This window comes from Mirounga angustirostris, unplaced genomic scaffold (genome assembly GCF_029215605.1).
Source record: "Mirounga angustirostris isolate CCGP_5_RB_7025 unplaced genomic scaffold, mMirAng1.0.hap1 SCAF_113, whole genome shotgun sequence".
In the NCBI taxonomy this organism is placed as follows: Eukaryota; Metazoa; Chordata; class Mammalia; order Carnivora; family Phocidae; genus Mirounga; species Mirounga angustirostris.
In genome coordinates this window covers 65,861-129,993 of record NW_026991821.1, presented here as the reverse complement: position 1 = coordinate 129,993, position 64,133 = coordinate 65,861, and the positions used below count along the sequence as shown (strand labels likewise).

The 64,133-nt window shown below is 40.8% G+C and overlaps 1 protein-coding gene across 1 annotated transcript; it reads left to right on the top strand.

The window, feature by feature from the left end:
- Nucleotides 1-12,920: 12,920 nt before the first annotated feature.
- LOC135363358 (rho GTPase-activating protein 20-like) lies at nucleotides 12,921-37,517 on the top strand. The gene is made up of 9 exons (XM_064583902.1): nucleotides 12,921-12,964; nucleotides 13,985-14,152; nucleotides 20,579-20,728; nucleotides 23,197-23,238; nucleotides 23,876-23,960; nucleotides 28,315-28,392; nucleotides 30,836-30,902; nucleotides 33,776-33,964; nucleotides 37,254-37,517. Exons 1-9 carry the CDS (start codon nucleotides 12,921-12,923, stop codon nucleotides 37,481-37,483), a joined length of 1,053 nt encoding a protein of 350 aa, XP_064439972.1. The 3' UTR covers nucleotides 37,484-37,517.
- Nucleotides 37,518-64,133: the final 26,616 nt, after the last annotated feature.

The window sequence follows — 64,133 nt, the reverse complement described above, 5'->3', positions numbered from 1 at the left end:
CAAACATCCAGAATCTGTCCCCAGGCCCGCCCCCAAGGCCAATATTCTTTCTAGTATATCTCATTGCTTCTCAGAGACTAGGGAACAAAGGAGGGTGCCCCTGCTCCAGTGTGCACAGACTCAGCCAAAAAGACTAGACTGCTACATGACTCTAACCCCAAGTTGGGGAAGGAGAACTCAACAGTATTTGAGTATCAAGTTTCATTAATTTTTTAAAAAACACTTTTTCATAACAAGCGATCATTAGATGTTTATATACACACAGTATTTTGCTGTACGATAGCTGCATGCATCTTCTTCCATCAACAGTTTCTTCTCTCATTCTTTCACTTGTTTTTGTAACTACATGCTGTGTTGGAATTTGAACGAGTGAGAAAGAGGAGACAGAAGGCGATTGAGATGTATGTTATCATCCAAATCATGGGGTTCCCTAGCAAAGCTGGGTAGAGTGAGGCTTAGATCTCAAGCAGAAACAGGGTTTGCTACTACACCTCCAGAAATGAGCCGGGAATGGCCAGGCAACTGCAGGCATCCTCGCGCAAGCCCACTCCAACGTGGGAGCAAGAAGCCCTGCGTCCTGAACGCCAAGGGCACAATAAGAAAGCACTTGACTCGAACTCCTATAAGTCTTAGAAAGGTCTTTTCTCTGTTGCTTGGGATGGTGTGAGAGAGAAAGTGGAGAGAGGGGCCCCAAATCTCTGCCCAACACCACCTTCTGTCATCAGGATTGGAGTGGAGACCCGGAGAGTGGAGTAGCATGCATCCCTCTCGTTGAATATTTGCCAGCTTTTTAAGCTTTTTAGTGTATTACACTGTGCGTTCCACAGGCGTCCTGTGAGTTGCTTTAGGTAGCATGCTCACGGGCATTTTTTTTTTAATTTTAGTAGCTATGTATTTTAGTCTGTATTCAGAAAAACGTATAACATGTTCTAACACGTTACCATGAGCGAAGATTCTACAGTCCACTCTGAATATTTAAAGAAAAACCGATCAGTATTTTGTATGGATGATGCAAATGTAGACAAGGGAAGAAGGCCGCGCACTCATGATGGAAGGCTGCGAAGCAGTGTCGTAGCCCATGGTGCTCCAGCCTCCGAAGGGAGCCAGGGCAGCAGTCCCCTTAGCGGAGCCGCGCCTGCTCCCGCTACTGCTGCGCTCACACACGCCTGAACTCGCCTCCTGCCCACAGAGTCCTTCGGGAACTGCTGAAGGGCATCTTGCTTTCTGCCCACAAAAGACTCCGGCCCCATGAGTCCGGTAGAACGCCATGCAGCGCCCTAGGCTGAAAGTTAACTCGCCGTTCCATTTCGTATCACTAATTAGGTCCAGTCATGTTGTCCAAAGGGGCTCACCAGCCTTTGATGAAATGAGCACAGAGACTGTATCCACATGAAAATGTCCCAGATTTGAACACTAGGACACTCTTTGTTTATGACTCCACTTCCCCCCAAACTAAATCCCCTCACAAAAGCCCATAGAAATTAAAGTCCAAGTGCCTTCATTCTCAATCGTATACAGTTGGCTCAGTGTCAGCCAGAGGCTTTTACGCAGAGCCTGGGTTCCGGTAGCTGTAGCGGTGTCCGGGGATTTCACAGGAATGGGCGTAGCTTCTTCAGCCTCTTCAAAGTTGGTTCGAACCTCGAATTAGTTCTAGTCTCCAAGGGGTCAGCAGTCACCAAAGAAACTGCATCTCCCCTATAGAAGTTGTCACAAACAGGGGCGCCTGGGTGGCTCAGTTGGTTAAGCGACTGCCTTCGGCTCAGGTCATGATCCTGGAGTCCCGGGATCGAGTCCCGCATTGGGCTCCCTGCTCGGCAGGGAGTCTGCTTCTCCCTCTGACGCTCCCCCCTCTCATGTTCTCTCTCTCTTTCATTCTCTCTCTCAAATAAATAAATAAAATCTTTAAAAAAAAAAAAAGTTGTCACAAACAAAACTGTGGTCCCCCAATTAAGTGAATAGGTAATGGCGTGGCAGGTAACTTAGTGCTCCCTCTATTGGAGACAGCGAGGACCTGGGAACTGTTGGGTTTCAGTCCCACGGCAAGCCAGCCAGAGGCACCCGCCTTGAGTCCACAGCCTGTGAGTCCGTATTCACTGAGCACACAGCGCCCAGCAACCGTTGTGCTTCCACAACGGTTTATGTTTAATATGTGTGTGTATTTCTTTGTGTTTGTTGTTGTTACTGTTTTGTTTTGGTGACTCGTGTGTAGTTATCTCCCATATATATTGCCTACTTTCAGGGAGTGACCTTTTCTTTTTTTTTTTTTCTTTCTATTAACATATAACGTATTGTTTGTTTCAGGGGTACAGGTCTGTGATTCATCAGTCTTCCACAATTCACAGCGCTCACCATAGCACATACCCGCCCCAATGTCTATCACCCAGCCACGTCATCCCTCCCACCCCCCACCACTCCAGCAACCCTCAGTTTATTTCCTGAGATTGAGAGTCTCTTATGGTTTGTCTCCCTCTGGTTTCATCTTGTTTCATTTTTCTCTCCCTTCCCCTATGATCCTCTGCCTTGTTTCTCAAATTTGGAGAGTGACCCTGAGACATTATTGCCTTCTTCGAAAATTTAGATATTCTGGTTTCATTTCCTTGTGTCTCGTGTCCCATGCTTTTGGCACTTTGGTGCAAGATTGTGGTCTAGAGAAAACGTCTACTCCCAAATTCCTCCGAGTGTGTTCTCTCCAGAACAGTGGAGTGAAACACATTCTCCTCTGTCAGTGCATGAGGAATGGGGTAATGAACGTCACCCTGCTCCCTTAGCACTATGTTTAACTTACTAATATGCCACGTCTTACTTGTTCTGATAGTAGTAATTGTCATCACTCTTCCATAGACTTCATTCCTACCTAGGCAGGCTGAGTTGGACCTGGCTAGGAAGTAGTTGACCAGAACCAAGATTCTAAGAAAATAAAATACCACGGTCACAGTAAGAGCCAATGAGTCAGGATTACTCTTTGTCAAGAAGGAACAGAAGGATACCAAAGTTTAGCAAGACTTTAAGAAGATTCTAGATATCACAGATGAAAGTAGTCAAAAGTTAGTATTCCAAAGAGTGGCGCCATTTGAAAAGACAGAACACAAGCACAAACAAATAAAAAAGATTCCAAGACACTTAAATTAAGGGCAGAAACTTTTCTTTTCTCTCTTACTCCTTCCTGTCTCAGTAGGATCTGACCACTGGTGTAAGGAAAGAGACTGCAGCTGGGAAGGAAATGATGCCAAGAGCTGCAGCTGCAAAGAGGGTTTTTTTTTTTTTTTTTAACTTTTATAGTGTAAAATTAATACATACACACATTTTAAAAAACAAGCAGTACAGAGTGGTACCAAATGAAAAGTAAATTCCCTGCCTGAACCTGTTCCCCAACTCCTCATTTCCAGCTCCCTATTTTTAAATATTTTCTGTTCTGCTGGTGGTTATCACAATACCTCTGAAACCTATGTTAATACTTTCATTTCTTGTTTTATGAACTTGAAATAGCATCTATTGAAAGATGAGAAACTTATTTCTTTTATCCATCTGCTTCTACATTTTCCAGTTACATTGTTTTGGTTTTTCTGGTTATTACCATTTTAAAGAGTATGCTTACGTCTGTATTTTGTTACATCAATTTTAGACAGTGTATCTTGATTTTTTGCTATATAAATAAATAGGTGAAAAAGATCTGTGACATTATCTCTTCCACGTCTCTGCTGCCTTAATATTCAGACTTCCATTTTTTTTATATTATCAATGTTAGTATTAGTCAGATTCTTTTACAGTTGTTGTCTTCCAAGTTTTGTTTATACGTTGATTCTACAAATTCAAATAGCATTTCCATTATTCCAATGATTAAATTACTCCTTACCGAAGGACCAAATAGCTCTACTTACTGAGAAAGAAAGGGTAATCTTATGTCATTAAAACTGAAAGATGAATGTTCCAAGTGTCAAAGTCAAGTGGGATTCCTTAAACTCAATCTTTAAGACTTTCTAGTACATTTAATTTGGTCGATGATATCTTTAATTTCCAAAAAATCTGTTTCTTTGTTCTTATTTTATAGCCACCCATTCTTTGGCTTCTTGACTCTGAAGATGTTAGTTGGTTTTGTTTTCTTAATCAGTTTTTTTTTTTTTTTTTCCCTGTTCTCTTACTTGTTTTCTTTAGGATTCGACTGTTACAATATCTGTTCCACTTGGACCTTCTCATTTTTGTTTTTCACTTACTCTAAATTTTCTGGGTTTTTTTCCCCCATATATGTGAGTGATGAAAAAGGTTGACCAGTATTGATAGCGTGATTTGCCACTGCGGTATTAGACCTCTTTCTTGAATGAAAAGATGGATGGCAGGTTCTGTGTACATATAAGCTAGTAGTACTGTTTTAGGGTACATTTAGATATTTTGTTCACCATGTATTTTTTGAAAATTGACTTTTTAAAATACTACATTAAAATTAAAATATCATATCTTATTTACTTAGTTTTTTGGTGCACCTCAAATTTTGTGTGCCTGGTTTCACTCACTGTAGTATCTATTTGGGCCAAGGGCCTGAAAGGTTAAATGTACTTTCCAGGTATGGTCAGTAGAGGGCAGCAAAGGGTAGTGGAGTGAGCACTCGCAGCCAAGGCCTGGGCATCCCTTTTTTCCCTCTATAGAGATAAAAATCCATCAGTGGTAGTAGAAAGTCCAGAGTGCCAGAATCAGGAGAGAAATTACTCATAGGGATACTGATCCAGAATGGGGATCAGCTGAGGAGGCACAATTCACAGCCTGGTATCTATCTTAGTGAAGTGAACCACTAGACATCAGGAGGGGAATCATTCGACTTTCCCAGTCCTGACTCCTCCTACTCCCTGCCTGTCTAAAACCTCAGATCTGGCTCCGTAAAATAACAGGAGTCTCCTGTCCATCTTGGGAGCTGATGCAAACTTCCTGACTGAGAGTTAGGACATGGTACCAGCAGTGGCTAAGTGTTCCTCAACCAGCCATTTCAGGGAGGAGAGACTGAGTGGGATAGGGGCACCATAGGCAAACACTGACAGCTGATGAAAACACTCACATATGTGTCAGTTAAATAATTTGGGAGCCAACCTAAATGGGATGTGGCTTAAAATATATTTTCTTTCCTCCTCCAGAAGGAAAACATTGTTTAGGTGAGGAAAAACTATATGACTTTGAAATTAGACAAACTTGACTCTGCAGATTATTTGGTATGTGGTTCTCAGTTACTTCACTTTATTGAGCTTCAGTTTCTCCATCTATAAAATGGAAATAATGATTCTTACCTCACAAATCTGCTGCAAGCAAATGAGATGATGTCCATAAACTGCCTGGCAAAGAACTTGGCAATTTGTAGTTACTCAATTGGCATTACTACCTGTTCTCTCTCCCTGTCTTTATTCATGGGGGGAATACCCATTATATTGTTGCTATTTTTGAATAAAAAGTCTCATTGTCTCCTGTAAGCATAACTAAATTATTTGAAGGATTAATCTGTTAGGTACCATACTAACATTTCTGCAGTATGATCTCATTTAATTCTCACAACAACCCTATGAAGCAGATGCTTTTATCATCATTTTGATTTTGCAGATAAGGACATTGAGGCTTTAGAAGTATAACTGGTTTACCCAGTGTCACGTAGGTAGTAAATCATAAGGAAGGATTAAAACTAGGTAATTGGATTCCAGAGCTCATGCTCTCGACACTACATAATGTTTTCCAATATACACATTTAATCAAAGATTTAAAATTGTAAGGGAATAAATCAGAGAAGAAATTAAAAAATACATGGAGACAAATGAAAATGAAAACACCATGGTCCAAAAACTTTAGAATCCAGCAAAAGCTGTTCTATGAGGCAAGTTTATAGCAATCAAGGCCTACCTCAAGAAGCAAGAAAAATATTGAAGAAACAACCTAAACTTACACCTACAGAAGCTAGAAAAAGAACAAACAAAACCCAAAACCTAAAGAAGGAAGAAAATAATAAAGATTAGAGCAGAAATAAATGAAATAGAAACTAAAAAAAACCCAGTAGAGCAGATCAATGAAACCAGGAGCTGGTTCTTTGAAAAGATCAACCAAATTGATAAACTTTTAGCCACACTCATAAAGGAGAGAGAGAGAGAGAGGACTCAAATAAACAAAATCAGAAGGGAAAGAGGAGAAAGGACAACCAACACCACAGAAATATGAAGGATTATAAGAATATTATGAAAAATTGTATGCAAACAAATTGAACAACCTAGAAGAAATGATAAATCCCTAGAAACATATAACCTCCCAAAACTGAATCAGGAAGAAATAGAAAACTTGAACAGACTGATTACCAGGAATGAAATTGAATCAGTAATCAGAAAACTCCCAACAAACAAAAGTCCAGGAGCAGATGGCTTCACAGGTGGATTTTACCGAACATTTAAAGAAGAGTTAGAAGGAAAGCTTCCAAAATCACAAATTCATTCTGTGAGGCCAGCATTACCCTGATACCAAAACCAGGTAAAGACACTTAAAAAAAAAAAAAAAAAAAAAAAAAAGGACAGCTGGGTGGTTCAGTCAGTTAAGCGTCTGCCTTCAGCTCTGGTCATGATCCCAGAGTCCTGGGATTGAGTCCCCCATCGGGCTCCTGGCTCAGCGGGGAGCTTGCTTCTCCCTCTACCACTCCCCCTGCTTGTGCGCTCTCGCTCTCTCACTCTTGCTCTACCGCAAATAAATAAAATCTTTTTTTAAAAAAGAGAGAACTACAGGCCAATATCTCTGATGAACACAGATGCAAAAATCCTCAACAAAATAATAGCCAACCAAATCGAACAATACATTATAAAATCATTCACCGTGATCAAGTGGGATTTATTCCTAGGATGCAAACGTGATTCAGTATTCACAAATCAATTAACATCATACATCACGTCAACAAGAGAAAGGATAAAAAGCACATGATTATTTTAATAGATGCAGAAAAGCATTTGACAAAGTACAATATCCATTCATGATAAAAACTCTCAACGAAGTAGATTTAGAGGGAACATATTTCAATATAATAAAGACCATATAAAAACCTACAGCTAAAATCATACTCAATGGTGAAAAACTAAAAGCTTTTCCCCAAGATCAAGAGCAAGACAGGGGTGTCCATTCTCACTACTTGTATTCAACATAGTACTGGAAGTCCTAGCCCCGGGAATAAGACAAGAAAAAGAAATAAGTGGCATCCAAATGGGTAAGGAAGAAGTAAAACTTTCACTATTTGCAGGTGACATGATACTCTATATACAGAAAACCCTCCAGACTCCACCAAAAATAGACTAGAACTGATAAATGCGTTCAGGAAAATCACAGGATACAAAATCAATATACAGAAATCTGCATTTTTATACACTAATAATGAAGAAGCAGAAAGAGAAATTAAGAAACAGTCCCATTCACAATTATACCAAAAATAATAAACTACCTAGGAATAAACTTAAACAAGGAAGTGAAAGACCTATATTCTGAAAACTATAAAACACTGATGAAAAAAAATTGAAGACAACATGAATGGAAAAATATTCTATGCTTATTGATGGAAGAACAAATATTTTAAAATGTCCCATACCCAAAATGATCTACAGATTTAATGCAATCCCTATCAAAACACCAATAGCATTTTTCACAGAACTAGAACAAATAATTCTAAAATATGTATGGTACCACAAAAGGCCCCAAATAGCCAAAACAATCTTGAGAAAGAACAAAATTGGAGGTATCACAATCCCAGATTTCAGGGTATATCACAAAGCTGTAATAATCCAAACAGTATGGTACTGACGGAAAAGTAGACAATAGATCAACGGAACAGAATAGAGAATCCAGAAATAAACCCATGATTTTATGTACAAGCAGGGAGGCAAGAATATACAATGGGAAAAAGATAGTCTCTTCAAAAACTGGTGTTGGGAAAACTGGACAGGTACATCCAAAAGAATGAAACTGGACCACTCTCTTACACTATACACAAAAATAAAATTCAAAATGGATTAAAGACCTAAATGTAAGACTTGAAACCAAAAAAGTCCGAGCAGAGAGCACAGATAGTAATTTCTCAGACACTGGTTGTAACAACATCTTTCTAGATATGTCCCCTGAGGCAAGGGAGACAAAAGCAAAAATAAATTATTGGGACTACATCAAAATAAAAGGCTTCTGCACAGCAAAGAAAACCACCAATAAAATGAGAGGACAAGTTACTGAATGGGAGAAGATATTTGCAAATGATATGAAAGGTTAGTATCCAAAATATATAAAGAACTTATACAACTCAACACCAAAAAACCAAATGATCCAATTTAAAAATAGGCGGAAGACATCAACAGACATTTCTCCAAAGAAGACACAGATGGCCAACAGACACGAAAAGATGCTCAAATCACTCATCATCAGGGAAATGCAAATGAAAACCACAATGAGCTATCACCTCATACCTGTCCAAATGGCTAAAATCAACAACACAAGAAACAACAGGTTTTGGCAAGATTGTGGAGAAAAAGGAACTCTTGTGCACTGTTGGTGGGAATGCCAACTGGTGCAGCCCCCTGTGGAAAACAATATGGAGGTTCCTCAAAAAATTAAAGGTAGAATTGCTATATGATCCATAACTGAGTATTTACCCCCCAAATAGAAAAACACTAATTTGTGGGGTGTCTGGGTGGCTCAGTCGGTTAAGCATCTAGCTCATGGTTTCAGCTCAGGTCATAATCTCGGGATCGTGGGATCGAACCCCACATTGGGTTCTGCGCTCAGCACAGAGTCTGCTTGAGATTCCCTCTCCCTCTTCCTCTGCCCCTGCCCCCACCTGTCTGCTCACCCTCTCTCCTTCTTAAATAAATAAATAAATAAATAAATAAATAAATAAATAAAATCTTTAAAAAAAGAAAAACACTAATTTAAAAAGATATATGCACCCCTATGTTTGTTGCAACATTATTTACAGTAGCCAAATTATGGAGCAAGCCCAAGTGTCCACTGATAGATGAATGGATGAAGAAGATGTGATATATGTATATATATATATATACACACACACATACACACACAATGGAATATTATTCAGCAATAAAAAAGATGAAGTCTTGCCATTTGCAACAACATGGATGGATTTAGAGGGTATAATGCTAAGTGAAATAAGTCAGAGAAAGACAAATACCATATGATTTCACTTATATGTGGAATTTAAGAAACAAAACAAATAAAAAAGAGATAAACCAAAAGACAGACTCTTAGCTATAGAAAACAAACTGATAGTTATCAGAAGGAAGGTGGGTGGGGGGATGGATGGTAGGTGATGGGGATTAAGAGTACACTTATGATGAGCACTGAGTAATGTATAGAATTATCGAATCACTATATTGTACACCTGAAACTAATAATAACAATTATACTGGAATTGAAATAAAATAAATATAAAAAAATAAAAGAAAGAAATTGAATTAAGAAAATAGTCTAGGGGCACCTGCATGGCTCATTCAGTTAAGCATCTGCCTTCGGCTCAGGTCGTGATCTCAGGGTCCTGGGATCAAGCCCCACATCGGGCTCCCTGCTCATAGGGGAGTCTGCTTCCCCCCCTCCCCCCCACCCCCCTCCCTGCTCATGCTCTCTCTCTCTCTCACTTCTCTCTCAAATAAATAACATCTTCAAAAAAATTTTTTTAAATAGTCTTGTCTTTGCAACATGCTTAAAAATATTGATATTATGGGCATAGGATCACCTTATACTATCTCTTCTATTTGATATTTAGGGTGAAAAGTTAAGTGTTCAATGAAATAGATGAAAACAAACCCTATCACTGTGATTCTATTTAGAGCTCATTCATCAAGTTAAAATAAGTAGCAATGGTATTTTAGAAGAAAATAAGCTTTAGCTATTACTGTAAATGTAACTATTACATGACTAAGGAAAGCTCCCTTTATCTTTCTAAGAAAACTTTTCTCTCCTTGGCTTTACTACAAGGGGAAGATAGAATCAGAACACTACATCTTTCTCAATTAATTCCTGAAGATTAGTAACTCACAATCCTGGTTACATACAAGAATCACTCAAAAAATTTTTCAAAATACAGGTTTTCTGGATCTGATGAATCAGAACCTCTAGGGGTTAGAGAGGGAGTGCCTGAAAACTCCCCCAAGTGAGACTGATGCATATCAGTATTGATAAGCAGATACTAGATTCTAGAAGGAGAGTTTTCCTGGTCTCTAAATCTCTAACCTCTCTGAAGGGAGAGGCAGAGAAATGGGACATAATCTGGGAATTGGGGAAGGTGCAGAGATAAGTTTGCCTACATTTTTACATTAAATAACTGTTGACAGATGCTTGATGGGAGGCCAGAAAGTGTTGCCCCATGAGCCTCCATGGTTCTAATACAATCAAACATGTCCAGACTAGCACTTGTCCCTTTAAAAGTGGTGAGAAGGGGCATCTGGATGGCTCAGTCGGTTAAGCTTCTGACTCTTGATCTCGGCTCAGGTCGTGATCTTGGTTCAGGTCATGATCTCAGGGCTGTGAGAGTGAGCCCCAGGTCAGGCTCCACTCTCAGCACTGTTTGTGCTTGTCCCTCTCCCTCTGCTACCCCCCACCCAAATAAATAAATAAAATCTTAAAAAAAAATAAAAGTGGTGAAAAGTCTGAAGGCCACTATCTACATGTCACTTCTGTGCTAGTTTGGTTTTAAGATGAGAGGCCTCAGTAAAGTCTAAAAGGTCTACCAGGACTTGTGCTCTTGCCTCTACCTACTTTTTCAGGCATATTTCATGCTCCTGTACCTTCTGCCTGTATCTCCAAACTAGCAAACTCTTCCATGTCTCTGAAACGTCACATATTCGCATTCTGTCCCTTCAGCTGAAAAATGTATCTTCCCTTCCAATACACTTCTCTTCTTGTCCCTTCCCTCTGCCTTCCTCTTTTCTCTCCTCTCTCTAATCAATCCCTAATTATTCTTTAAAGCTCATTTTAAAGGAGCTCTTCAAAGGAGACTTCTTCACAACTGAAATCAGGTGTCAGGTCCCTCTTTTAATTTCTCATCTCACTCTTTAATTTTTCTCTGCAGTACTTTCCAGAGTCTGGTGTTACACAGTTATTGATGACACTCTTTGTTTAATTTCTGCCGCGCCCCCCCCCCCCATTTAAATCCTGGTTTTGTGAGAGTTGGGCCTGGCTCTCTGTTGCCCAGACCTAGCAAGTGTCTTTCTCCTAGTACAGGTTCAAACACTATCTGTTGAATGAATGAAGTAAATAAGAGAGAGACTAGTTTAGGTCATGCCTTTTCCCCATCCATCCATGCCAGAAAACTATTTCACTCACCCATTCAAGAGAATTTTTGAATTCCTCCAATGTGCCAATGTTTGTGAGAATTAAAATGATAAATCAGACATAGACTTTTTCCTTGAGGCCCATAGAGTCGAGTGGGGAATAAAAGAGAGGGATTCACATACCTGTTCGAGGTGCCTATAAGGGAAACCATGAACTTTGTTAGTAGGATCAAATTTCAGTCCTCCACTGTTGTCAAAGGAAAGACACTGTCCGTGTGAGAAGAGTGGGGGGCCCTCACAGGAAGCTGAGTGACCTCCTGAGTCAGCTGGATTTGAATCCTTCATGTTATGTCGCAGCTGCTTGAATTGAAAGCGTCTAACCTGTCCGTGAAGCACCTCCTCATCTGTAAAATGGTCAGTTTTCTAGTGGACAGGGAACACCGTCTCCACGGAAAATGTTTTTAACAGACTACTGTAGGTTCCGTCACACTGAAGAAGATGTCCGCACGGCAAACAGATGTTTAGCATCACTAACCATTGGGGAAATGCACGTTAAATCCACAGTGAGATATCATGACACAGCTATCAGAACAGCTAAAATAAAAAATGACAACACTAGTTGCCAGTGTGGATGCTAGTGTGGATGTGGGGAAACTGAATCACTCCCACAGTACTGGTGAGAATGTGAAATGGCAGAGCCATTCTGGAAAACAGTTAGTGTCTTAAAAAACAAAACAGAGCAGCTACCCTAGGACCTGGCAATTGGACTCCTGGGCATTTAGCCCAGAGGAGAGAAGACCGACGCTGACACAAAAGCCTGTACACAGATGTTTACAGCAGCTTTATTAGTGAACGCCCAAGCCTGCAGACAATCCAGAATTCCTTCAGCAGGTGGTGAAGCAAACTGTGATACAGCCATATCCTGGCATACTACTAAGAGACACAGAGAAATGAACCGTGAGCACCTGTGGCAATCCGGATGACTCTCCCGTTATGTTGAGTGGAAAAAAGCAAATCACAAAAATGTTACATACTATATGATCCCCTCTGTATACCATTCTTGAAATGTCAAAATTATACACATGGAGAACAGATTCGTGATTGCCAGGGATTAAAGAGGTGGGGGAGGTGGAAGGAAGTTTGTGTGGTTGTAAAAGGGTAATAGGAAGGATCCTTGTGGTGATGGAAGTGTCTGGAAGTCTCTGTCTGTAGAAAATTGATGTAATCTCTCTGTATTATTTCTTACAGATACATATGAATCTATAGTTATCTCAAAATAAAAAAGATTACTTTTAAAAAATCAAAACGTGCAGGCCAAATCAGGGAAACAAGTATGTCAGTTTGGCAGTTACGACATGAGCCTTAGATCCGTGACATCATAATGGTAGTGATCTCAGGTTACTATGGAATCCTCAGGCTTCAAGCATTTTACAGTACTCTGCCTAGTGCTGTAGACTCACTTGATTTTCAGTCCTGAGAACTGAAGACAAAAGGATGTTCACATCATTCAGAAAGTATGCAGAACTTATAGGTGGTCATTCAAGGCTTCACTGCAGAAGGTAGTCTTTTGATATACTATTTTTGAGCCTCAAAACAGACTGACAATAACAGGAAGTGTTGTTCTCTCTTGTTTCTTCTAATACGTGTACACTAATGAGTAACTTCAGCACCAGCTTCGTGAAAGGCTACTCAGGTTCGTAAGATTCAGTGCTGCTGAGCTGAAGAGAGCAGGGTTTACATTCTCGGAGGAGACACTTTCTTGGCTCCACGAGAGAGAATTTTCCCAGGTCTATGAAAATATCTGTCCTATTTATGAAAGAACTTTTGCATTCTGTTCAATTTAGCTGTTTTACCTATGATGACCAGAAAGTCCTATCAGAGCTCAGTCAGAGCTCAGCCAAGTAATAGCTAAACTCTTGTGTTTAGAAACTTTTTGATGTTTCCAGTATTTTTGCCGATCTTTGAGAATTTTTCCCCCAAGTTTGAATATTGATTTAGATAAGATTTAGATAGATTTAGATAAGTAAATTTCCAGAATCTTCAGTTGTCTTCATTTTTATCTTAACATGAAAGCAAATTGTAATTAATTCTTCACACACACACCATATCATTTTGTTTTATATTAGGCCACCAATTGTCCTGTTTGTTGTTGTTGTTTGTTTGCCTTCTTGTAATACACTCTACCTCTTGATCCTCCCCTTCCTAAAAGCTCATGATTAGCTTTGCTGCTTTCTCCACCCCACGTCTAAGTGTTGGCATGCCCAAGGGCTTTGTCCTTGAAACTGTTCTCCATCTGCATCAATTCACCAAGTGACCTCATCTCTCTCTCCTTTTTTAAAATATTTTGTTTATTTATTTGAGAAAGAGAGCATGTGAGAGAGAGAGAGAGAGAGCTCAAACAGGGTGGAGGGGTAGAGGCAGAGGGAGAAGCAGGCTCCCCACTGAGCAGGGAGCCCGACGTGGGACTCGATCCCAGGACCCTGGGATCATGACCTGAGCTGAAGGCAGACGCTTAACCGACTGAGCCACCCAGACGTCCGACCTCATCTCTTTCAATAGCTTTCTATAACTCAGCGATCCCTGAATGTGAGCTCTGGAGCTCTGCTTTCGGGGTTGAGACTAAATTTTAGTGTTATGCGAACCTTGACATTTAGCATAAAACTCTATTGTATATTTGACTAGTAACTAGCTGCTCCGTGGTGTTTGGTGGGTTGCAGGAAGAGCTCTTCTGTTGAGGTGGATGCCTGCAGCAAAAGCACTACATCATCTGAGGGTGCCGCCGATACCCTGCTTATCCATGGCCCCGTCGAGCTCAAGAGAGGCTGGAGGAGGCAGAAGCGGCACCTCTTCTTATTCAGCGATTTCTTGCTGGTGTCCGATACCAAGTATGTATACTAAGCAACGTGCCCTTGTGATGATCACAAAGTTACATTTCCATTAACCCTTACCATAAGAAGACATGACATTTTTTTTCTTTTGTTTTTGCCCATGTTTGGATCCTTCATTCATTCAACAAGTACTTATGGAGGTCTTGTTTTGTGCCATGCCCCCCTCCCCCCCCGCCTGCAGAGAATACAATAGAGAATGTGACAAGCAGTGTGTCTCTTGCCTGGAACTTACAAATGACAAAAATAAGAGGGGTAATTATAGATTGTGATTAGTGCTTCTGATAGAAAGTAGACAGGGGGCCGTGTGGAGATGATGGAACGTATGAGAGAGGGGTAGTCCAGGAGGGCCTCTCCTAGGTGGCAGCACTGAAACTAGATCTATGGGATGAGAAGCAGCCACAGTCCTAGACAAGGTGCCTGAACCTTCTAGGCTGAGGGACCGGCAGGCTACGTGGGTGCAACCTGACCCCTGGGGGGAGGGGCTCAGGAAGGCTGATTTGATGGGAGCCGAAAGCATGGGGCATGCGATCAGATGTGAAACTGCGCTCGGGGTCCAGTCACACACGGTCTTCACAGGCCATGGTGAAAAGTGGAAATATTTTGCCAAAGCCTTTTTAACTAGGACTGACTGAATCTGATTTATAGCTCTCGCAAATTTTTCTGACTGTTGGTAGGTAATGGATGGATGGTTGAGCAAGAGTGGGAGCAGGGAGACTGGTTAGGGGAGGCAGTAGTCCTGATGCCTGCTCTCAAGGGCTCCAGGATAGGAGTGCAGTAAAAAGGAAGGAGGCAGCAGACAGGTTGGGAATATATGCTGGAGACAGAACTAACTGCGTGCACTTTCCTCTCAACCCTGAACACAAAGGTAACTGATAGCCAGCCTGGAACCTGATGATTGCTCAATAAATGTCCAAAAGCAGGTGGATGGGAGGTCAGCTGTTTACTTGCTCTGTCTCTGTTTTCATTATTCACAAAACATCATGAAAGACAAAGACTATTCCAACAAACCAAATATCAAGAAGCTTTTTAGTCACCAGAAAAAAAACTACGCCCCCTTTATTTTGCTGCCCTCACCAGCTCCCAGTTATGCCATGCCATTAGTAAGACATGCAAGTACTAATTTGGCAAAATGCTGTACTCAATCTGAGTGACATTAATGATAATTTATCAGGGGCTTACTACATGACAGGTGTTATGCTAAGAACTTCATGTATGCAATCTTCTCCAACCTTACAACTACCCTGTGAGATGGGATTATTTTTATTTTAGAGAAGACCTCTGAAAATCAGAGGTCTGAAGGTTTTGCCCAGGTCACCATATTAGTGATGAGTAGAGTCTACATTTGAAATTAGGTCCGTTTCTTTCAAAGTACAGGCTTTTATTCTACGTGTGGTGCTGCTGTTTCTATTATTTCTATTTTTCTGAATTTCATACAACATTCCATGAACACCTAGATTCTCTCTCATTATTGAAATCAACCTTTCCTTTATGTTGAGTAAACAACTCCAATCTGCTTGGTATCTGGTAAGAAATAGGTCAGAATGCTTAGTGAACTGAGAAATGAAGGTAGTGTAGCTGTCCAAAAAAAAATAAATAAATAAATAAAAATCAGAGGCAAAGACAGAAATAGTAAAATATATTTGAGATGAGTGATATTGCCTACAGATGTAGCTTTGGAGGTGGTGATGTCATGAGGAGGACAGAGAGAAAAAGACTGTCCAGGTCCTGGCATGAGGTCCGTATGATGCACTCTGCTCCTCCTGATAGAGGGCCACATCATTATTTTTAAAAAAGCAGACTAGTTACCATTCTCTTTATTTAACCAAGGTGAGTACAGGAGACTAAAATGTGTGGGATGCATGCTGGGGACCACACGAGGAGCATTACAGATTCCTCGTGTAATTTCCCCACAGCCCTCCAAGGCCAGTATTGTTACCATCCACCGACTGCAGAAATGAAAGTGGGGATGGAGGAAGTCTCAGGAATGGACCTGTCATCCACAGGGAAATGGTGGGAGAGACTCCAAGCCAGGCCTGCCTTCATCCCAAGGCCACACTCTTCCTGCCACACCATGCCACACCTACTCTTGCATGCTCAGCCCGAGACACGCTAACAAACAGCAAACTCCTTTCCTGCTCCTTGGGACCTTGCAGACCACTCACATTCGATTTATAAGGGGAACAGGTTGTCCTTCACTTTGTTTTCATCTTTGTAATTATTATAGCACTTAGGGAGAGGAGAAGACCTTTCTTTTCTTACTAGAGCCATTTATTGTCCTGGATACTGCTTACCTCTCAGCAGGTTTTACAGAACCTACGGTGTTCTGCTGAAAAGATTTTATATAAAGGCAGTGTTCTTTCCCCATGAGAGAACTGCATCCTTTTAAGAGCTGAATTTTTTATTTTGATTGGTTCACTATTACAAAAGAAGTGCAACATTTTTCCTCTTCACATATTGCTTTTGAGATAGGTCTTTGTGTCTACGCAAGGGTTTTTATGATGTGACAAAATCTACATCAATGTATTTAATAATGTTCTCTTTAAGAGACTCAGCTCCTGAAAGATTATCTTATATACTTTTTACATCCATTTGGAATATTAGAAAATGTAAGTGATCTCAGGCACTTGAATTTGGCTTCTAAAACCAAGGCCCTTGACAGAGAGAGAACACAGATTTTTGGAAGTCCAAGTTCGGGACACCATCAGGGTCAGGTTCCCGCGAGAGCTGTCTTTCTGCGTGCAGATGGCTGCCCTCTCGCCTATGCCCTGTGGGGTTTCCTCAGCGCCTGCATGTACACACACACACACAGAGCTCTCTCTCCCTCTTCTTACAAGGGCACCAATCCTACTGGATTAAGCCCTTACCCTGATGGCCCCATTTACACTTAGTTACCGCTTAAAAGCTCTCTCTTCAAACATGGTCATATTGGCAGAGAGGGCTTCACGGTAGGACTGTGGGGAGCAGTGGGGGAGGGGACACAATTCTGTCCCTAGCAGTCACGAGCAGCACTTCATGCTGTGGCCGCGTACAAGTTTTTGCCACAGTTTTTAGAAAACGACCATGAGAACATTCCCATAGTAAACATTTGGGTATATTTATGATCACTGTGAATATTGGACAAGTTTACATTTTTTTTTTTTCTAGAAGGAAACAACTAAAAAGAAATAGCTCCTGCATTAACAACCTTGTTTCATCCCTGTCATCCTTGTTCTTGGAGGATTGTGTTATGCCCTGAATCAATCTGTTCAAATTAATCATCTGAATTTAGGGCCTACGTTTTCCAATTAGCCATAAGAAGGGGTTGGGGTGACCCAGGTTCTATTTTACCTCAGCTCACCTGCAGGCTTCAGCTGGAAACTCTCATCTTTAGGTTGACGCTATAGAAATTAACACAAATTGGGTAAGTAGTTGACTAATTGCTACCTCTGTATTCTGTCAAAATTAGTGAATTTTAGTTTGTGTGTAATAATAAAAGGAATTTAAATGTTTGTTTCTTCACAAAGAAATTATATTTCTCTAGTCGTACAAGATGTTAATAATAGTGAAAATTGTTTGGGGATTCTTTTCATACACCTTCAGAAATTTCTCAAGAATTGAGGTCAGATGGAACCTTCCTTATTACTTTTGATATTCATTAGAATACTAAATAAGTTATTTTTCAAAGAAAATCATTACTTTATTTTTAAGAACAGTATCTGCTTGATAAATATTAAGATACTAATACTAGTAGAGGCCCATGAAGAATTTACAAAAAGGAAGGGACTGAACTTAGTTCTTTAGACATCACATTCCTCATATGTAGTTATTAAAGAATATAAAATGAAACAAAAAGTGAATTTAAATTAGGTCAAAAGATGAAGATGACTATTAACTCATTATCCGTGAAATTACAAAGAATTACTTACAGAATATAACATGACCCCCACTCCCAACATCTGTAAAAGGATACCCCTCTCTTAGAACAGGGGAAATCCCCCTAGAATCCTGCAAATTTCCACAGTGCACTGGGGCTTCCCTTCTGGTATAAAGGTTAAGGTAGCAGAAAGCAAGAGTGATATCCATCATGTTAATACAAATATAATAAAGGACTATTTTTAGAAATAAAAACCACAGTTCTTTCTCCTCCTCTTTCTTCTCCTCAAGTCAGTTTACATTAGATTAATACTTTCTAATTTCTACTGAGATAATCCAGTTGGGTCAGTGATTGAGAGTGAAGAAATGCAGTAAGACCCTAGAAGAATCCACTGAAGTATGAAGCTTTGTTGTAATAAACTTTAAATATTTCCAAGCTAGTAACCAGCTTTGTTAATATAATGTCTTGAGATTTATCCTCTCACTCCCCAGATAATCCAATGAGAAAGCCTGATGGCTCTGGGGACCGAAGTGAGGCTGAGTGAGGGTAGGAAACATGAGAAGGGTAGTTCATGGAACGATAGGTCAGCACCCACAGAGGCCAAGTGGTTACAAACATGGGCTCATGAGTTAGGCTGTCTGGGTTCAAACTCTCTTGCCTTTGGCAATTTAGTTGACCTTTCTGTGAGTTTCCTTATTTGTAAAATGGAGCTAATAAAGACCACCTAGTGTAGTTGTTTGAGGATTACATTTTTTATATTTGTATTTATAAAATATTTAGAACAGTGCTTGGCATATGATAAGTGCTCCAAATGTGATAGGACAGTCGAAACCATGCTCTGGGCTTTGGGATAACTCCTTGGTTTGGAGTAGATAATCTTGGTGCTTTCTTGAACTAAGGAGAGAATTACTGAAATGCCTTTTTCCAGGTCAATGTATTTGGAAGTTCCCACACAGTACCTTGGGTGTCTGTATACACACAGATACCTACATTAGAAAAAAAAAGAAAAAATCTTAAAAACCAACAGATATATGTCTATCTTTCCCATTAGCCATATATTTTTACCTTGACAATGCCTTTGGAGTTACTATCTAGAAAAATGATTTTATCTGATAATCAGACATCTGATATCCGATAATGATTTTACCCGATGACTTTATTCATTGTGTCATAAACTTTGAATCTAGATTATCCTTCAAGTGTGCGTCCAGCAAAATTATTTTTATTTCATAAAACCCATTGGAGAGTCTTAGCTTTAATTGTTCCATGAATCACTGGAGTCACAGGGATTTTTGCACATGAGGTGTCTTTGATCTCATTTTAGTTTAGTGTTTCCACATGTGTTTCTGAATAGTAAGGAGTTCCAGAGTGGTGTGTCCAAGTTCCCTAAGCATCCCTCAGAGGGCTTATAACTATTTAAATCCCAAGCCCACCTGAGAGTTAAAGTTGTGAATTAACCAAATCAATCAATATGGTGGTTTTCATGTTAGAGATCAAAGAAGATTAGGCAGAAATTGTCAAAAAGCAATTTCACCACTGACAAAGTTGATCACCTGACTCCTCAGAGAAATGGGAAGTATCCATCACTCACATATAAGACCTCCTGACCGCTGATCTGGGATTGATTGATGGATGGATTGATGATTTTTAAATTGGGCTCAATCTGTAGGCTAACAGTTTTTCAGTTTTAGCCAGAATCTAAGGGAAAATGATATGGATAAAATTTTAAGAAGGGAAATTGAAAATAACCTATGCTTTAAAGGCTAGAAAGTATTTTTTTAAAATTAAGGTTGAAAATAACTTTTAAATCTTTCTGATCCCCCCCCCCAAAAAAAATCTTTCTGATCCAAGTTTATTTTTTGTTCTTGGTTTGTCTCTCTCTCTCTCTTTTTTTTGAAGATTTATTTATGTATTTATTTATTTTAGAGAGAATGAGCGTGAGCGGGGGGAGGGGCAAAGGGAGAGGGGAAGCAGACTCCCCACTGAGAGGGGAGCCTTACATGGGGACTCGATCTCAAGACCCTGAGATCACCACCTGAGCCGAAACCAAGAGTTGGATGCTTAACCGACTGAGCCACTCAGGCGCGCCCCCTGGTTTGTGTCTCTTAAGCAAAAAATTGTATGACTATTTTTATAAATCGTGTATCAGGTAGCTTTGTTCAGCCCCTCAAATACTTTTTGAAGTAAGCAAGTCATAAATGAATAATTAACTATAATAATAACCATAAAACTATATATAATAAGAAAATTCTAACAATAATAAATGAATTAATGGTTTTCTTAAAAAGCTCTGGAATATATAGTCTTTACTCAACACTCAACATTCAGAAAAATGGCCACTTGCTGCCATTTGAGGAAGTGTTTTCAGGGCCTTCCTAGGGCCAGACTTCGCTCAACACACACTTTGTAAAGGTCATGTCACCATTTGCTGTGCTGGGCACAGAGGGTAATAGAGACAAGGGAGGCATGCTGTGCCCTGGAGCAGTGAGAACTGGTCTCTGATGAGCACAGCTGTTCCCATAACATTTATGAAACAAACTAACAGAGGTCTTGTTTGGGTATCTTTCTAGGTATAAGAAAAAACTTAAGATAAAAAAGAAAATACCACTGAACACCATGTGGACTGCCAACTGTATGGACAGAGTGGAGGATGCCAACATCTGTGCTGGGAGGTCCTTTATCCTGGGCTGGCCCACGGTGACCTTTGTGGCCACCTTCGGGTAAGACCGACCGTTTGGTCTTGTATTTACATGGGATAAAAAGAAAAACATTTTAATCTGATTATATGTCAAGCCAGTGACTCCCTTTTTGACTTCCCATAATGACACTCATTTGCCTTGTACTTCCCCCCAAAAGGTAGGTACAAATGGGAGCAAGTAGATAACATAGAGTGGGAACTATTGGAGTAATTTCTTTTGGTTTTGATCAGTGGTTTTTCCCATGGGCTCTAGGAGCCACTTGAGGAATTGGGTGTTTTAGGCGTATGGAAGGAGAATCAAGAGAGTGAGGTTCTAGAACCCCTCTCCAATATCCTGCCCCCTAATTCCCAGGGGGTATGTGTGTTTCTAAATCACTGGCATATTTTTCTTGAGCAAGTACTATTAAAGAGTCCAATTAAATTTGAAAAATTGCTCTTATACTCCCAAGGTCATTCCTTTAAAAATAGTATGGAATTATACAAATAAATTAATCATGTCATTGAATATGAGGTTGCCTGAATTGCTGTGTACTGATTATCTTAGTTGGTGTCTCTAGAGAGGTGACCATCTAAAACAAAAGTATGATTGCATTGAGTAGAGGTTAGTTGTGCAAGACACATTCTTAGGCTGACACGAGGATGGGGAATGTGACTCTCTACCCCGGACATCCTGAGCAGACACTCCTGAGTTTACAGGGGTGGTGCAACACTTACATCTGCTGTTTGAAACAACCACACCCCAAGTCTCATTCTTGTGTTGCACAATGAGTGTTCATCACATGCACTTAACACCCTTCTTTCTTCTCCTCACCCCACTCCACCAAAATGTCCCACGTCATCACAAAGGGAAGACAACGAAAATGTTTACAAGTTGTTAATTTATTAAGCCCTATAATGCAGCGTTGACTTAAGGAGAAATTGTCAAAGCTTATTGGGAAGAAATATGTATTTATATGCTCTCCGCATGTCTTCTCTTCCACGACGCATTTCTGTAAAGATTCTCAGTTCCTCTTGCTTCCTGTCTTCTCCATGATGCAAATGGAAGGAAACAGTTTCAATTGGGAATGTATAAAGTCTTTGACAGGGGAGTTTCCAAGAGACTTTTTTTCCCTAACAAGGAGGACAATGTGGAAGCCAGGCTTATACATGTTATATTAGTTAAAAAGCTGTGTAAACATATAGAAGGCATTTATAACAATTCCTGGCACCTAGTGCTTTTGCTATTTGTGGTTATTACTGTTCTGCAGATCAGCATGGCTAACTAGAAGCTGTGTCCATGCGCATAGGCAGGCTGGGACGCTAAGTGGGCGTTCCATTTTCCAGATGGGACAAATCCTGAAACAGCGATGGAGGGGTTGGGGAGCAGTGTTGCTGGGAGGAGTATAAAATGTGGCAGCCACTGTGGACAGTTTGATGGTTCCTCAGTAAGTCAAACAGAATTACTATACGACCCAGCAATGCCACCCCCAGATAGATACCCAAGAGAAACGTAGGTCCACACAAAAATTGATACACAAACGTTCATAGCAGCATTGTCGACAATAGCCAAAAAACAAACAAACAAACAAAAGTAGAAACAACCCACGTGTTTATCAACAAATACACAAAATATGGTACAGGAGCTAGAAACAGGAAGGAAGGAAGAGTGACTGCTTCGTGGACACAGGTTTGCTTTTGGGTGAAAAAATGTTCCAGAACTAAACAGTCACGGTAGTTGCACAAAACTGTGAATGTACTAAAGGTCACTAATGGTCAATTTTATTTTGTGTAGTTTACCACGGTAAAAAAACGCTAGTAAGTGGTAAGGCCATGTATGCATGAGGCTTAAAACATTCGCAACTTTGGGTACTAAATGCTGTGAAAACTTTAGTTGAGAAAAGACTAACCTTTAGTAGTTTAGCACTAGCTGGATCGATCTTGCTCAGAGGATCACAGTAACGAAGAATGTTTTCTAGAAACTAATTTAACACATTCCAATCTGCTATGTGTATAAAGAAATAAAAATATTACAGGTGTTTCTTCCTAAAAAGATATTCTTGTTTCTGGGCCAAGATAGTTCCATCCAAATGCCAAATTCCTTAAGTATGATTTAATTTGAATAATAATGTTCTTTATATCTGAATAGCACTTGCAGCTGCAGGAACACTCGGGGTATAATTAACCCTTTTCCAGTTCTGGAAACTGAAGATCAGCGCAGTTAAGCAAAGTGCCCCTGATCACATAGCTTGCATCACATAGTTACAATTAAGTGTTCAGATTCAAAACCAACTTTTCTCCCACTTTAGGATCTACTTCCCATTGCTTTAATACGCTCATAAAAGAGTGGGGTCCCTCCAAAGCGCAACTATGAGGACAGTATGATATTAACACATGCATCCACATCCTTAACAACTGGCTGCTGCTATTTTTTTCTGGAATGGTGATCTTATTTTGCTAGTATAAGTATTGTATGTATCTTAATTTTTTCTTCCCATTTTTTTTAAATTGCAGTTCTTCGGAACAAAAGGAAAAATGGCATTCTTTCCTTCAAAGGTATCTTGTCACTATACATATTATACATCTTTAACCCATGAGAAAAGAATAAATCTCTTCAAAGCAGTGCCCCCACACACTATGCTTCCCCTACTTAGTAGAAATTGTTAGACTATCCTCAAATAATTTCTTATTTAGATGTACCCTGGCTGCTACTGCAAATAATCTGCTCTTATTTACATGCACATATTGCTTATTTTTGATGAAATTCTGGTTATCACTCTCATCTTCCCCTTCTCTCAGACCTAATGATTGGAGCTAACATTATTCTCAAAAGATACATATTAAATTTTCTTAAGTGCAATTTACTCTCCTGAGTGATGCTCAAAGCACCTTCTCATTCCTACCCTTGAAGGTGCTGGGCCCTCCAGTCTAGGCAGGAAAGCTTTGATGACTGGATCTGCTACTCACATCTTACATGACGAGAGCAACCTGTTGTTTTCTGAGTCATGTCTTATTTTCCTGAAATAGTTTTGCATGTTTTCTTCCAACCCATAATTTGATGTTGCTGAGTTTATTTACATGCATTTAAAAATAACAGAGTATGTTGAAAATTTTAGCCACATAGATCAATTTGAAAGTAAGCTAATAGCTAATTCATCCTACTCTATTTGGGGTTATTATTGAATTTGATTAGGTATATCAATCTGGCCAAAGAGAAGGACCAGCCCAAAAGCATTCCTCTCAGAATCTTCACTGAGGACATCAAGAACTGTGCCAGTGTAAGTGTTTTTAAGACCAAAAATTAAATTCCATGTTCCTGATTCAGATAGAATGAAAGAGATGGAGATGGAGATGGAGATAGAGAGCGGGAGGGAGGGAGGGAGAGATGGGGAGGTAGGAAGGAGAGAGCAAGAGATAAGAAGAGAGAGAGTATTTAGAAAAGTACCATGTGGGAAAATGTATTTTCCTGTCTACATGTGTCTTTGTATACATAAAGAGTGCATCCTAGGTAATATGAAGCGAGAGGAATCCATGCCACAGTACTTAAGCATGGAAAGAATATTGCATGTTAAATATCCATAATATTTCCCTGGCTCTTTCTAATAGCAACATCACTGGCTTGTAATAAGGTGATTTTCACATGCAGGTATTTCCTACTAGAAGTAAACATTTTTTCCCAATGGTTACTACTTATGTACAGAATGGTTTGGATTGTTTCCACAGTTCTCCACCCTCCCCCCATTGACGCTTTATTTGGTATAACTGTAAACTCACAGAAAAGTTGTAGGTATAAAAATAAAACAAAAAACACCCCATGCACCCTTTACCTAGATTCAGCTATTAGTAACATTTTACTCCACTTGCTTTATCATTTATTTTCTTTCTCTGTCCCTATTATGTGTATGTTATACTTATTTTTGAGGGTCATACAAATGCCATGGCCCTTTATCCTTAAACCTAGGTATTTCCCAAGAATAAAGATATCCTCTTATATCACCATCACACAGTTAACACCTTTAGTAAATTTAACATCGGTGTAATACTTTACTCTGCCTTCCATGTTCCCATTTTGTCAGTTGACCTCAATAATGTCTCCTTTCCAGTACAGGATCTACTCAAGGGTCAGGTATTTCACTTAGTAGCTATATCAACTGCAGAGGGGTTTTGAAAGGTCTTTTGATCCAAGGAATATCAGGGTTGAATTGAGCTCAGAGGGATGACACTTTTAAGGGATCAGCATATTTCTTTCTTTCTTTCTTTCTTTCTTTCTTTCTTTCTTTCTTTCTTTCTTTCTTTCTTTGAGAGAGAGAGAATGAGAGACAGAGAGCATGAGAGGGAGGAGGGTCAGAGGGAGAAGCAGACTCCCTGCCGAGCAGGGAGCCTGATGCGGGACTCGATCCCGGGACTCCAGGATCATGACCTGAGCCGAAGGCAGTCGCTTAACCAACTGAGCCACCCAGGCGCCCCGGGATCAGCATATTTCTATCTCATTTTCTTTTGGCTGTTGGGGGGAAAAAATCAAACCAGTTGCCCATTCTTGGTATAAAATTTGATTTCCGAAATTGTAGTGCAGTAGCCAAGACATTTGCAATGATGAACAAGATACTTTGGGTATCTTTAAGTGACATTTTTTTTTTCCTGTTATACTTTACAGTAGCTGTAGATCACACAAAATAGTATTTGAAGGTGGAAAAAGTGGTAGTTATTCCTGGCCAAAGCAAAAGCCATGCAAATATTTTGATTGGTTTCTAAGCACCAGGTAGATGCATTGCATGAAGGAGATAAGGCCAGAGGGTTCTCTAGCAGCAGAGCACACTCTTGTCTCTGCCTGCTTTGATTTCAGCTGTGGCAGTGGGTTACACTCAGAATTTTCCATGGAAAATTACCTTGAAATCTTTAAAAATCAACTTTATTTATGTATAATTTACACAAAATAAGCATTTCTAATGTTCTTCACTTGTTCCTGAACATCCAAGTTTCCCTCTAACACTGTTTTCATTTCATCCTAGAGAGATGATCCTTAGCATTTCTTGTGCAGACCTGGTGCAAACAGATTTTCTTAATTTCTCTTATCTGAATATGGCTTTATTTCACACTCACTCTTGAAGGATATTTTGAGGGATGTAGAATTTTGTTCGCAAACTTTTTCCTTTCAGCTCTTTAAAGATGTTCCACTGTCTTTTTGTCTTTGTGCTTTCTGATGAGTAGTCTGTGATCAATCAAACATTAATCCCCTGTAGGTGATTTGTCATTTTTCTCTAGCTGCTTTCAAGAGTTTCTCTTTATTTTTGGTTTTTAGCAGTGTGGCTATGAAGTATCAAAGCATGGTTTTCTTTGAATCTGTCCTATTTGGCATATTCTGAACTTCTTGAATTTATAAATTTAATTTCACCAAATTTGGGAAATTTTAATCATGATTACCTCAAATATTTTCTTCCCCATTTTCTCTCTCCTCTCCTCCTGAGAGTCCAGTTATATGTATATTAGACCCTTTCATATTGTTCATAGATCCCTCAGACTCTTAATTTTTTCAATCTTTTTTTCCCCTTTTCTTCTTCAGACAGGATAATTTCTATTATCTATTTTCAAATCACTGACTTCTTTTTGTCATCTCCATTATGCAATGTAGCCTAGTCAGTAAATTTTTTCTTTAAGATATTTTTCAGATAAAAAATTTCTGTTTTTAAATATTTTTAGTTTCTATGCTAAGATGCCTCTTTCGTTTATTGTGAGCATATTTTCATTTGTATCATTGAGCATTATTGTAATAGCTGTTTTTGGCTAACAGTCTGAACATCTAGATCATCTCAGGGTTGGCTTCAGCTCTTGAGAATTGATCACATATTCCTTGTTCTTCATATATTAAGTAACACTTTGACTCATATAAAAAAAAGTAACATTTCTTTTCCTTTTAAATTATTTCAAAAAGCAGCTTATTTTTCTGAAGTCATTTGTTTACAGAGAGCTCTATCTACTGGAATTTATCTGTTTTGGAGAACCTACAACATGCAGGAAAATATACATACATCTCTGGAATTACTATTTTGAACATAGTATGTTCCTTATACCATGAAAACCATTATCTTGCAGACCAGATAAATTAAAAAGTGATTATTAGTATTTCAAAAGAGATTTTTTTTTTCTTTAAAAAGATTTCATGGGAGGGATGCCTGGGTGGCTCAGTCAGTTATGCATCTGCCTTCGACTCAGGTTATGATCCCAGGGTCCTGGGGGATGGAGTCTTGCATCAGGTTCCCTGCTCAGAGGGGAGCCTGCTTCTCCCTCTGCCTTCTCTGCCTGTGGCTCCCCCTGCTTGTGCTCTCTCTCTGACAAATAAATAAACAAAAATCTTAAAAAAAAAAAAAAATTTGTGGGAAAGTTTTTAAGTTGTACTGAAAGGCTTTCAGACATCTTAAAAAAAATAGCAGAGCCATTACTTCTAACTAAATTTCAAGCTAAGACCCAGTCTTGAATCCTCTAGACAATTTAACATAGGAAGCCCCTCCTAGACAATTTAACATAGGATATCCTTGAGTTTGGGTGCTCTGAGTCCTACTGCTAGGTTCTGAACACTTTTTTTTATAATCCTTAAAGCTCAAGTAGTTTGAAATCAATGAACACTTTTGTTTATAAAAGTTCGATTATCAAACAACTTTTGGGCCATCTGTCATATCAAGCAATTGTATTTCAATTCATAAGAAGAAAAATACAATGAAAGAACAAGTTTCTTTTAACTTTGTTTTTAATATTTTTAAGGACTGTGAGTGTCCACTTCTGTTGCTTGTCTTCTTCATGCACTGTTTCTCAAAGAACACAGGCCTCATTGCCTAATGTTATAAAAAGTGTATGCGTGGTTGGTTACATATTGTCCTATTTTAAAATGTCTTTTGGAATTCGGGTAGTTTTATCGATATCATCTCAGATTCCTATCCATCCCTTTCAGATAATTTTCAATAACTGTTTTCCTTGTTGTATGGAGCAGTTTCTCAATATAAGGTGTGATAGAGAGATATTATAAGTAACTACTCACTGTCAGAGTTGCGAATGGAATATAAACTTCTAAAATTTTCAGTCTCATTTCCTAGACTCATTGGTTTTATTTGTCTCAACAGATTTCAACAATGGAAATCTTAGTAACCATGATGACACAAAGAAAGTACTGACTAAATAGTAGTTTTTTTTTTTTTTTAAATGTCTGTCACAGACGGTTCTTATTCTGATTTTGCTGAAACTGAGTATGTAATTGCGAAGAGAGAAAAGTATCTAGCTCCTCCTTTTTAAACTATCTCCCCTCTCTATTTTGGGAATAGCCTTATGGAACTGAGGGTCAGTTCATGTCCCCTCGTGGAATTCTGTTTTTCTCTTTCTTGCTTAAGCTGCTATATTTTGTAAGCCACAAATCCTTGAAGGGAAATATATGTTTCACTGAAATGTTTCCTACTAGCTTCATGTTATGTAAAGAAATGAAAATATTGTAATCAAGGGTGTGTGCTCTACATATGCTTTACTTTGTCATTAACTGAAAACAAGCTTTGCCTTTAGAGTATGGATAATAATTTGACAATAATTATTTGGTCACCTGCTTTAAATTTTTAAAAATTTATAGGAATTTTTCTTATTTCTTTTTTACAGTCTGTAACTGTAACAGTAACAAATTCAGACACAGTGAATGACATTATCAACATGTCACTACCAATGCTAGGAATAACTGTAAGTTCCCTTGCAAACTATTTTTAATTTAAAAACCATCTTTGACTTTTGAGATTTGTGTGTGTGTGTGTGTGTGTGTGTTGTGTACCTCCCGTTATAAGACAGCTGATTATTATACATATCATAGTCATATTTTGTCCCCCAGATTTAGAAATTGAAGGCAGCAAAGCTATATTATTAGCCTATACATGGGTGCTCTTCTTGTCTTCCCATTTTAAATTTTCTGCGAATTCAAAATCATAGCATAAAATTGGGCTATAATTTTAGAGTGCTAATAACAACATGCAGTTTATTGTATATATTTTATACACAGACAATAAAATATTTCTAAGTTTCTAAATATTTCCTCCTCTATTGGACTCTTCTGTCTGTGTCTTCATTCCTGATTCCACTCCATCCCTGTTTACCCTGGTTATCACCCAAGGACTCAATCCCAGTTAGATGAATCCTAAATTATATGTTTTGTTGTACATTTTGACATAAAGACCACATGGCTAGAAGCTACCTCCTCTTGATGCAGTTCCTTGGGATGAGGCGGCTCACACCCCTTATGAACTGGTAAAGAGGACAAGTTCTGAATAAGACCATGATCTGGGGGCAGTTGCGTACATATCACTTTCATCTTGTTTTGGTTTTAACGGCCTGTTCCTTTATGTTTTGATGGTGCTGGTGTGAGTTGCTGGATTTTTTTCTTTTTTTTTTTTGATGAAAGACATGGACATATTTGAGGATGAGGTTTTCTAAGGGAAAAGAGAGGGAGAGTGATAGTCAGATGGACAGAACTGAAGGGAGCACTTGTAAAGCACAGCTTCTTATATAAAATCCTCTATAAATGCAAAAATGTCTTGCTATTATGACATGACATAATTACAAGATTCTTACTTAAATTCTGTCTGACCCAATGGTATAATAAAGCCCCTTAAAAATTCAGAGCAACTGGAATTTAGCATAAGAAATCAATGATTTCTGTACAAACAAAATTTAATAATATATCTGAAATAAAATTGAATTTATATGTACTGAGTAAAGCACATATCTACATTGATTTCTAACCTGTATGATATATATACCCTAAATAGGAATTAAGTCTTAGAAAGAGAGTGAGTGGTTTTAGGGATGAAGTTGAGGAGATTGATTAATGATGAAGCTCATTTTATTTCATGTTTGTGATTTTCCTTTGCATAAAGTGATCAATCTCACCACACAAAGAATTTCTGTTTTAATGAAGAATTGGGGTTATTTGGCTTTATGTATACCTGATTTAAGGGATTCCAGCATAGCATTTCCAAACCCTACCCTACCTTACTAGCTCTCACGAGTTATTTGCAATACAATTTTGAGCAGATTTAGCTATGTGTGTGTGTCTGTGTGTCTGCGTGTGTCTGTGTGTGTGTCTGTGTCCATACCTATGACCTTTCTTCATAAGGGCAAGACCATGATTTTTAATCAGGAGTCCAGGGCAAGCATAGTACCTATCACCAACAACTCCATGTCAAACATTTTTTGCTTTAGTCTCCTGGAAGACTCTCTAAAATAGTTCAGCGATCTTTATAATTTAGATGTGTTTGTTTCAAGTAGGACTTCCAGGTTTACTGGGCGGTAATTCTGCTGGGAGTAATTGTTTTCTGCATCTGATATGTTGTCTAGGTTAGAGTCCTTGTTCTTTCTCTCCCTGAAGTGGGGCTTGCCTGCACCAAAGCCAGTGGCTGACTTCAGTCCACTATCTCCTCAAGGCCTCTTGGGCGTTTGTCTCCTTTTGCCCAGGGCTGCTGAGCTATTGATGCCTTTCAAGTTACTTTGCTCAGGAATAGTCATAGAAGGGTATATGGCTCTCTGGACAATATGCATGTCAGGGCAGGGACATTTGGCAACAAAAGCCAGCATTATCCAAGGAATCTAGAGACAGCAGAAGGCAGGACTCTGAGATTAGAAGTTTCCTCCTTAGCGAAGGGGCACAACTGTGATTTCTTAGGCCATGGGCCACCCACACCGTGAGGGGCTGATTGTACTGTGGTTTCCTGGCCTTTATCAAAAATGACAAGAACCGGGGCGCCTGGGTGGCTCAGTTGGTTAAGCGACTGCCTTCGGCTCGGGTCATGATCCTGGAGTCCCGGGATCGAGTCCCATATCGGGCTCCTTGCTCGGCGGGGGGTCTGCTGCTCCCTCTGACCCTCCCCCCTCTCATGTGCTCTCTCTCTCTCAAATAAATAAATAAAATCTTAAAAAAAAAAAAAAAAAGAAAAAAAAATGACAAGAACCTGGGACGGTCCACTGGAGGCTATGAGGGAACAAGTTAACAAGTACTGTAGCTACCTCCATGGACCAAATGGCATTTATACTGGCCCCAATTCTTTCTTTCTGGAAACAGAGAAATGCAAAGGAAATGTGTTCTTCAAGTACTGTGAAAGATTTGTTATGATGCATAGTTCTTTTTGTTTCCAAGGGCTCTGAGAAAGACTACCAGCTGTGGGTGAGTGCTGGCAAGGAAGCGTCCCCACACCCACTCACTGGTAAGTGTCAGGGAAAATCTAAGATGGGATTGATTAGGTTCAAAATTGTAACTCTACATCTCAAAGTAATGGTTGTTCTGTCTTCAGCTTAAATACCCTTAAAAGTGAAAATCACATGCAATATTCACTCTCACGTTTATTAAAGAATTAATTACCAGGTGCTTACTTTTTCCCAGGCACTGAGGACATCTCTTCATTCATCAGCTTAAGGTCTAGTTAGGGAGAGAAATGTAAATTTTTCGTTTCTACTTCATTTTACCTGACAAACAGAGCTGTCTTAAAATTTTTTTTGTTTATTGTTTACTTACTTATTTACTCACTTAGGTATGAAAGCAAAGAAGTGGAATTTCTTTTTCCCATACATTTATTTTTCATATTCCAGTCTTGAATTCCAGTTCCTAACAACTAAATAGCCTCTATTTTGTGAGAATCCGCTAAAATCCAATCATGTCTCTGAATCCAGGTATAGGTATGTATTTAACACCTGCTCTGTGCCCAGAAGTTTTCTCAGCATCATAAAGAAAATGAGATAATCACATTTAAACTGCTCAAGTCTTCACTGACTAAACTACCTGCACTTTGCTGTTTCTCAGGCTTTTTCCATCACTGTTCTTAAGGTTATTGATAAACAGATTACACCTCTCCTAAAATAGTTATTAGCACAAGTTCTCTAAAAAAAAAATCTTTGGATTAGCAAAATTGTTCAGTGCTTACCAGAAATAGAAGGATTAAAAAAACAGAGAAAAAAGAGAGGATCTGTAGCAGACCTTGAAGTATAGTAATGTATGGTAATGGTGACAATGATTTCTGCTAGAAATCTTAGAGCATTCCTTCTTACATACCTTTTTCAAAATCTTTTTAGTAATCCTGTGAGGCGGGATGCCTGGGTGGCTCAGTTAAGTGTCTGCCTTTTGCTCAGGTCATGATCCCAGGGTCCTGGGCTCCTTGCTCAGTGGGGAGCTGCTTCTCCCTTGACCTGCCGCTCCCCCTACTTGTGCTCTCTCTCTCTCTCTCTCTGACAAATAAGTAAATAAAATCTTAAAAAGAAAATAATCCTGTGAGGCTATTACTCTTTTTCAAGTTATCTAAAGAATATTTTCAAGTGATCTGGAAATCTAAATAACCAATTTCTTTCTACGAAATGTATATTCCCAGTCTTAGAATACAGAGAGTCACTAAGGGCATAGCTGAGGAAAAAAATCCCCCCCACCATTTCATGTTTCATATTAATATTGACATCTCTGTAAAAGTCGGCCAACCACAAAAAGGAAAAAGTCAAATACTTAAATATATTTATTTTAATAAAGTGCATTAATTTAGGTAAAACAATATAGATGATAACTTTTTTTTATGAATTAATTTTTTTTATTCTTATGTTAATCCCCATACATTACATCATTAGTTTTAGATGAAGTGTTCCATGATTCATTGTTTGTGCACAACACCCAGTGCTCCATGCAGAATGTGCCCTCCTCAATACCCACCACCAGGCTAACCCATCCTCCCACCCCCCTCCCCTCTAGAACCCTCAGTTTGTTTTTCAGTCTATCGTCTCTCATGGTTCGTCTACCCCTCCGATTTTCCCCGCTTCATTCTTCCCCTCCCGCTACCTTCTTCTTCTTCTCTTTTTTTTTTTTTTTCTTAACATATATTGCATTATTTGTTTCAGAGGTACAGATAACTTTTTAGACTTTGAGCAGCTTCACACACCAAGGCAGCTCTAAGGAATCCGGAGAGCCTGTCATTCATGATGATCCATTGGCAGCATTCAAAATGCATTTTTTACCAATGCTCTCAATTCTCAATTGCGGATTATCTCCTGGTTATCTTTGTGATTTGGTTGTATTGCTGTCGTAGAAGCTTCTTTTTCCTTAAAAGAGGGAAGTCACTGTGATTCTTGTGAACACATCACTGACACTGCATCTATGACAGATGAGAAGGAACAGCAAAAGCTCCCCAAGTTACATTCAATAATAAATCAGAAATGACAGAAAGAGAACTTCCATTCTGTTCTTAAAAAATGAGATCCATATCCTATAGCACAGGGTCTTTGAGAATTCTATAGAGAGGAAACAATTTAAAGCATACAAGAACAAAACAAATCACTTGGCAGGCAACTCTCACTGACTCTGGGTGCAGTTTTCCACTCTGTAAACATCGTTTTGCACTTTGCTTCTGGGTTCCCAACACTGTTCAGCCTTCCCTCTGATCATCACCTGGCAGGACTCCCCTTGGAGGAAGGGCAGCAGTGGGAGGGAAGTATAAAGCATAAAGGCAACCCATCCCACTGCCCTTGAGTAGCTCTGCCTCTAGAAATTGACAAAAGGAAATGAAAAAAAAATCTGCTCAACTGACATTATGTGAGAGAGAATAGCAATTCTTAATATATATGTTCAATTATTTAAAAAATATTACCCACCAATGCATATTAATATATTTACTCTGATCCTTATAAGTTTGTGTGAGGGCAAGCATTTCAAAGGATGCATGTAAGGCTCAGAGGGGTCAAGTAATTTGCCTAAGATGTGCAGATCTCGTTAGTGTCAAGGCAGAAACTAGAAGGCCTTAAATATTCTCAGATGGAAACACAGCAAAAGTCAGCATTGTGCAATGCACTGATGAATCTTTGTATTCCAAGTAAAGTAACATGCTTTACATTTTTTTTCTCTTTTTAAAATCTTTTCCTTGGGCACCTGCTTTCTGCAGGGTGTCTCCAACAAGAGCGAATATGATGCTCACTCAGGAGGCACAGAGTGAGTGCCAGAAGCCCCAGGAGAATAGCAGCATATACCAGTGTGATGCATACACTCATGGGAAGGGGGATTTGATCAGAGCCATCACCATCAGCCTGAATCTATATTTTTTCCATATAGGACATAAACATCCCTATGGAATTAAAATGAGCCATCTTCCATCTACCACACTGCTGCCGCAGACACCAGAGGACTCCATCTCTCCTTCCACCCTCCAGGAGTCCCTCCTTCTGGAGCAGGGGTTCGCAGAGATGCAAGGCCGGTTCATCCTGAAGCCCAGGCACCCGGCGCAGAATGAGCAAGGGAGAGGTGAGCCCCTTCCCTTTCTTCAGGTGTCTCCTCTTGGCTCATGTCTCCACTCTTGCCCACAAATTGAGGACACAGAGCTCACTCTCTCTGTGGGGGGTGGGGAGGAACAGTAGAGGCAAGAACCCCAAAACTGCACAGAATCGAGCTTAGAGAAACCCAAAGGTCTTAGGACCCAACTCACTTCGAGGAAGGTTGTGTGCTTGTTTTAATTCTCCTAGGTAGACTGTTAGCTCCTTTCTCTGTATCCCCAGAACACTTTCTACATATAATTATGTGAGTACACATCTGTGTGTCTTCTTAGAGCACAAGCTGTTTGTGGCCTGGAAACAGGTCTTCCCTATTCCAGGGTTTTATCTAGTATCTCAGGCCATCACAGGATGGAATCAAATGACTGCATGGCTTAGACGCACCTGGAATGGAAGAACTCCAGTGGAGTAAAGAGTTATGGAACTGAATTGGATTTATTCTGGGCTTAGGCTGAAGTGGCCTTGGGCTTACAGTTAGAATTCAAGTCTCAATTCTGCCCCCACTTTCCATGTCTGCTTCAGACACAGGTCAAGGCTGGAGCTAGACTGAATGTTTATGGTCAGGGCTTTTTCATCTTCCTTCTTGCTATTTTTTTCCCTACCATTCCAGTATTCTCCCATTGATATTTTTTTCTCTGATGAAAATGTGTTATTCATCTGAGAAGTATTGGGCCAAAATAGAAAGTATTTTATTGTTATGATTGTTATTCTATAAGCACAAAGTTTCAAAAATTTTATTTTTTAATATTCATAACCTAATGCAAGCATTAGGAAACATTAACCCAAATCTTGCCAGGACTGTTTAAGAAAGAATAGGTTTCCATAAAGTTAGCTTGTTTAATCATTCCTATATTTTTCATGGCTATAGCATATATTTTTATTAGTAATAGAGGCAACATGACCTCTAACAGCAAATAATGTACATTATGAAACATCCAGCTAAGCCTGAAAATACCTTGGAGAAAGTATAGGACTCAATGTGTACTTATTTTCTGTATACTCATAGAGTAGCTAGATATATAGCTTTGTACCAAGGGATACAACATTCTTCTTAAGAGCATTCTTCTTATTAAAGCTGAAGAATGGAATATATTTGGGTAGTTTTAGAAATAATAAAACTAGGGGAAGAGTAGGGAACCCAGGTTGCATACAACAACTCAACTTACATATTAACACGTATCTTCAGCAAATGCATACATTTTGATGTACAGGAATCTCCTCCTGGATTTAAGAATGTGTTTGCTTTCTTTCTTCTCTCCTTTTAAAATGGTAGCGGTATCAATTTCAGAACAGGAAGAAAGAGCCTTAGTTAAGTAAAGTGGTAGCCATCCTTCATGATTGCCTACCTTCTAGAGGTTGCAAAATCAAATAGAGAATGGGAGTGATGTCTGCTTTGGAGGGGGAAGAGACTGATGTCTAGACTGCCTGAGGCCTTCTGAGCAAGGAAATTACTTTTATCAAGGCTGCCACGAGCCATGCCTTGTGCTGAGTAGTACATTACATTTAGTTCAACGAGTTGTAGGCAGCAGCATTTATGTTAAAGTTAAGCAAACCAAAGCTTAAGAATTTTTGAGTAATCTAACTAGGTGGCAGAACCAGGATGCTTCTGGTTCTTAGATCCTGGTCTCTCTGGTCAAGTGCCATGAGTGTTGCCACCCACGTGAGTGGATACGGTGATGCACTCACTACCTCCCAGAAAAGCCCAGTGGACAGGTGTTTATGGGTGTTTGGTGAAATGTTGCTCATTTGTTTATCCTTCTACAGCTTGGCTCCTCTGTGGACTTTTAAAGAATTCAGTTATTTAAGCAGATTTTGGAAGCAAATGTTAAGGTATCTTATAAGGAAAACATTCATAGCTGAGCAGTAGAAACTTTCAACTCAGCTTTTCACTGCAGATCACCTTTTCTTTGTAAAGCTCTTCTTCTGCATTCCTTTGATAGGGAATGTTGGGTAATTCAAAATCATCTCTGGAAATTGGGGATAAATCAGGCATTCATAATCTCTCATTGTTTTTCTTTTTGTATGTTTTCTTTCAAGCCTTGTACTGGTATGGTGTATATACATGTATGTTTGAGTATGTGTGAGGAATTGGGTGCAATTCATTGTGGATCAGACTCTTTTCCATAAATATCAAACATAATTTACAAAAAAAAAAAGTCATCTCTGGGTAGCTTGGTGGGGTATCACAAGAAAACACAGTCACCTGGAATCTTACCACATAGCCAGCATGTAATGACTATTTCCCAAGAACCCTGACTGCAGGAAGTCATCCTTGGGGATGGCCCAGAGCAGAGACACCAGAGGCTGCCTGAGAAGTGGGGTCAGGCGGATCATGTCATGAAAGGCAGATCCTTTTGATCATAGAAAGATGAGCACTCAGGGGCACCTGGGTGGCTCAGTCGTTAAGCGTCTGCCTTCAGCTCAGGTCATGATCCCAGGGTCCTGGGATCTAGCCCTGCATCGGGCTCCCTGCTCAGTGGGAGTCTGCTTCTCCCTCTCCCAATCCCCCCCTGCTTGTGTTCCCTCTCTCGTTGTCTCTCTCTGCCAAATAAATAAATAAAATCTTAAAAAAAAAAAAAAAAAAAAGTTGAGCACTCAGAAAGCCAAAGAGGAAACTTAAGACTGGAAGGAGACTCACTGTGAAAGCAGATGATTAACAAACTCAGCTTGATTTGAATACCAGATCTTTTGAGCTTTTAAAATCAGATCTGACACTGGATGAATCCACTAATCATACTTACCAATAGGAAACAAACAACAAGTTAAGTGCCTCATGATAAAGCACAACGGGCAGTAGATGGGATTGAAAGCATTGACACTAAGTCTGATCAAGTCTCTAGGTTTAACCATCAGTTTGCAGGATCTGGGGAACAACTGTTAACACCATAAGAATGCTATTGGCCAATTTCAAAACATGGAGAATTCTACACAAAAAATGCCTCAGTTTCCCTCTTCTAGCCATTGCAGTGAATGTACCGTAGAATGGGAATGGTGAAAATAAGGTTAAGCGGGGTGCCTGGGTGGCTCAGTTGTTAAGCGTCTGCCTTGGGCTCAAGTCATGATCCCCGTGTCCTGGGATTGAGCCCTGCATTAGGCTCCATGCTGGGTGGGAAGCCTACTTTTCCCTCTCCCGCTCCCCCTGCTTGTGTTCCATCTCTCACTGGCTCTCTATCAAAAAATAAATAAAATCTTTAGAAAAAAAAAAAAAGAAGGTTAAGCAAATAAAACAACAACTACTACTACTAATCTCACTTCTTCCTTAGATTACAGGCAGAAGACAGTTAAAAGCGGTTTTTTCAGAGACTGGGCCTGTTGTCTGGGCTCCAGCACTAGCCAGGACAGCCAGTGCACAACCCCACCTTCTTCAAAGCCAGGACAGCTCTTTGGAGTTTCCCTCATGGATGTGTGTAATAAAGACAACTTGCCCTTCCCAATCCTGGTAGGTCATCTCCTTTTGGTCTTCTATAGCCCTTCTGAGGAGGGGACACTCTGAGAGGCCACGTGTCCTCATCCAAATCTATTCCCAAATGGAGAAGTGATTAGACAGCCCCTGGCTTTGGCTGAGAAGCTCTGTTACTGTTATTTCAAGGAACAGAATCTGACTTAGGTCCAGCAGAGTCATGAGGCAAATACAACAGGAAAAGACATTCTTGTCCATTCCACTTGGGTCTTGTTTCCACAAAGACATGCGGAGGCTTGTTCAGATCAGTCAAAATGGACTCTGTGTGTGAGTCTCTGAGAGTCCACCTCATCTTCACACTCTCCCCTCATTGTCTTCCTGAACTCATGTGAGTCTCAAGACTCCTTCAGCGGAGTCTACTCAGTCTAACAACTGTAAACATCTGACACGAGCATAGACTCATCCTCTGGCAAATAGGAAACTATTAATCCTAACAGAATATGTCAAATGTAAGCCACAGAGTTTGGCCTGTGTTATCTCAAACTGCTCTAGTGAATTGTCAGTGTGGACGTTCACTGAGTATTCGGTGTCTCTGCAAGCACTGTCCGGGATGTAGGGAGCGTTCTGCTAGCTATGAAGAAATGAATCATCTTAGCTAGCATGTTACCTGCTAGCTACTACCCCAGGTCCTTGCATCACAGCAAATTTAGGGGGTAGCTAGGATTATCATCCTCCACACTTCTTAAACGAATCGGAAAAGCCTCAGTACAGTATGTATGTGCCCCAGCTCACACAATAGATAAGTAGCATAATAGACTTCAGATCCATTTTATTCCCTGAGTCCAGCCCTTATTAAGATTCTACACAGCAGGGAGAGGACATGAAGATACAGCAAAAGACAATGAAAGACTCATGAGAAGGGAGGGTAATCAGAGAAGGAGGAGAGAGTTTCTGAGCCTGACTTTAAAAGAGGGAAGGAAATAGAACAAGTAGGAATGGAGTATACAGTCACTTAAAGAGAAATAAACAAATGGGAAATGTGTATTTCCTAAATAGACTTCCATACTTGGGGGAGAGCATCTATGTAAGGGAATAATGAGAAAAGAATGGTAAAGTAGGAAACACGGTGATTGTGCAAAGGCCTTGAAGCAGAGAAGTTTGATTTAAGAGTGGAAACTCAATGGAAAGGAAAATCTGCTTAAAAGAAGTGTTTAAAATGTTTCAGTGTATGACTGTAAAATGGATATATGGGTAGAAAGTATATAGAGAGACACTGAAAAAAAACAATCTAAATTGACTTTAGTCCTTTCAGCTCGAAAACAGTGTACCATTGCATTCCCCTCCTCTTTCAAAACGGAGGCAAGCTTGAGCTCTGCGTTTGGGGTATGAGATGCAATATAATTTTCTTTTCTTCCTACAGGATATGCTTTCCTTTATTAATCAAAAAGGGCCACTCACAGAATGCATCTTCAGCAAATCACCCAATATAAAATCAACCAGGGTCCTAAAGGAGAAACTAAATTCTGGGGTCAAAGTGGACCTGTACAGCGAATCTGTTCATGTGGTCGCATCCGTCTTAAAGGTAGGGAAGGTTCTAGCATTATCCACACACGAGTAAGTGAAGCTATGATTGGTGTCCTTCATCATGACTGCTCAAGAACCATAATGGGCATAACAGATTAAGAACCTGACAAGCTGAAAAACGCTTGACAAAATCAAAATTTAAGGAAGCTACTTTAGGAGTTAAAAGCCCCATATGTTAGAAATACTTTCTGTTTTCACCACACACCGCCTACCCTGCCTTCACTCCTGAAGTCGCCATGCAAAATACTAATACTGAAATGACTACTAATCATGATAATAAATTTCAAAATACGCACTGACACATACACACTGTTTACCCATGCAAACATCCTCACCACCCTCCTAGTGAAGGCAAAGTTTCCAAAAGAAATAGAACAGGGAAAGAATTTAATCCATCCACCTTGGCACTTATGAACAGCTCTGAACAACCCTATGTTAACGTAGTAATGACTACAGTCTTAGAATCTCAGTCACATTTGGTCTTCCCTTGTCCCCCATTAATGTTCGAAGATGGGATCAATAGCAAAGTCCAGAAATGACTTAGGTAACCACTCCTACACTGGGGCTATAGTGATATCCAGTAGTAATATACATATAGGCATCAGGAGACAGGAGAAGAATGCTGATACATTACGTAGGAAGATGAGTGTTGCCCTCTGTAAGGTGAGCACATGGAATCGATTTTCTAGCAAGACTTAGGAGGTTCCGGGCGCCTGGGTGGCTCAGTTGCTTAAGCGACTGCCTTCGGCTCAGGTCATGATCCCGGAGTCCTGGGATCGAGTCCCACATCGGGCTCCTGGCTCACAGGGAGCCTGCTTCTCCCTCTGACCCTATCCCCTCTCATGCTGTTTCTCTCTCTCTCTCTCTCTCTCTTAAATAAATAAATAAATAAAATCTTTAAAAAAAAAAAAAAAGAGTTAGGAGGTTCCTGCCTGATTCGGTGTTATAAGCACCGACTAGGAAGAGGGTATGCACATGTGGGTATAGTGCTTAGACATTTCTAAAGTTGTGTCTTCCTGAAGTTGACGGATCTTGGTGGAGAAACAGACTCTGCAACTTTGGCCTTGATAATATCATGTCAAAAAACTGGGAATGGACCTAATCTAGAAATGAATCTATCCTCAGGACCTCAGTGAGTCTACTATTAGACTCTCGACTTTTAGACAGTTAAGAAAAGGAAGAATGAAGGAATTATGAGAGTAGTTTTCTTCCAAGGAGCACACATAGACCGAGTGAGAAGACCTAGTTCTTTCCTAATATGTGTGCAAGAGCCCACCTGTTTGTGTTTCGATTGTTTCAGGCCTTTTCTTGCTAGAGTTAAGAGCTAGCACTGTGTCTAAAACAAGCAACATGGGTAAGCGTATTTCTGTCCAAGAAGCGAATAGGATTTAGGATGGTCTATAGCCAGACCCTGTCAGTTTGTGGTACTTTGCAAAAAAAGCACACAAAGAAAATAAGTTCCAGATGATAGAAGGGAGCTTTATCTTCATTTCTACCACAGCCTAAGCTCTACTTTTATGCCTCTAAGATTTAGGGGGAGAAAATCCAAGCACCTGATGCTGCGTGTGCAAGTCAATGGAGAGTCAGAGCCAAGCTCCGTGTGGGTCCCAGTTTGGGTATCTGTGAAGGAAGTGGGGGCTGAACTGAATTTTTTAACTACATATTTTCTCTGTAATATTTCCAATACATATTTTCTGTAATATATATACATATTTATTTTTATCTCCACAAGGATTTCCTAAGAAATATCCCAAGAAGTATATTTTTGTCTGATCTCTATGACAAATGGCTCGGTGTTATTGATCAAGGGAACGAAGAGGAGAAGATGACTGCAGCGCGGAGGTAACGATGCAATAATTACTCTACTCTGGTCACATCTCCAAAATACAGCCAACATACTATTAGGAAAACATTGGCTTACGTTTTGCTGCTTTGCCCACTATAATCATGAACAACGTCAAAGAGTTTCAATTCTTCACAGCCACGGGGGTCAGCTTCAGAATAGAGACACGCTTTAGGGCTATTATTGTTCTTCTCCTGATCTTATTAAGGTGGACTCCTTGGCCTTTTGACACCTTCTGGATCCATGAAACTTGTAGACGAAATTCCCTGGATCAAGACACATGCAAGAGCATCAACTGCCAGGGCTCTCACCTTAAAGTCTGTCAAACATTTAACTAACCAGAGAAGTGTTTATCTGGCTCAGGGACTGAATTCAGTGCAACAATTTTGTCTACATTCATGCCTGGAACTCTGCTAGAGCGGGTTGTGTGCTAGATATACAAGGATGTATCCTTTTCCCTGTCTCTGTTTTTCCAACCTCCTAGGTGGAATCATTTGCCTAATTTAAAGTGTGTTTTTTTGACCTTAGGCTTTTAGCCCAGCTGCCAAGAGCAAATGTTGTTCTCTTGCGATACCTTTTTGGAGTGCTATACAACATTGAGCAACATTCCTCATCCAATCAGATGACAGCTTATAATTTATCCGTTTGTATAGCCCCAAACGTTCTTTACCCACCTGATTCCAGCACCTTGGAATTGGAAGACAACTTGATAAAAAAGGTAATGAGAGCTCTCATTTTTGTCCCCCAGGGGGTAGAATCCCTACTTTGAACCGGACATGTGCAGTAGTAACTCTGACGGATGGAACTTTGTGAAGTGCACATTTTCATTAGGCCCCTGTGGAGTGGCAGAGTTCTTTATCCTACTCTGGCAGGGTCTGGGAAGGGGTGTCGTTAAACAGGAAACTCGGAGCAGTCGAGTCACTTCTTCCCCCTCCAGGAGACTAAACACTAGAGTGCCTAAACGAGAGAGAGAAATGTCGTGTGATACGATAGGAAAGAACCTGGGCTTTGGAGCTTCACCGGTCAAGGTTCAACTCTCAGCCTAATCCCTGAGGGACTCGTAACCTTGGGCAAAGCCATGGTTTCCTCACTACACAATGGCGACAACAGCCAGCTCCTCCGGTCATCACTGGCACATCCTGGGTGGCTTGGGCAATATGAGCCCCCATGGCTCCAAACACATTGGCCTTCCTCTGCCAATTGTGGCTCATCTAGAAAAGTACTCAGCTACTATTTCACCTCTGCTACGTCATATGGAAACTAGCAAGAGATTCCAGAATATCCTAATAAGATGACAGGTCTTCCCCAAGCTCACACAGAGAGAGCCAGCATGAGGCAAAGCAATGAGTGAGAAGGGACTGAAGTTAGACAGACAGATACATTTTCTCTCCAGCTGTGTGGGTTTTCCCTCACAACCCCACCAAAATCCCTGCTTCCCAACTTTAAGATACTTCTTCATTTAAGAAATGGTTTTCTTAAGTTTTTGTTCATACTTTATAAAGTTTCATAAGATGGTATACATCAGTTACAGCTCAGTAAAACTGGAAACAAAATTTAAAAACAAAAAATAAGTAAACTTTAATAAGGTAGGCTACTTTGAAAATTATCCTAGTTTTATTTATTTTTTGATATGTATTTATTTGAGAGAGGGAAAGAGAGAGCGTGAGCGGGGCAGGGGCAGAAGAAGAGGGAGAGGGAGAGGGAGAAGCCCAAGCCGATTCCCTGCTGAGCACAGAGCCCAAAGTTGGCTCCATGTGGGGCTGGATCTCACCATCATGAGATAGTGATCTGAACCAAAATCAAGAGTCAGATGCTCAACTGAGGGGCACCCAAAATTATCCTAGGCTTAATGATGTAACCACTGATACCAAAATGTTAGCTATGAAACTAGGCCACATATTAAAACTTTAGCCTACTGATTAGCAGTATTTTAAAATGTGTACCCAAAGTACACGGAAAAGTATCACTCTTCCTAAGTTATTTCTTAGAGAATTCTGGTCTCTGTTTTTTATTTTATTATTATTTTTTAAGATTATATTTATTTTCTTGACAGAGGCAGACACAGCGGGAGAGGGAACACAAGCAGGGGGAGTGGGAGAGGGAGAATCAGGCCTCCCGCTGAACAGGGAGCCCGATGTAGGGCTGATCGCAGCACCCTGGGATCATGAGCTGAGCTGAAGGCAGACGCTTGACCGATTGAGCCACCCAGGCGCTCCTGGTCTCTATGTATTTTTATCAATTCTGAATTTTTCTGGGAAATCTTTCACATTCTTTCTTAGATCCAAGGTCTATATATATAATGTGATTTATAACTATGCCCTATGGAAAAGAGCACCCCATTTTTGTCTTTTTGTGTTACAGATTTCTCTTGTACAATTTCTCATTGAAAATTGCCTTAAAATATTTGGAGAAGACATCACTTCCCTCTTGGGAGAGAACTCAATGAGTCGTGGTAACAGCGAGCAGGCTGCAGGTACCGGGAATAATTTAATTGGCTTTAGTGAGAAGCAGACAGCAAGGCTGCCAGGGGTCATGGGAGATGCTTAGACAGAGCTGTTCTGGAGCCCAGAGCATCGCCAGGGCAAGGATTTCCATGGGCTCCTTCTTCCGAAGGCTGGCTCACAGGTCAAGGGAGGTTCCACACTGTTGTGAGACCAAAGAAAGGATAAAATGAGGTCTCTGACTTCAAGAAGTTTCTAGTGTAGATCATAACGGAATTAGGACTCATCATGGTATGCCATAGTGTTTGGGAACTTTTTCTCACAAAATTTAAATGGGTGCTATATATATATCTATGTAGTTATATATATTACATAATTATATACTGATACTATATAAATATATAAACATAATGTATATATTTATGTATATTACATGTGCGCTGGTTGAAGCCAGAGAAAGGGGCTTTTCTTCCCCTCCCTCCTCTTTTGGCTCAGGGGCTCTTGAGGCACCACAGGATTCCAGTGCCCTTTGAAACGGGTTGAAAAGAATTGGCATCTTTGAGAAAAAAGAACTTGACTTGATGTCAAACAACCTCTCCAGAGTATAAATTCCTCTACCCCCATTTACCAGCTATATTATCTTTGGCCAGTTATACCAGCTCAGCATCAGTTTATTCATCTCTAAAATGTGGATAAAAATAATGTCTAAATTTTAGAATTGTTGTGTCGAATAAATAAGATGATGGATGTAATCCAAAAAAAGCCATTAATAGCACTAGGAGAAGTGCCCCTGACACTAGAGGTAGTATGATTTGAGCCTAGCTAATCACAGCTACCTGGCAGCAGTCCACCTTAGAAGGTAGACTTTCGATTCAGAACCTGGAGACACGTATCATCAATCCCTCCATATTTTTGACATTTCTTGTTTTCATGACACGTACCACATGCTTTAAGGAAAGTTTTAGGAAAATACAAGTCATCAGGAATTAAGATGAGTCTGAGGCACCTGGGTGGCTCAGTCGTTAAACATCTGCCTTCAGCTCAGGTCATGATCCTGGGGTCTTGGTACCGAGCCCCGAATCGGGCTCCCTCCTCCAAGGGAAGCCTGCTTCTCCCTCTCCCCCTCCCTCTACTTGTGTTCCCTCTCTTGCTGTCTCTCTCTCTGTGTCAAAATATAAATAAAATCTGTAAAAAAAAAAAAAAAAGGAAAAAGAAGGTTCAACATATTAAACAACAACTACTACTACGAGTACTCTCACTTCTTCCTTAGACTCCAGCCTGAAGACTGTGAAAACCCGTTCTTTCAGAGACAGGGCGTTTTGTCGGGGTTCCAGCACTGCCCAGCACAACCAGTGCACAGCCCCACCTTCCGCAAAGCCAGGACAGCTCTTTGGAGTTTCCCTCATGGATGTGTGTGATAAAGACAACTTGTCCTTCCCAATTCTGGTAGGTCATCTCATTTTGGTCTTCAATAGCCCTCCTGAGAAGGGGAAACTCTGAGAGGCCAAGCGTCCTCATCCAAATCTATCCCCAAATGAAGAAGTCATTAGACAGCCCCTGGCTTTGGCTGAGAAGCTCTGTTACTGTTATTTCAAAGAATAGAATCTGATTTAGGTCCTGCAGAGTCATGAGGCAAATACAACAGGAAAAGTCATTCTTCTCCATTCCACTTGGGTCTTGTTTCCACAAAGACATGCGGAGGCTTGTTCAGATCAGTCAAAATGGACTCTGTGTATGTGAGTCTCTGAGAGTCCACCTCATCTTCATACTCTCCCTTCATTGCCTTCCTGCACTCACATGAGTCTCAAGTCTCCTTCAGCGGAGTCTACTCAGTCTAACAATTGTAAACATCTGACACGAGCATAGACTCATCCTCTGGCAAATAGGAATGTGTTAATCCTAACAGAATATGTCAAATGAAAGCCACAGAGTTTGGCCTGTGTTATCTCAAGCTGCTGTAGTGAATTGTCAGTGTGGACATTCACTGAGTATTCGGTGTCTCTGCAAGCACTGTCCGGGATGTAGGGAACGTTCTGCTAGCTATGAAGAAATGTATCATCTTAGCTAGCATGTTACCTGCTAGCTACTACCCCAGGTCCTTGCATCACAGCAAATTTAGGGGCTAGCTAGGATTATCATCCTCCGCACTGCCTAACCGAATCAGAGAAGCCTCAGTACAGGATGTATGTGCCCCAGCTCACACAATAGATAAGTAGCATAATAGACTTCAGATCCGTTGGATTCCCTGAGTCCAGCCCTTATTAAATTTCTACACAGCAGGGAGAGGACATGAAGATACAGCAAAAGACAATGAAAGACTCATGAGAAGGGAGGGTAATCAGAGAAGGAGGAGAGAGTTTCTGAGCCTGACTTTAAAAGAGGGAAGGAAATAGAACAAGTAGGAATGGAGTATACAGTCACTTAAAGAGAAATAAACAAATGGGAAATGAGTATTTCCTAAATAGACTTCCAACTTGTGGAAGAGCATGTATGTAAGGGAAAAATGTGAAAAGAATGGTAAAGTAGGAAACAGACGGTGATTGCCCAAAGGCCTTGAGACAGAGAATTTTGATTTAAAAGTGTAAACTTAGTGGAAAATCTGATTAAAAGAAGTGTTTAAAATGTTTCAGTGTATGACTGTAAAATGGATATATGGGTAGAAATTATATAGAGAGACACTGAAAAAACAGCAATCTAAATTGACTTTAGTCCTTCCCGCTCTAAAACATTGTACCATTACATTCCCCTTTTCTTTTCAAAACGGAGGCAAGCTTGTGCTCTGCGTTTGTGGATATGAGATGCCATATACTTTTCTTTTCTTCCTACACGGTATGCTTTCCTTTATTAATCAAAAAGGGCCACTCACAGAAGGCGTCTTCAGAAACTCAGCCAATATAAAATCCCGCAGAGTCCTAATGGAGAAACTAAATTCTGGGATCAAAGTGAACCCGTACAGGGAATCTATTCATGTGTTCACATCCGTCTTAAAGGTAGGGAAGGTTCTAGCATTATCCACACGTGAGTAACTGAAGCGATGATTGGTGTCCTTCATCATGACTGCTCAAGAACCATAACAGGCAAAGTAGACTAAGAACCAAACAAGCTAAAAAACGCTTGACAAAATCAAAATTTAAGGAAGCTACTTTAGGAGTTAAAAGCCCCATGTGTTAGAAATACTTTCTGTTTTCACCACACACGGCCCTCCGCACCTTCACTCCTGAAGACTCCATGCAAAATACTAATAGTGAAAAGACTACAGTCATGATAATAAATTTCAAAATACGCACTGACACAAACACAATGTTTACCGAAGCAGGCATCCTCACCACCCTCCTAATGAAGGCAAACTATCCAAAAGAAATAGAACAGGGAGGGGTGCCTGGGTGGCTCAGATGGTTAAGCGTCTGCCTTCGGGTCAGGTCATGATCCCAGTGTCCTGGGATCGAGCGCCGCATAGGGCTTCCTGCTCAGCAGGGAGCCTGTTTCTCCCTCTCCCTCTGCCTCTCTCCCTCCTCATGCTCTCTCTCTCTATCTCTGTGTCTCAAATGAATAAGAAAAAAAAAAAAAAAAGAAATAGAACAGGGAAAGAATTTAATCCATGCAGCTTGGCACTTATGAACAGCTCTGAACAACCCTATGTTAATGTAGTACTGACTACAGTCTTAGAATCTCAGTCACATTTGGTCTTCCCTTGTCCCCCATTAATGTTCGAAGATGGGATCAATAGCAAAGTCCAGAAATGACTTAGGTAACCACTCCTACACTGGGGCCATAGTGATATCCAGTAGTAATATACATATAGGCATCAGGAGACAGGAGAAGAATGATAATACACTAGGTAGCAAGATGAGTGTTGCCCTCTGTAAGGTGCACACATGGAATCGATTTTCTAGCAAGAGTTGGTAGGTTCTTTCCTGATCTGTGTTATAAGCACTGACTAGGAGGAGCGTGAGCACTTCTGGGTATAGTGCTTAGACATTTCTAAAGTTTTCTCCTCCTGAAGTTGACAGATCTTGGTGGAGAATCAGACTCTGCAACCTTGGCCTTGATAATATCATGGCAAACTAACTGGACAATTGTCCTAAACTAGAAATGAATCTATCCTCAGGACCACAGTGAGTCTGCCATTAGACTCTCGACTTTTAGACAGTTAAGAAAAGGAAGAATGAAGCAATTGTGAGAGTAGCTTTCTTCCAGGGAGCACACATACCCCGAATGAGAAGACCTACTTCTTGCCTAATGTATGTGCAAGAGCCCACCTGTTTGTGTTTTGATTGTTTCAGGCCTTTTCTTGCTAGAATTAAGAGCTAGCACTGTGTCTAAAACAAGCAACATGGGTATGTGTATTTCTGTCCAAGAGGCTAATAGGATTTAGGATGGTCTATAGCCAGACCCTGTCAGTTTGTGGTACTTTGCAAAAAAAGCACACACAAAAAATAAGTTCCAGATGATAGAAGGGAGCTTTGTCTTCATTTCCACCACAGGCTAAGCTCTGCTTTTATGCCTCTAAGTTTTAGTGGGAGAAAATCCAAGCATCTGCTGCTGCGTGTGCAAGTCAATGGAGAGTCAGAGCCAAGCACCGTGTGGGTCACAGTTTGCGTATCTGTGAAGGAAGTGGGGGCTGAACTGAATTTTTTAACTACATATTTTCTCTGGAATATTTCCATTACATATTTTCTATAATATATATACATAGTTTTTTTTTTTATCTCCCTAAGGATTTTCTTAGAAATACCCACGGAAGTATATTTTTATCTGATCTCTATGACAAATGGCTCGGTGTTATTGATCAAGGCAACGAAGAGGAGAATATAACTGCAGCCCAGAGGTAATGATGCAATAATTACTCTACTCTGGTCACATCTCCAAAATACAGCCAACATACTATTAGGAAAACATTGGCTTACGTTTTGCAGCTTTGCTCACTATAATCATGACCAATGCCAAAGAGTTTCAATTCTTCACACCCACGGGGGCCAGGTTCATAATGGAGACACACTTTAGGGCTATTATCGTTCTTCTCCTGATCTTATTAATGTGGAATCCTTGGCCGTTTTACATCTTTTGGATACATGAAACTGTTAGTGGAAATCCCCTGGTCCAAGACAGATGCAAGAACATCAATTGCCAGGGCTATGACCTTAAAGGTCTGTCAAACATTTCACTAATCAGAGAAGATTTTATCTGGTGCATGAACTGAATTCAGGGCAACAATTTTGTCTACATTCATGCCTGGAACTCTGCTACAGCGGGTTGTGTGCTAGATATACAAGGATGTATCCTGTTCCCTGTCTTTTTTTTCCAACCTCCTAAGTGGAATCACTTGCCTAATTTAAATGTGTATTTTTCTGACCTTAGGCTTTTACCCCAGCTGCCAAGAGCAAATGTTGTTCTCTTGCGATACCTTTTTGGAGTGCTATACAACATTGAGCAACATTCCTCATCCAATCAGATGACAGCTTATAATTTATCTGTTTGTATAGCCCCAAGCGTTCTTTACCCACCTGATTCCGGCACCTTGGAATTGGAAGACAACTTGATAAAAAAGGTAATGAGAGGTCTCATTCTTGTTCCCCAGGGGGTAGAATCCCTACTTTGAACCGGACATGTGCAGTAGTAACTCTGACGGATGGAACTTTGTGAAGTGCACATTTTCATTAGGCCCCTGTGGAGTGGCAGAGTTCTTTATGCTACTCTGGCGGGGTCTGGGAAGGGGTGTCGTTAAATGGGAAACTCGGAGCAGTCGAGTCACTTCTTCCCCCTCCAGGAGACTAAACACTAGAGTGCCTAAACGAGAGAGAAAAGAGTCGTGTGATACAATAGAAAGGAACTTGGGCTTTGGAGCTTCACCAGTCAAGGTTCAACTCTCAGCCTAATCCCTGAGGGACTCGTAACCTTGGGCAAAGCCATGGTTTCCTCACTACACAATGGCGACAACAGCCAGCTCCTCCGGTCATCACTGGCACATCCTGGGTGGCTTGGGCAATATGAGTCCCCATGGCTCCAAACACATTGGCCTTCCTCTGCCAATTGTGGCTCATCTAGAAAAGTACTCGACTACTTTTTCACCTCTGCTGCATCTTATGGAAACTAGCAAAAGATTCCAGACCATCCTAACAGGATGACAGGTCTTCCCCAAGCTCACACAGAGAGCGCCAGCATGAGGCATACTAATGCGTGAGAAGGTACTGAACTTAGACAGAAAGATACATTTTCTCTCCAGCTATGTGGGTTTTCCCTCACAACCCCACCAAAATCTCTGCTTCTCAACTTTAAGATTCTTCTTCATTTAAGAAATGGTTTTCTTAAGTTTTTGTTTATACTTTATAAAGTTTCATAAGATGTTATACATCAGTTACAGCTCAATAGAACTGGAAACAAAATTTAAAAACAAAAAACAGGTAAACTTTAATAAGGTAGGCTACTTTGAAAATTATTCTAGTTTTATTTATTTTTTGATATTTATTTCTTTGAGAGAGAGAAAGAGAGCGTGAGCGGGGCAGGGGCAGAAGAAGAGGGAGAGGGAGAAGCCCAAGCCGATTCCCTGCTGAGCCCAGAGCCGAAAGTTGGCTCCATGTGGGGCTGGATCTCACCACCATGAGATTGTGATCTGAGCCGAAATCAAGAGTCAGACGCTCAACTGAGGGGCCCCGAAATTTATCCTAGGCTTAAAGATATAACCACTGATCCCAAAATGTTAGCTATGAAACTAGGCCACGCATTAAAACTTTAGCCCACAGATGAGCAGTATTTCAAAATGTGTACCCAAAGTACACGGGAAAGCATCAGTCATTCTAACTTATTTCCTAGAGAACTCTGGTCTCTATGTTTTTTGGGTTTTTTTTTTTTAAGATTTTATTTATTTACTTGACAGAGAGGGAACTCAAGCACGGAGAGTGGGAGGGGAAGAAGCAGGCTTCCCGCTGAGCAGGGAGCCAGATACAGGGCTGATCCCAGCACCCTGAGATCATGAGCTGAGCTGAAGGGAGACGCGTAACTGACTGAGCCACCCAGGTGCCCCTGGTTTCTACGTATTTTTATCAACTCTGAATTTTTCTGACAAGTCCTTCACGTTTTTTCTTAGATCCAAGGTCTATATACAAAATGTGTTTTCTAACTATGGCCTATGGAAAAGAACACCCCATTTTTGTCTTTTTGTGTTACAGATTTCTCTTGTACAATTTCTCCTTGAAAATTGCCTCAGGATATTTGGAGACCTCACTTCCTTCTTGGGAGAGAACTCAATGAGTCGTGGTAAGAGCAGGAAGACTGCAGGTACCGGGAATAATTTAATTGGCTTTAGTGAGATGCAGACAGCAAGACTGCCAAGGGTCATGGGAGATGCATAGACAGTGCTGTTCTGGAGCCCAGCGCATCGCCAGGGCAATGATTTCCATGTGCTCCTTCTTCCAAAGGCTGGCTCACAGGTCAAGGGAGGTCCACACTGTTGTTAGACCAAAGAAAGGATAAGATGAGGTCTCTGACTTCAAGAAGTTTCTAGTGTAGATCATAAAGGCATTACGACTCATCATGGTATGCTATAGTGTTTGGGAATTTTTTCTAACAAAATTCTAAAAGGGTGCTATACATATATACATATATATTTGTATATATATGTATATATGTAATAACGAATCAGAAAAGCCTCAGTAGAGGATGTATGTATATGTATGTATATATTTGTATCTACATATATATATATATATGTAAAACACATCATACATATGTATGTAGTTATCTTTAATATATAATTAGACACTTATACTATATAAATATATTATCATAATATATATATTTATGTATATTAGAAGTGCTCTGGTTGAAGCCAGAGCAAGGGGCCTTTCTTCCCCTCCGTCCTCTTTTGGCTCAGGGGCTCTTGAGGCACCACAGGATTCCAGTGGCCTTTAAAATGGGTTGAAAAGAACTGGCATCATTGAGAAAAAAGGACTTGACTTGATGTCAAACTACCTCTCCAGAGTGTAAATTCCTGTGCCCGCATTTACCACCTATATTATCTTTGGGCAGTTATACCAGATCAGCATCAGTTAATTCATCTCTAAATATGGATAAAAATAATGTCTAAATCTTAGAATTGTTGTGTAGAATAAATAAGATGATGGATGTAATCTAAAAAAAGCCATTAATAAGACTAGGAGAAGTGCCCCTGAGACTAAAGCTAGTATGTTTTGAGCCTAGCTAATAACAGCTGTCAGCAGTCCACCTTGGAAGGTAGACTTTCGATTCAGAACCTGGAGACACATATCATCAATCCCTCCATATTTCTGACATTTCTTGGTTTTATGATGCTTACAACATTGATTTGAGGAAATCTTTAGGAAAATACAAGTCATCAGGAATTAAGATGAGTCTGGGGCGCCTGGGTGGCTCAGTCGTTAAGTAACTGCCTTCAGCTCAGGTCATGATCCCGGGGTCCTGGGATCGAGCCCCGCATCGGGCTCCCTGCTCTGAGGGAAGCCTGTTTCTCCCTCTCCCCGTCCCCCTGCTTCTGTTCCCTCTCTCGCTGTCTCTCTCCCTCTATCAAAATATAAATAAAATCTGTAAAAAAAAAAAAAAAAAGGAAAAGGAAGTTTCAGCGTATTAAACAACAACTACTACTACTAGTATTCTCTCTTCTTCCTTAGACTCCGGCCAAAAAACTGTGAAAAGCCGTTCTTTCAGAGACAGGGCCTTTTGTTGGGGCTCCAGCACTTGCCTGCAAAACCAGTACACAGCCCCACATTCTGCAAAGCCAGGACAGCTCTTTGCAGTTTGCCTCATGGTTGTGTGTTATAAAGACAACCTGGCCTTCCCAATTCTGGTAGGTCATCTCGTTTTGGTCTTCTATAGCTCTTCTGAGGTGGGGAAACTCTGAGAGGCCACGTGTCCTCATCCAAATCTATCTCCAAATGGAGAAGTCATTAGACAGCCCCTGGCTTTGGCTCAGAAGCTCTGTTACTGTTATTTCAAGGAACAGAATCTGACATAGGTCCAGCAGAGTCATGAGGCAAATACAACAGGAAAAGACATTCTTGTCCATTCCACTTGGGTCTTGTTTCCACAAAGACATGCGGAGGCTTGTTCAGATCAGTCAGAATGGACTCTGTGTATGTGAGTCTCTGAGAGTCCACCTTATCTTCACACTCCCCCTTCATTGCCTTCCTGCACTCACATGAGTCTCAAGTCTCCTTCAACGGAGTCTACTCAGTCTAACAACTGCAAACATCTGACACGAGCATAGACTCATCCTTTGGCAAATAGGAATCTGTTAATCCTAACAGAATATGGCAAATGAAAGCCACAGAGTTTGGCCTGTGTTATCTCAAGCTGCTGTAGTGAATTGTCAGTGTGGACGTTCACTGAGTACTCGGTGTCTCTGCAAGCACTGTCCGGGATGTAGGGAACGTTCTGCTAGCTATGAAGAAATGTATCGTATTAGCTAGCATGTTACCTGGTAGCTACTACCCCAGTGCCTTGCATCACAGAAATTTAGGGGCTAGCTAGGGTTATGATCCTCCGCACTGCCTAAACGACTCAGAAAAGCCTCAGTACAGGATGTCTGTGTCCCAGCTCACACAATAGATAAGTAGCATAATAGACTTCAGATCCGTTGGATTCCCTGAGTCCAGCCCTTATTAAGATTCTACGCAGCAGAGAGAGGACATGAAGATAGAGCAAAAGACAATGAAAGACTCATGAGAAGGGAGGGTAATCAGAGAAGGGGAAGAGAGTTTCTGAGCCTGACTTTAAATGAAGGGAAGGAAATAGAACAAGTAGGAAAGGAGTATACAGTCACTTAAAGAGAAATAAACAAATGGGAAATGAGTATTCCCTAAATAGACTTCCATACTTGGGGAAGAGCATGTACGTAGGGGAATAATGAGAAAAGAATGGTAAAGTAGGAAACAGACGGTGATTCCGCAAAGGCCTTGAAGCAGAGAAGTTTGATTTAAGAGTGGAAACTCAATGGAAAGGAAAATCTGATTAAAAGAAGTGTTTAAAATGTTTCAGTGTATGACTGTAAAATGGATATTTGGGTAGAAAGTATAGAGAGAGACACTTAAAAAAAAAAAAAAATCTAAATTGACTTTGGTCCTTCCCGCTCTAAAACAGTGTACCAGTACATTCCCCTCCTCTTTCAAAACGGAGGCAAGCTTGTGCTCTGCGTTTGTGGATATGAGATACCATATACTTTTCTTTTCTTCCTACAGGGTATGCTTTCCTTTATTGATCAAAAAGGGCCACTCACAAAAGGCATCTTCAGAAAATCAGCCGATATAAAATCCTGCCATGTCCTAAAGGAGAAACTAAATTCTGGCGTCAAAGTGAACCCGTACAGCGAATCTGTTCATGTGGTCGCATCCGTTTTAAAGGTAGGGAAGGTTCTAGCATTATCCACACACGAGTAACTGAAGCTATGATTGGTGTCCTTCATCATGACTGCTCAAGAACCATAACGGGCATAATAGATTAAGAACCTGACAAGCTGAAAAACGCTTGACAAAATCAAAATGTAAGGAAGCTACTTTAGGAGTTAAAAGCCCCATGTGTTAGAAATACTTTCTGTTTTCACTACCGCCCTCCCCACCTTCACTCCTGAAGACTCCATGCAAAATACTAATACTGAAATGACTACTAGTCATGATAATAAATTTCGAAATACGCACCGATACATACACACAGTTTACCCATGAAAACATCCTCACCACCCTCCTAATGAAGGCAAACTTTCCCAAAGAAATAGAACAGGGAAAGAATTTAATCCATCCACCTTGGCACTTATGAACAGCTCTGAACAACCCTATGTTAACGTAGTAATGACTACAGTCGTAGAATCTCAGTCACATTTGGTCTTCCCTTGTCCCCCGTTAATGTTCGAAGATGGGATCAATAGCAAGGTCCAGAAATGTCTTAGGTAACCACTCCTACACTGGGGCCATAGTGATATCCAGTAGTAATATACATACAGGCATCAGGAGACAGGAGAAGAATGATGATACACTAGGTAGCAAGATGAGTGTTGCCCTCTGTAAGGTGCACACATGGAATCGATTTTCTAGCAAGAGTTAGGAGGTTCTTTCCTGATTCCGTGTTATAAGCACCGACTAGGAAGAGGGTGAGCACTTGTGGGGAGAGTGCTTAGACATTTCTAAAGTTTTCTCTTCCTGAAGTTGACGGATCTTGGTGGAGAATCAGACTCTGCGACCTTGGCCTTGATAATATCATGGCAAACTAACTGGACAATTGGCCTAAACTAGAAATGAATCTATCCTCAGGACCACAGTGAGTCTGCCTTTAGACTCTCGACTTTTAGACATTTAAGAAAAGGAAGAATGAAGCAATTATGCGAGTAGCTTTCTTCCAGGGAGCACACATACCCCGAGTGAGAAGACCTAGTTCTTTCCTAATATGTGTGCAAGAGCCCACCTGTTTGTGTTTTGATTGTTTCAGGCCTTTTCTTGCTAGAGTTAAGAGCTAGCACCTTGTCTAAAACAAGCAACATGGGTATGTGTATTTCTGTCCAGGAAGCTAATAGGATTTAGGATGGTCTACAGCCAGACCCTGTCAGTTTGTGGTACTTTGCAAAAAAAAAGCACACACACAAAATAAGTCCAGATGATAGAAGGGAGCTCTATCTTCATTGCCACCACAGGCTAAGCTCTGCTTTTATGCCTCTAAGTTTTAGCGGGAGAAAATCCAAGCACCTGCTCCTGCGTGTGCAAGTCAATGGAGAGTCAGAGCCGAGCTCCGTGTGGGTCCCAGTTTGGGTATCTGTAAAGGAAGTGGGGGCTGAACGGAATTTTTTAACTACATATTTTCTCTGGAATATTTCCAATACATATTTTCTATAATATATACACATATTTTTTTATCTCCCTAAGGACTTTCTAAGAAATATACCAGGAAGTGTATTTTTATCTGATCTCTATGACAAATGGCTCGGTGTTATTGATCAAGGCAACGAAGAGGAGATGATAACTGCAGCTCGGAGGTAACGATGCAATAATTACTCTACTCTGGTCACATCTCCAAAATACACCCAACATACTATGAGGAAAACATTGGCTTACGTTTTCCAGCTTTGCCCACTATAATCATGACCAACGCCAAAGAGTTTCAAGTCTTCACACCCATGGGGCCCAGCTTCAGAATAGAGGCACGCTTTAGGGCTATTATTGTTCTTCTCCTGATCTTATTAATGTGGACTCCTTGGCCGTTTTACACCTTGTGGATCCTTGAAACCGGTAGACAAAATTCCCTGGTCCAAGACAGATCAAGAGCAACAACTGCCAGGGCTATGACCTTAAAAGTCTGTCAGACATTGAACTAACCAGAGAAGTGTTTATCTGGCTCAGGAACTGAATTCAGTGCAACGATTTTGTCTACATTCATGCCTGGAACTCTGCTAGAGCGGGTTGTGTGCTAGATATACAAGGATGTATCCTGTTCCCTGTCTCTGTTTTTCCAACCTCCTAAGTGGAATCACTTGCCTAATTTAAAAGTGTGTTTTTTTGACCTTAGGCTTTTAGCCCAGCTGCCAAGAGCAAATGTTGTTCTCTTGCGATACCTTTTTGGAGTGCTATACAACATTGAGCAACATTCCTCATCCAATCAGATGACAGCTTATAATTTATCCGTCTGTATAGTCCCAAGCGTTCTTTACCCACCTGATTCCGGCCCCTTGGAATTGGAAGAAAACTTGATAAGAAAGGTAATGAGAGCTCTCATTTTTGTCCCCCAGGGGGTAGAATCCCTACTTTGAACCGGACATGTGCAGTAGTAACTCTGACAGAAGGAACTTTGTGAAGTGCACATTTTCATTAGGCCCCTGTGGAGTGGCAGAGTTCTTTATGCTACTCTGGCGGGGTCTGGGAAGGGGTGTCGTTAAACGGGAAACTCGGAGCAGTCGAGTCACTTCTTCCCCCTCCAGGAGACTAAACACTAGACTGACTAAACGAGAGAGAGAGAAGAGTCGTGTGATACGATAGGAAAGAACCTGGGCTTTGGAGCTTCACCGGTCAAGGTTCAACTCTCAGCCTAATCCCTGAGGGACTCGTAACCTTGGGCAAAGCCATGGTTTCCTCACTACACAATGGCGACAACAGCCAGCTCCTCCGGTCATCACTGGCACATCCTGGGTGGCCTGGGCAATATGAGCCCCCATGCCTCCAAACACATTGGCCTTCCTCTGCCAATTGTGGCTCATCTAGAAAAGTACTCAGCTACTATTTCACCTCTGCTACGTCATATGGAAACTAGCAAGAGATTCCAGAATATCCTAATAAGATGACAGGTCTTCCCCAAGCTCACCCAGAGAGAGCGAGCATGAGGCAAAGCAATGCGTGAGAAGGGACTGAAGTTAGACAGACAGATACGTTTTCTCTCCAGCTGTGTGGGTTTTCCCTCACAACCCCACCAAAATCCCTGCTTCCCAGCTTTGTGATACTTGTTCATTTAAGAAATGGTTTTCTTAAGTTTTTGTTCATACTTTATAAAGTTTCATAAGATGGTATACATCAGTTACAGCTCAGTAAAACTGGAAACAAAATTTAAAAGCAAAAAATAAGTAAACTTTAATAAGGTAGGCTACTTTGAAAATTATCCTTGTTTCATTTATTTTTTGATATGTATTTATTTGAGAGAGGGAAAGAGAGAGCGTGAGCGGGGCAGGGGCAGAAGAAGAGGGAGAGGGAGAGGGAGAAGCCCAAGCCCATTCCCCGCTGAGCACGGAGCCCAAAGTTGGCTCCATGTGGGGCTGCATCGCACCACCATGAGATCGTGATCTGCGCCGAAATCAAGGGTCAGACGCCCAACAGAGGGGCCCCGAAATTTATCCTGGGCTTAAAGACGTAACCACTGATCCCAAAATGTTAGCTCTTAAACTAGGCCACGCATTATGACTTTAGCCCACGGATGGGCAGTATTTTAAAATGTGTACCCAAAGTACACGGGCAAGTATCACTCTTTCTAAGTTATTTCTGAGCGAACTCTGGTTTCTATGTGTTTCTGTTTTTTTGTGTGTTTTTTTTAAACTTTTATTTATTTACTTGACTGAGAGAGACACAGCGAGAGAGGGAACACAAGCAGGGGGAGTGGGAGAGGGAGATGCAGGCTTCGCGCTTAGCAGGGAGCGCGATGTAGGGCTGATCCCAGCACCCTGGGATTATGACCTGAGCCGAACGCAGACGCTTAACCGACTGAGCCACCCAGGCGCCCCTGGTTTCTACATATTTTTATCAACTCTGAATTTTTCTGAGAAGTCCTTCCCATTTTTTCTTAGATCCAAGGTCTGTATACAAAATGTGATTTATAACTATGCCCTATGGAAAAGAGCACCCCATTCTTGTCTTTTTGTGTTACAGATTTGTCTTGTAGAATTTCTCATTGAAAATTGCCTCAGGATATTTGGAGAAGACATCACTTCCCTCTTGGGCGAGAACTCAATGAGTCGTGGTAACAGCGAGAAGGCTGCAGGTACCGGGAGTAATTTAATTGGCTTTAGTGAGAAGCAGACAGCAAGGTTGCCAGGGGTCATGGGAGATGCTTAGACAGAGCTGTTCTGGAGCCCAGAGCATCGCCAGGGCAAGGATTTCCATGGGCTCCTTCTTCCGAAGGCTGGCTCACAGGTCAAGGGAGGTTCCACACTGTTGTGAGACCAAAGAAAGGATAAGATGAGGTCTCTGACTTCAAGAAGTTTCTAGTGTAGATCATAAGGGCATTAGGACTCATCATGGTATGCTACAGTGTTTGGGAATTTTTTCTAACAAAATTCTAAGTGGGTGCTATATATCTATATATATATATACAATATCATACATATATATATATATATATATATATATATATATATATATATAAAATATATAATTAGATACTTATACTATATAAATATAACCATAGTATATATATTTATGTATATTAGATGTGCTCTGGTTGAAGCCAGAGCAAGGGGCCTTTCTTCCCCTCCCTCCTCTTTTGGCTCAGGGGCTCTTGAGGCACCACAGGATTCCAGTGCCCTTTGAAACAGGTTGAAAAGAACTGGCATCATTGAGAAAAAAGGACTTGACTTGATGTCAAAAAACCTCTCCAGAGTGTAAAGTCCTGTGCCCCCATTTACCAGCTATATTACCTTTGATCGGTTTTTCTAGCTCAGCATCAGTTTATTCATCTCTAAAATGTGGATAAAAATAATGTCTAAATCTTAGAATTGTGGTAAACACTAAATACGATGATGGATGGAATCCAAAAAAAGCCATTAATAGGACTAGGAGAAGTGCCCCTGAGACTAGACCTAGTACGATTTGAGCCTAGCTAATCACAGCTACCTGGCAGCAGTCCACCTTAGAAGGTAGACTTTCGATTCAGAACCTGGAGACACGTATCATCAATCCCTCCATATTTCTGACATTTCTTGGTTTTATGATGCTTACCACATTGCTTTGAGGAAATCTTTAGGAAAATACAAGTCATCAGGAATTAAGACGTGTCTGGGGCGCCTGGGTGGCTCAGTCATTCAGCGTCTGCCTTCAGCTCAGGTCATGATCCCGGGGTCCTGGGATCGAGCCCCGCATCGGGCTCCCTGCTCCGAGGGAAGCCTGCTTCTCCCTCTCCCCCTCCCCCTGCTTGTGTTCCCTCTCTCGCTGTCTCTCTCCCTCTGTCAAAATATAAATAAAATCTGTAAAAAAAAAAAAAAAAAAAAAAGGAAAAGGAAGGTTCAGCGTATTAAACAACAACTACTACTACTAGTACTCTCTCTTCTTCCTTAGACTCCGGCCGGAAGACTGTGACAAGCCGTTTTCTCAGTGACAGGGCCTTTTGTCAGGGTTCCAGCACTTGTCAGCACAACCAGTGCACAGCCCCACCTTCCGCAAAGCCAGGACAGCTCTTTGGAGTTCCCCTCATGGATGTGTGTGATAAAGACAACCTGCCCTTCCCAATTCTGGTAGGTCATCTCCTTTTGGTCTTCTAGAGCCCTCCTGAGGAGGGGACACTCTGAGAGGCCACGTGTCCTCATCCAAATCTATCCCCAAATGGAGAAGTCATTAGACAGCCCCTGGCTTTGGCTGAGAAGCTCTGTTACTGTTATTTCAAGGAACAGAATCTGACTTAGGTCCAGCAGAGTCATGAGGCAAATACAACAGGAAAAGACATTCTTGTCCATTCCACTTGGGTCTTGTTTCCGCAAAGACCCACCGAGGCCTGTTCAGATCAGTCAAAATGACTCTGTGTATGTGAGTCTCTGAGAGTCCACCTCATCTTCACACTCTCCCTTCATTGCCTTCCTGCACTCACATGAGTCTCAAGTCTCCTTCAACGGAGTCTACTCAGTCTAACAACTGCAAACATCTGACACGAGCATAGACTCATCCTCTGGCAAATAGGAATCTGTTAATCCTAACAGAATATGTCAAATGAAAGCCACAGAGTTTGGCCTGTGTTATCTCAAGCTGCTGTAGTGAATTGTCAGTGTGGACATTCACTGAGTATTCGGTGTCTCTGCAAGCACTGTCCGGGATGTAGGGAACGTTCTGCTAGCTATGAAGAAATGTATCCTATTAGCTACTTTGTTACCTGCTAGCTACTACCCCAGGTCCTTGCATCACAGCAAATTTAGGGGCTAGCTAGGATTATCATCCTCCACACTTCCTAACCGAATCAGAGAAGCCTCAGTACAGGATGTATGTGCCCCAGCTCACACAATAGATAAGGAGCATAATAGACTTCAGATCCGTTGGATTCCCTGAGTCCAGCCCTTATTAAGATTCTACACAGCAGAGAGAGGACATGAAGATAGAGCAAAAGACAATTTAAGACTCATGAGAAGGGAGGGTAATCAGAGAAGGACAAGAGAGTTTCTGAGCCTGGCTTTAAAAGAGGGAAGGAAATAGAACAAGTAGGAAAGGAGTATACAGTCACTTAAAGAGAAATAAACAAATGGGAAATGAGTATTCCCTAAATAGACTTCCATACTTGGGGAAGAGCATCTACGTAGGGGAATAATGAGAAAAGAATGGTAAAGTAGGAAACAGACGGTGATTCCGCAAAGGCCTTGGAGCAGAGAAGTTTGATTTAAGAGAGGAAACTCAATGGAAAGGAAAATCTGATTAAAAGAAGTGTTTAAAATGTTTCAGTGTATGACTGTAAAATGGATATTTGGGTAGAAAGTATAGAGAGAGACACTGAAAAAAAAAAAAAAAAAAAAAAAACCAATCTAAATTGACTTTGGTCCTTCCCGCTCTAAAACAGTGTACCAGTACATTCCCCTCCTCTTTCAAAACGGAGGCAAGCTTGTGCTCTGCGTTTGTGGATATGAGATGCCATATACTTTTCTTTTCTTCCTACAGGGTATGCTTTCCTTTATTAATCAAAAAGGGCCCCTCACAGTAGGCATATTCAGAGACTCAGCCGATATAAAATCCTGCCATGTCCTAAAGGAGAAACTAAATTCTGGCGTCAAAGTGAACCCGTACAGCGAATCTGTTCATGTGGTCGCAACCGTCTTAAAGGTAGGGAAGGTTCTAGCATTATCCACACACGAGTAACTGAAGCTATGATTGGTGTCCTTCATCATGACTGCTCAAGAACCATAACGGGCATAATAGATTAAGAACCTGACAAGCTGAAAAACGCTTGACAAAATCAAAATGTAAGGAAGCTACTTTAGGAGTTAAAAGCCCCATGTGTTAGAAATACTTTCTGTTTTCACTACACACCGCCCTCCCCACCTTCACTCCTGAAGACTCCATGCAAAATACTAATACTGAAATGACTACTAGTCATGATAATAAATTTCGAAATACGCACCGATACATACACACAGTTTACCCATGAAAACATCCTCACCACCCTCCTAATGAAGGCAAACTTTCCCAAAGAAATAGAACAGGGAAAGAATTTAATCCATCCACCTTGGCACTTATGAACAGCTCTGAACAACCCTATGTTAACGTAGTAATGACTACAGTCGTAGAATCTCAGTCACATTTGGTCTTCCCTTGTCCCCCGTTAATGTTCGAAGATGGGATCAATAGCAAGGTCCAGAAATGTCTTAGGTAACCACTCCTACACTGGGGCCATAGTGATATCCAGTAGTAATATACATACAGGCATCAGGAGACAGGAGAAGAATGATGATACACTAGGTAGCAAGATGAGTGTTGCCCTCTGTAAGGTGCACACATGGAATCGATTTTCTAGCAAGAGTTAGGAGGTTCTTTCCTGATTCCGTGTTATAAGCACCGACTAGGAAGAGGGTGAGCACTTGTGGGGAGAGTGCTTAGACATTTCTAAAGTTTTCTCTTCCTGAAGTTGACGGATCTTGGTGGAGAATCAGACTCTGCGACCTTGGCCTTGATAATATCATGGCAAACTAACTGGACAATTGGCCTAAACTAGAAATGAATCTATCCTCAGGACCACAGTGAGTCTGCCTTTAGACTCTCGACTTTTAGACAGTTAAGAAAAGGAAGAATGAAGCAATTGTGCGAGTAGCTTTCTTCCAGGGAGCACACATACCCCGAGTGAGAAGACCTAGTTCTTTCCTAATATGTGTGCAAGAGCCCACCTGTTTGTGTTTTGATTGTTTCAGGCCTTTTCTTGCTAGAGTTAAGAGCTAGCACCTTGTCTAAAACAAGCAACATGGGTATGTGTATTTCTGTCCAGGAAGCTAATAGGATTTAGGATGGTCTACAGCCAGACCCTGTCAGTTTGTGGTACTTTGCAAAAAAAAAAAAAAAGCACACACACAAAATAAGTTCCAGATGATAGAAGGGACCTTTATCTTCATTGCCACCACAGGCTAAGCTCTGCTTTTATGCCTCTAAGTTTTAGCGGGAGAAAATCCAAGCACCTGCTCCTGCGTGTGCAAGTCAATGGAGAGTCAGAGCCGAGCTCCGTGTGGGTCCCAGTTTGGGTATCTGTAAAGGAAGTGGGGGCTGAACTGAATTTTTTAACTACATATTTTCTCTGGAATATTTCCAATACATATTTTCTATAATATATACACATATTTTTTTTATCTCCCTAAGGACTTTCTAAGAAATATACCAGGAAGTGTATTTTTATCTGATCTCTATGACAAATGGCTCGGTGTTATTGACCAAGGCAACGAAGAGGAGATGATAACTGCAGCTCGGAGGTAACGATGCAATAATTACTCTACTCTGGTCACATCTCCAAAATACACCCAACATACTATGAGGAAAACATTGGCTTACGTTTTCCAGCTTTGCCCACTATAATCATGACCAACGCCAAAGAGTTTCAAGTCTTCACACCCATGGGGCCCAGCTTCAGAATAGAGGCACGCTTTAGGGCTATTATTGTTCTTCTCCTGATCTTATTAATGTGGACTCCTTGGCCGTTTTACACCTTGTGGATCCTTGAAACCGGTAGACAAAATTCCCTGGTCCAAGACAGATCAAGAGCAACAACTGCCAGGGCTATGACCTTAAAAGTCTGTCAGACATTGAACTAACCAGAGAAGTGTTTATCTGGCTCAGGAACTGAATTCAGTGCAACGATTTTGTCTACATTCATGCCTGGAACTCTGCTAGAGCGGGTTGTGTGCTAGATATACAAGGATGTATCCTGTTCCCTGTCTCTGTTTTTCCAACCTCCTAAGTGGAATCACTTGCCTAATTTAAAAGTGTGTTTTTTTGACCTTAGGCTTTTAGCCCAGCTGCCAAGAGCAAATGTTGTTCTCTTGCGATACCTTTTTGGAGTGCTATACAACATTGAGCAACATTCCTCATCCAATCAGATGATAGCTTATAATTTATCCGTCTGTATAGTCCCAAGCGTTCTTTACCCACCTGATTCCGGCCCCTTGGAATTGGAAGAAAACTTGATAAGAAAGGTAATGAGAGCTCTCATTTTTGTCCCCCAGGGGGTAGAATCCCTACTTTGAACCGGACATGTGCAGTAGTAACTCTGACAGAAGGAACTTTGTGAAGTGCACATTTTCATTAGGCCCCTGTGGAGTGGCAGAGTTCTTTATGCTACTCTGGCGGGGTCTGGGAAGGGGTGTCGTTAAACGGGAAACTCGGAGCAGTCGAGTCACTTCTTCCCCCTCCAGGAGACTAAACACTAGACTGACTAAACGAGAGAGAGAGAAGAGTCGTGTGATACGATAGGAAAGAACCTGGGCTTTGGAGCTTCACCGGTCAAGGTTCAACTCTCAGCCTAATCCCTGAGGGACTCGTAACCTTGGGCAAAGCCATGGTTTCCTCACTACACAATGGCGACAACAGCCAGCTCCTCCGGTCATCACTGGCACATCCTGGGTGGCCTGGGCAATATGAGCCCCCATGCCTCCAAACACATTGGCCTTCCTCTGCCAATTGTGGCTCATCTAGAAAAGTACTCAGCTACTATTTCACCTCTGCTACGTCATATGGAAACTAGCAAGAGATTCCAGACTATCCTAATAAGATGACAGGTCTTCCCCAAGCTCACCCAGAGAGAGCGAGCATGAGGCAAAGCAATGCGTGAGAAGGGACTGAAGTTAGACAGACAGATACGTTTTCTCTCCAGCTGTGTGGGTTTTCCCTCACAACCCCACCAAAATCCCTGCTTCCCAGCTTTGTGATACTTGTTCATTTAAGAAATGGTTTTCTTAAGTTTTTGTTCATACTTTATAAAGTTTCATAAGATGGTATACATCAGTTACAGCTCAGTAAAACTGGAAACAAAATTTAAAAGCAAAAAATAAGTAAACTTTAATAAGGTAGGCTACTTTGAAAATTATCCTTGTTTCATTTATTTTTTGATATGTATTTATTTGAGAGAGGGAAAGAGAGAGCGTGAGCGGGGCAGGGGCAGAAGAAGAGGGAGAGGGAGAGGGAGAAGCCCAAGCCCATTCCCCGCTGAGCACGGA

Coding starts and splice junctions, on each gene's coding strand:
- LOC135363358 (XM_064583902.1), top strand. CDS start 12,921: ATGAGTAACTTCAGCACCAGCTTCGTGAAAGGCTACTCAGGTTC. Junction 20,729..23,196: donor ACCTTTGTGGCCACCTTCGG/GTAAGACCGACC, acceptor TTTAAATTGCAG/TTCTTCGGAACAAAAGGAAA. Junction 23,239..23,875: donor TGGCATTCTTTCCTTCAAAG/GTATCTTGTCAC, acceptor GAATTTGATTAG/GTATATCAATCTGGCCAAAG.